Genomic DNA, 72,089 nt, shown 5'->3' on the forward strand with positions numbered 1-72,089 from the left:
GTGACCCAGTACAGGATAAGCCTCACTGAGATATTTCACCTGGCATGGGTTCAGCTTTTCAAGCTGAATGAGTCTGCTTTTGTTTCTCACTAAGTTGGGAAGAAAGAGGACTTGTTGGGCAGGAGGAGGGCAGAGAAGGGAGGAATGAGTTAAGTCCTCAGCATCCTTACTTCTTTTGCTTTGCTTCTTTTCAAACAAGTGCACCACATTGAATAGCATGTGGAAAATTGGCGTTTCCAGTGAATAAAAATTAACTGGCAAACAACGAAAGGAAAAATGGAGGAATGTTGTTGGATGCTGTTTGGCTTGTCTTGTCTTGTCAGAGAAAGAACACGTGTGAATTAAATGGTTTAAGATGAATTTTACCTACATATCTGGCTCCTGTTCAGATGTTTTAGATTTCTTAGTCAAGTTTGTTTACTTGGTAGGGCCTTTTTTTAAAGTATAATTTTTCTGTAAGGTAAGAATAAAAAAGGAGAAGACCATAAAAGCAGCATGGGTAAACAAATCTTCAAATGTTCCACTTCAAAAAACTTTCTTACTTTTGTTTTCTTTTGGGGAAACATTTTTAAAAATTATTTAAAAAGCCAGAAAACCAACAAAAGTATCTGTAGAGTTCTGGCCTTCAGAGAAGGTTGCTAATCTGATATTTTCATATGAAAATATGTCTTTTTTAAGAAAGCACATAAAACAATTTTAAATATGAAAATACTTTTCTTCATGCACAATATCCTCCCCCCGCCCCCCAATATGCTGCATGCACTTAAAATATTTGAAATTAAAACCTTACTCTATTCTAGGGAATTTAGAACTGTTCATTTGGCTCCCTGTGCTGTGACGTTATCCACTGATTGAATGTGTCTGATCTTAGTAAAAAGCCAGAAGCCCACCTCATGGCTGTCTTGTTCCTCACTATCTTCCTTTGAGGCAGAAAACCAACCGACACAAAATACAATTTATATTTTCATTTAAAGAAATGATCCTCTGAATACAGAACAGGCAGCCCTTTGTCATGCCAACTCTATCCTAACGCGTGATGGAATCAATTAATCAAAGCAGGTATCTGGTGAAAGAACATATGTTTAGTGACAGAGATCAACTTTCTCAAAGAACAGCTTCATGAAAAGTTGCACAAGCTTATATTTTAGTGACAAGGATGTCAAACAACTCATCGCGTATGTAAAATAACTCACAACCAAGACCTTTTCAACAAGACCAAGGTCATGGGGCTTTCACTCCTCTCAGACAATGTCATTAAATTATAATGACTAATGGTGCATTTCAAACAATGTTTAACTTTCACAATAATTGGACACTAACTTCAAGAGGAAATATATCACAAGGGAAAAATTCCCTACAGATGATACTGCTTGGTAAAGCCAGACTTCATAATTTGCTATCAGGTTGTAGCCATCTGAGGGGTAGGAACTTTAACATTAGAGGCTGGCTGAGTTGTATGGGAACTTAGATCATTCAATGTAACTATGTTACTTCATGGATGAGGAAGCATAGGTTTAATGATAGCAAGTGATTACACAGCAAGTTATGACCAAAGCTGGGTCAAGACTCAGTTTTCCCAACCCTCAGCCCTATGCACATTACACTACAGCACATTTCATGTAGTTTCTAGGGTGACATACTTTGTCTTCATTTCATATCTGTGTCTCTGCCTCTAGAGTTAAAAAGACAGATGTACCTGGATTGGAGCTGAGGAGACTAGAGCGGGTGGCACACCAACTTTCCCCTGGAGACAGTGGCAGTGTCTCTTCTGAACCCAGGATCACACAACTTTTCACTAAATAAGAGCAGGGTGAAAAGAATATTTTTACCGTCTTTTGAACAGAACCAGAAGCCCAATTCCTAAGAAAGAAACATTTTTCCCCAGTGATTTTATCATTTTCATGAATTTCTGCTAGAAGGTGACAATATCTTTCTGAAGGCGAATACTCCTACAAAAGCAAACTAAGAAAGAGAACTGTTGTTATAGTTTTTTCTGTGACGTGTTTTTTAATTTATTTTCTGTGTGTGTGTGTCTGTGCATGTGTGTTTGTGCATACAAACTATGTGAAAGTATTTTTAAGTATTTGGATCACAAATAAAAAAAGAAAAATTAAAACAAATATTCCAAATATAATTTTTATGTTCTAAAATGGATTCACTCTATGACTGCTTGTTTGATTTTATGTGTTAAAAGATGAAATTATAAGATTTAAAGCAGGGCGTATTCAGCAGACTTTGAAAGGTTCGTAATTGTTGACTGTAGCAGCAGGTGATTAAGAAAGGGTTTAGAAACTATTTTGCATGGGCCTCCAAATCATTCATCATTTGAATCAGTCCAATGTGTTCAGCTTTCACAGACCAGCTTAGTGTTACTGCCAAATTGAAGTTGGCATCTTGAAAGCTTATTGAATCTTTTTGACCAAGTGGTTTGTTATTGTTTAAAATTTTGCAAAGTAAGAAAGAATAATTATTGAAGATGGAAAACCACTTGCTTGTGAAAATAAGTTTTTAACACTGTTCCTCTAAGAATCACATTCTATTTTGATACCTCCTATTTCTCTTGTATACTGGTGACTCTGCAGCCATGCCTCAACATTTGTCTTCCTGGAAACATCCCTCATTTTACTTTGGCTCATAATAGCTGACTTCCAGTACTACGGGATACCGTAATTTAAACCTCTAGGACACTAACACTGAAAGTATTATTTCTCATTTCATTTTTTGATGTTCGCCTTTAAAAGTCACTTATTAAAAGGCAATAAAACAATTGTTTTAAAACAAAACAATTCACTTTCCCTTTCTCTCTCTAACCAGTTTACTTTTTCTTGGAAGATGTTGTTTGTTCATCGTGTTAAAATAGGGAACTATTTTTTATGTAGAGAATAATGATTCATTTTCTGAAAATGCAATATGCACAAATGGTGAATTATTTATAAAACTTATGCTGCCTAAAATATAACACATTATAGATTCCTCAAGGATCACCAAAAAGGCTACCTATCTCGTTTTACTCTAAGCAGCAAGGAGCCAGATGGGACCTTCGATACCGCCTGGAAATCTTTGCTAGATCAGCCAGTTCCTCAGGTATATTTTACCTTCCATGTTACTACAGGCACCAGTGTTGCTAACTTTCTGCTGCTACACAACACAGATCCCTTTCCCTCAGTATTCAACATTTCCTCACTTTGCTTTGCTCTTTAAAGATGGTCAAGTTTTGCTGAAAGTCTCTTTAAGGCCTCTTATATTTTCCCTAACAGTCTCCTTAGGTGCCCCCAGATTTTTCCTACTACCTCATCCCAGGGCCACTGTTACATTTTAAGACATTGGTTGTGATAGCACACTACTTCCAAGCACAAACCTTATATAGTTTATGTATTACTGTGGGAGAGATGACCTCACATCTTAGTGGCTTAAAACAATCTTATGATCCTCCATAATTTCTGTGGATTATGAATTTGGGAGCAACTTCCGGTATGGCTCTGGCTTGGAGAACTTCATAAAATTATATTTCCTATATTTCAGCTAGGAAAGCAGTCACCTGATGGCTTCACTGGGGTGAAGGATCCTTTTTCAAGGTGCTTCAGTTGCTGAGCTGGCAGGGTGGCTCTGGTTGCTGGGAGAGGCTTCAAATCATCACCATGTGGATCTCTGGCTAGGGCTGCATGAGTAGCTCATGGCTTGGCCATATTGGGAGCAGTTCTCTATGGGTGTCTCACATCTTGTGAGCAGAGGAGATGACTTGCCATGTTCCGAACTATCTTTCCAATGGTGTTTGTATAGCAAACAGCCTTGGAAGATAGTCTCCCTCCAGAGCAGAGGGAAGTTTATTTTTCTTCTCCCATATCATAAGGTAATATCTCCTTAAGGTAAAGATCAGAAAGGTTTATTGCCCATTATTAAAGAATTCAGTTGCCTAAATTTGGGGTTCATTCCCTTTAACGTAACCCATTGCATGAATAGCTATCACTTGGCCCACTTTGCAATGGCCTATGGAAGTAGGACTCAAGGAACTGGCATGATGCTGATAGTTTGGCTACTTGCATTGTTTTCAGTAACAAATTTTCTTTTGAGTATGGCCCAGGAGTCTCATGTATCTACTACTATCCATGAAACTGTGGCAGGGCAATCTGTTAGCTTGCAAATAGGATAAAATCTCAGCTCTTTCACAGTTCTTGACAGGCAGCTGACTTCCCCAAGAGTGAATGATCCAACAGACAAAGACAGAAGCTGAGGTGACTTTTTGCCTAACTGAAAAAGCTACACATTATCATTTCCATAGAGTTCTACTGGCCAGCCCTGATTCAGTGTGGGAGGGGACCATACAAAGATGGGAAATACAAGAGGGTGAACTTAAGAGCTATTTTGATACCTAGCTATCACAGTTCTCCTAAAAATTGTAAAGATTGCAAAAACTTGAGCTTAGAAATAATATATTGATTATCTTTGTGCTCCCTGCAGAACTCAGACTAGTGTCTTTCATATAATATCTACTCAAAAATACTATTTATTCAATTGCAGTTCTCTAAAAATATTATACATGGTATAGGGAACAAGACTTCTATATGAAATGTGATGTTCATAAAAATAGAAAATATTTATCAGTGTACCTTTTATTATCTATTAAGCAGAAGAAATCTCAGCACTGAATCAGAAGTGGTACACTAACTAGCCTTGTAAAGACCCACAATAAGAGATATAACTGGCTGATATTGATTGCCTAATATTTTCTGCTTTATCAAAGTCTTCTGAACATTATAGAATAAAATTGAAAAAATAAGATTTGTGGATTATGTGGCCAAATCTCAAACACTCCACACATATAAATTTTTCAAGAGTGAGATAAGGAGAATGGATAAAAAGGACAAAAACATAATAACTTAATTGGAGAATAATCATAAAATTAAAGATTTTCTTTTAAATCAATTTTTTAATTTAAAATCACTTTAAAAAATATAGAATTAATAATTAAACTAAGGAAAGTGACTTGTATTAATCCTTAGGTTGCTGCCAGTTGTAATTATGGAGTTCAACTGTATTTTTGTGGAAGTGTACTAAAATTCCTAAAAGCAAATGAATTTAGATTAAGTTGGAGACATGCAGTCATATTCCATTTTAGGTACATTTAAATTTGTAAATTCAACTTTGTAAGTTAAGGGAAAAAAGAAGAGTGGCTTTCACGAAAAAAGGCCCTTAGCTATATACAAATGACTTCCTCGGATGCACAAAGAAACAATCTCTCCCTACTCTAGGGAAAAATGCTTTACCGTAGTGAACTTCTTGAGAGATGGAATGATACCCAAGCCATGTTTCCTCTACCTCATGTACAATTTAAAAGGTTTTCAAGGTTAATTTTGACATATACAATTCTTTCCCTATAAATGTCTTTAGAATCTAATCACTGAATAATACTGCAACCACACCATGCACTATTTTTATGAAATTTTAAGACAGAGAGGAAAAAAAGATTTGAGTGTGGTGATGTTTTTCATCTAAACATTTGTAAATCAGGCTTCCACCTTCAAATCCTGACCCATTTTGGTTCATGATATCACCTCAGATAGGCTTCTTTGAAGCTCAGTGACTGCGATTTATTAAAGAAACCTGCCATGATCTCTGCAGAAATAATTTCCAAATTCTTATGCAGTTATTATATTTCCTGGCCTGGGAGCATAACGAGTTTAAAGCATTAATTAGAAACACATTCCATCTTTTGCCTCCCATGATTAAACTGTTTAATTAAAGGCCTTGAAGCCTTCTGGGCAAAACAATCAACACATGGTGTGATCATCTCCTTCTTATTCTCTTTGCTTTGTGCTTCTTCATCTTTTGGAACTTAATTCGTTTATTCTAGGACTGTTTGGCATTCTTGACTCAGGCAGCAGTACACAAAGTAAGTCAGTAGTAGTTTTGTTTGTGTAGATTCTCGGAGAGATTGATTTCTGATGGTTGAAGACAGTCAAGCACTGCACAAATATTTGTTGAGTGAGTACCAACTACGGTTCCTGACACTGCTGGATGTTTTGAAACAACTGATGAATCAAATGTAGCTCCTTGTTTACATGTGAAGGAATGTTCATGCAAGAAGGGGAGATGAGACTGGGACAGGGCTATCTCCAATCCAAAGAAATGAAGGTAAAGTGCCATAAATTGTTACAACTCAGGCAGTGCAGAGATTATTCCTTGACAGGATGAAGTAAGAGAAGACACAAAGGTAAAATGGGATTTAAGGTCTACTAGAAAGAATTTAGACCTGCAGAGTTTGAGGGGTGGGAGAACGCGGGAAGTAAGAAACCAAGTAGGCAAGGGCAGTGTGGGTCACCAAAGGAAAAGATATAAAACGAAATAATGGGGAATCACTTTGAGTTAAGGTCAAAACAGGGAAGCTGGACCTGAAATTCTACAGGTATCAGGGGACCATCAAAGATATTTTTAGCGGAGTTGTGACATAATCTAAATTTGCTTGAGTGCAAGAGAGTGAAGTCAGTGAGACCATTTAGGAGGTCAAATCATGCCGTTTCTTGTTAGGTCTTTTTAGTGATTTTGGACTGTATTCCAAGATTAAGAAGAAATTATTAAAAAGGTTTTAGTTGGGGAACTAGTTATTTAGATTTGTGTTTTAAATAGCTAACTCAGGCTATAGTGCAGATTAGATTGGAAGGGGTAAGAATAGAAACAGAGAGGAAAGAAACTAGCCTGTCTCCTATAGCTCTTAATGTTTGCAGGCACCCCTTTTTGTTTCATAATCCATTTTAGACAATGACAACCCCTTCTGGCTTGACTTGGCAACCTCTTTCAAGCCTCTTTTTGATATTCATTGTCTGACTTCTCACCTTGTGACCACACCTAAGAAATATCTTTTCCTTCAGTAGAATCAGTGCACTGAACCCACTCATTACATGGCTTCCCGGTAGGGGAGTAAGGAGGTAATTAGAAACACCGCTCTTCATCATCGTGGTTGTAGATTTCTCTGCACGCGCGTGTGTGTGTGTGTGTGTGTGTGTGTTTATATTAGAAGAGTGTGAAGTTGGCCTATGAATGTGGGTTTGGAACAAAGAGATTTCGTGTCTTAGGCTCAGCGGTCTTGGGAAGCAAGAATTTTAAGACTGTGGGAATAGGTGAAGAGCACGTATTGTGTCCAAAATGAAAGGGCTAATTAACATTTTGCCAAATAGAGTGGATGCTGGAGCACCCTGGGGCAATGGCAGACTTGGTGAAGGAAACCTTTTTACAAAGAACCTTTAACAAAGCCTGTGGGAAGAAAGCAGATTGGTAAAGCTGTAGCAAGTCAGGACATACATGGCTTCTTCCCTAGGTACTTGCTTAACATCAGAGAGCAGGGTCTGTGGGCAAATCCCATCACCTTAAATACCTATGGGTAGCCAGTTTTATACCTGTGGGTTGATAATAAAGATAATTGAGCCAATTGTAAATATTTCCTTTTGGTGAGTAGAAATACATCTTCTGGGGGAGAAAAGGCTATGATTTAAAGAATTCTCTGCTGATCTCTTTCTATATTGTTGTATTGAATTTAAGACCCTGTGACTAGATTAACACTTCCAGTGTTGTATGAAATAAATATATTAAAAATGCACTCTTATGGGTGGCAACGCACATGACATGGCAAGAGATTGACTCCTGCTCAAATTTACATGGCAAATTGATGTGGTACCATTTTGCATACAATTTATCATCAGGTCAGTGAGTGGGTTTGCATTTGTGAGGACAGAAACTAAGATCAAAACCCAATAAAAGAGGACAATTGATGACGTAGATGAGAAGATGGCTCATCACCAAAGCAGCATGAGTGGTATTATTTTTATGACTGGCTGCTTATACTTCATCCCAAAGCTCAACGTTATGAAATGTAAGAAAACATTTCTAACATTCAACTTATGAAAAGTAACTTGCTTTCCTAAAACAACATGCCCATTCATGATACTGGGTTCAAAGAAGCTATTTAATGATAAGAAATTTAGCTTAGAAAATTATAAATCAAGGAACCATCAAGGCCCAAGCCCACAATCATTCTTTAGATACCGTTAAAGTTTGTTAGCGTCATTTAAAAAAAATCTCACGTCTCTGTCACTGAATAATCACATACTCAGTCTCATGTAAAAACAGTGGTATTTGCCAATGTTCACAGTCTGAAGTAAAAATAAAACTCTTCAACCAGAGAAACATCTCAAAATGTTACAATATTTGCCTATATTGATTTTATATTGACTTTCTGACATTTATTCATTAGTTTACTTACTCAAGAAGTTTTGGGATTGTTATCCAATACCAAATAGCATAGGTCCCTGTTCTCAATTCATTTATAGTTTAGAAAGACAAATTAGACATTTGTATATTAGGAAACTTTGTTAATTATCTCTGTTAAGAATATTTGCGCACTTTATACTTATGTGAAAAAATGATATATGGAAGTGTTTTTTCCACATTTTTAAATGTATATGTAGACATTAAAAAAATGATTTCAGCCTTTGAAGTTGTCTTAAATAGTTTTTCTTATGCTAAGTATTAAAAGTGATTCCCCTGGGGACTTCCCAGGTGGTCCAGTGGTTGAGACTACGCCTTCCAATGCAGCAGGCACTGGTTTGATTGCTGGTTAGGGAACTAAGATCCCAGGTGCCATGTGGTGAGGACAAAAAATAACTAACTAACCAAATAATTAAAAAATAAAAATTATTCTCCTATATATTTTATAGTATGTTATGATTTCATTTTTACACTTATATAGTTAAACTTTCTAATAGAGTATTAAAGAGAATTTTTAAAATCTATCAGTCTACTGTTTTTTTTCTTTTTCTTGCCTTTTAAAAAAATTTTTTTATTAAAATATACTTGAGATATATGTATAAAAACAGATGATTGAACTTGGTGTACGCCCCCCCCCCAAAAAAAAAACTAAATTATTCTGAACAAAAAAAAAATATAGTTGATTTACAATGTTGTGTTAGTTTCAGGGGTATAGCAAAGTGATTCATTTATATATATATCATATATATATTACATTCTCTTCCATTATAGGTTATTAAAAGATATTGAGTATAGTTCCCTGTGCTATACAGTAGGTCCTTGTTGGTCATCTATTTTATATATAGTAATGTGTATATTTTAATCCTAAATTCCTAATTTATCCCTTCCCCTTTGGTAACCATAAGTTTCTTTTCTATATCTGTGACTCTGTTTCTGTTTTGTAAATAAGTTCATTTGTATCATTTTTTTTAGATTCCACATATAAGAGATAGCATTTGATATTTATCTTTCTCTGTCTGGCTTACTTCATTTATTAAAGAGAGTTTTTAAATGCTAGCAGCTCATCAAGCACTACGTGGTATTTTCTCAAATACCACAATCAAAATATTTTTGTTCTTGGAAATTGTATTTTTATTATTTATTATTTAAAATTAATTTTTATTAATATTATTTCGGATTTTTCTGAATATACTTATTCTTTGTATAAATCTGACTAGATTTTCCAGTGACAGGTAAATCATGTTCTGACAATTGAAACATGAATTTGGCCTGGTTACGTTCACGATTTCATTGACTGTAACTTCAGCAGGACCCATGGCACTGCTGGGCAATACTGTGCCTGCTGTTACAACTTTCCATCTGCCTTGTGGATCGACCAGATGTGTCCTGTCTCATCTACCAGAGCCCTGGGAGATAAGAGCAACAAGTAAAGGAAAGAGTGCATGACGCAAATCACAAATATGTGCTTTATGAAAGAATAATTGCCTGGAAGTACCAAAGGCAAAACGAAGTGACAAGGGAAGCCTTTTCCTCTCTTCTCGAATTCTCACAGGTTGAACAAATCAGGGAAAATAAATTTTCAGATCCTGAAAATTAAGTATCCTCATTTTTCTTGTTTTCTTTTTCTTTTTGGCTGCAGCATGCGGCTTGTGGGATCTTAGTTCCCCCACCAAGGATGGAATCTGTGCTGCCTGCAGTGGAAGCGTGGAGTCCTAACCACTGAACCGCCAGGGAATTCCGCTCATTTTTCAAATTAACCATTTTTGATTATTTTGTTGTTGCTTTTCCTAATTAAGACCACTTAGGAATCTTATTTCAAATGATCTTTACAGAGGCAGCATTACAGTGTAGTGTTTAAGAGGGTTGGGTCCGGAGCCACCCTACCTGGATTGGAAACCTAGCTCCACAGCTGACTGTTGTGTGACCTTAATTAACCTCTCTGAAACTCAGTTTCTTCATCTATAAAATAGGGATATAATAGCACTTTTTTCATAGGACTGATATAAGGATTAAAGTTACTTTATTGAGTGAAAAAAAGTTTTTAATTTTATAAAAATATCTTGAGATTGTCCAAGTGAAACTATCAACTCATTAATTTCATATTCAACCAGTTATGATAATGGGAAGATATAACCTAAATGTCCCCTTTATTTTTATTTTCATTTTTCACGACACAGCTAGTGCTTTAACTCATCATATTTTCTGGACATTTTTACCCATGATAGTTTCAGCTCTTCGTTCTCTCTCATAACCTCTTGAATCCAATATATTTTATTCCTCACTTTTCTTGTTCTCATTGTCTGAATACAGAAATAGCAAAAACTAGAAAGTACATGGATATTTGAGTTGTACTTGAACTTTGTGTATATGTCATTGATTACCCATGTTTGACTTAGTGGACATATGATTTAATTGTCCTGATAATGGCTCCTCTAATTTCAATGTGAATATAAGCACAAGGAGGTCTACTTAAAATTTAGATTCTTGGAGGAATTTCCAACAAACTCCCATGTAATTCTGAAGATGTAGTCCTCAGATCACACCTGAAGTACCAAGGCTCAAGTACTTCCTGCTAAAGCAGTACTTTAAACAAAAGAGTAAGAAACAAACCACTTTGGTCCCCATTCCTGCCCTTCCTCACCAGGGACCAATAGCATTAGAACTTAACGCACTTTTTCTGGCGACTCCATACTACGTGTCAGAATCCAGCTCAACACGATATTCCATTTTTCAGGTATATTTGCTCAGTTCTACTTTCAATATATTCAAACACTAAGGCACTTTTCACGTTATTTAATGCCATGGGTTCTCAAGTGTGCATCAGAGCTTATGAAAACACAGATTGCTAGGCCCAGTACCAGAAGTTTCTGATTCAGTAAGTCTGAGATGGGGTTGAAAATCTGTACTTTTAACAAGTTCCTAAGTGATACAGATGCTGCTTGTCAAGCACCACGCTTGGAAACCACTGTTTTATGTAACAGTTTACACACAGGAAAACCACAACCAAAACAAACTTGTGCCAATATCCAGTGATAAAAATACCAGAAAATTCAAATAATGCAAAGGAAATATTTTTCTTATTTGAATAAGTTAAACTGCAAAAGCAGGCCCTTTCAATCCTTCCATAAGAAAAAGGAGATAGGATTGGAAAGGCAACTTCAAAACCAAGGGCGCTCCCTGGAAAATGTACCACATCCAAGCTGAGAACAGAGGTGTGAAAAAGAAAATATTAATCACCTTCTGAAGCAAGAGAAACATTGATTCATGAGATGTGTAAGCATTGCTCTTAAAAGTAACGCTTGATAAGGATCAATCTTGTGAACTAGAAAGGAAGGAAAAATATTGGATATGTAGCCACATTAAAATATTTCATAACTATTCCCTTGTTGGGACTGTTGAGATGAAGTCCTCCAGGTTTAAGTGTAACCCTTTAAGTAATACAAGAGGAGGAAGAATTCCATGACCTTATTACCTTCCTTAAGTGTTAGGAAGACTAAAGTGCTAAAGTGCTAACCAAGGAGGGGCAAACTCCTCGGTTAGCACTTTAGAGATTTTGTTAGTATGGTAATAATTCCTTTATTTGAAGTCTGTACATGGGATGCTTTGGACTGAAACAATGTCTTTAGGAATACAGTTTATACAGCATATCTGGGAATTGAGAAAAAAATTTTTGCCAGGTGAGTAGCTGTTATCCTCGGAAGCTGGGGCTGTGTTTATTTTATCCAGCAAAGATATCACTTCTGGAATGACAGCTACAATCAGATCAAGTTTTTGATAATCCAGTCTTTCTCCAAGGTCCATCTAACCATCTTTGCAGAAGCTGATATCCCAGGTCCTTCTCTGAGAACTTCCTAGGTCTGGAAATTGAGTGGGAGATTTATAAGAATTAGTGAATTCCCCCTTTGGTGACTGAAAGTAGATTTTCGTTTACCAGGCATACACTATTTCCAGTTATAGAGATCAAGTAATATGCTGTCAGCTGCCCATCCACTTTATACTAGAGAACGCTGTCAACAATTAGTCACAGCCACAGATTTCTGTAGGTTAAAACACTGGTTCCCACTCAATCTCTGTGGCTGATTATGGTAATGGCAACTGCCTTTTCTCTGAGGGTTAAGCACTACCACATGGTCTTTGCCACTCCAGGGCTGCATTATTCCCACAGAAATGAGAGATCCCAACAAATGAGAGACCCTAATACAGCACCACGTCCTTCACTTTTATTTTCAGTTTGCCAAGGATAGCTACTATGGAACTTCTCAAGGACACCGTTCTCTTCTTGGTGAACTTCTAAAATTTCTTATTGCCTTGATGGAAAGATGTTCTCTGAAATCTCCTGATGGACATAGAAGGAAGGTGTGTAGGTTGTATATAATAAATCTACCTCAAATGTCTCCATTCTCTAAACCTCTAAACCTGTAGATTCCTTCCTCTACATAGGGCAAGGAATTTCTGGCATCTCAAAATCGTGAACTGTTGGTTTTCATTGAATCCAGACTTCAGTAGTCAACAGAAGAAACTACTAAATGTACTTAAAGCTGCTTTGGCTGGATTCAAAGTGTTAGGTAAGTTAGTCTATAAATAACTCACTCATATTTTGTCTGCTTCAGCAAAACACTCAGGCATCATCCCCACACAGCTCATCAAGTTCCTACTGATACAATTTTTTTTTATTGCTCCATATTTTTTTAAGCTCTTTATTGGAATATAATTGCTTTACACTGTTGCGCCGGTTTCTGCTGTACAACAGAGTGAATCAGCTCTATTTATACATATATCCTCATATCCCCTCCCTCCCACGACTCCTTCCCATCCTCCCTATTCCACCCCTCTAAGCAATCACCAGTCATGGAGTTGATCTCCCTGTTATGCAGCAGCTTCCCACTAGGTATCTAATTTACATTTGGTAGTGTATATATGTCAATGCTACTCTCTCATCTCGTCCCAGCTTCCCCTTCGCTCCCCACCCTGTGTCCTCAAGTCCCTTCTTTATATCTGCATCTTTATTCTTGCCCTGTCACTGGGTTCACCTACTGATACAATTTTTTAAAATATTTATTTATTTATTTATTTATGGCTGCATTGGGTCTTTGCTGCTATGCGCGGGCTTCCTCTAGTTGCCATTAGCGGGAGTTAGTCTTCGTTTCAGTGCTCGGGCTTCTCATTGCGGTGGCTTCCCTTGTTGCAGGGCACTGGGCTCTAGGTGCATGGGCTTCAGTAGTTGTGGCACAAGGGCTTCAGTAGTTGTGGCTCGTGGGCTGTAGAGCACAGGCTCCGTAGTTGTGGTGCACGGGTTTAGTTGCTCCATGGCATGTGGAATCTTCCCGGACCAGGGCTCGAACCCGTGTCCCCTGCATTGGCAGGTGGATTCTTAACCACTGCACCACCAGGGACGTCCCTACTGATACAATTTTAAAAGATTTTCTAAGTCTTAGGATGGATACTCTGTCTCTTCTGAAACAAGCTTATCAATTTTCCACCTGAGCAATTCTGGGATCTAGCTCTAGTTGTGGATATAGAGGCAATGAGAGATGATGGGGATGGGTATTAAGAAGAACTGATATTCCTTTGTGAGGCAAAAGCCCAGATGAAGTCATTGAAAGGTCTTTACACATAGAAAGATTATTTTTCTCATACAAGGGGTGAGAGGTACTTCTTCACACAAAAGAATCTCAGGGTGATTTGAGGAATCAAAGTTCACACCTTCAAATGGGTCTGTCCAGATATGCTCATCCCAAGTCTCAGAATCCAGCTTCTCAACCAATGCTCTAACCTTATCATAATGATTGCGGTGATGCTGTGTATTTACACAATGTAGCAATTTTGCAACCTAAACAACCCTATTTTGAGCCCAATGCTCAGGCATGTCTGCCCTATAGTTACTAGACAGAAGGGATTCTTTTAAGGTTACCACAGAAGTTTTTAGTTCTCCACTAGTGCTTTGAGTTTGAAATTTAAGTCCTGTACTTATCCTTTTCTGTTTTCGTAAGCTCCCAGGATAGTCAGAAACAGCTAGTCTACTCCATACCCTTTGTAATTATCATTATTGTCACAGAAACCAAACGCAAGAGCCATTCGATATCTGGCTCTTTATCCCACATCGGCACTGAGTAATTATGATGCCATGACATGCCATTGCCAGTTTCTCATTTTCCTCCAGGAAGACCATGTGTTCATCAAATATGTGAACAAATCAGTTCCACAGTACTATACTGAGGATCTAGTTTGTGTGGCTACTTTCTGTGTCCGGTACTAGACCAGTCAGAATCCCTATAGGAAATTCCTGCAGATTTCTTCCCGGATGGTTCAAATGAAGAAATTTTAACAAAGGGCTACCTATGGATGTGTGTGTAGGGTGAAGGGATAGTGAAGACCCATAGTTATGTTAGTGATGATAGTATATCATCAGGAAAACATACCACTCCTAGGACCAAAAGGCCAAGGAGGAAAGGAAGTTCCTTGAGCCTAGAGAGAGCTAGAATCATGGAAAAAGGACCACCTGGTTGAAGTTTTGAACTTGGAGAGAAGCAGCTAGTGCTGAACACACCTGCCAAGGCACAGAAGCATCAGGAAAGAAATACTCTGACTTCTCTCTCCTTGTACCCTCCAATCTCCTACCAGTGCTTCCACTGGCTGAACTTAACTGGAAGCCAATCAACAAGAGAAACCAGGAGATGCAGACCTTGGGGCTCAGCCTCTGGTCACTGAGTTAGGCAGGGGAAGGGAGAAATGGAACTGTTAAGGGGTTCACAGGGATGGGATGAAGGGGAATGCAAATGGAGAACTAGCAGCAAAGGTAACTATTTCATACATCATCACAGTTTATCCCTTTACTAATACTGTCTCTGTTTTCCACATTTTATAAATAGGAAAAGTGAGGATCAATGTGGCAAAGTAAATTGTTTAAGATCACAAAACTAGTAAATGGTCAAGCCAAGGATAAATCCAAGTCTGTCTAGTTCATATTTATATTCCTTTCTCTTCTATACCATATCATGACAAACATTTGGATATGAGCATGGAAATGAAGGAAGACTGAAAGTGATAGAGTTGGAATGGGAGAAAGGGCACAAACAAAACATGCATCTTTAACATTCTTGAAACAAGTAATTTTAAAGAGACATCACCATTTGAGATTACTTCCTTCTTTACAAGTTTGCCACCTATTTCATTTACTAGAATGTAAGACTCATAAGGACAAGTATTTTGTCTTATTTATTGTTCTAGTCCTGGTGCCAAGATCAGTACACAACATTTGTAGATTCTCAAAGAATATTTGTTGAATGAAAAAGTAAATAAATGAATAAATGAGTGGGTAAGGATATAAGCATATTCCTTTGGAAAATTGGGAATACAGAATTCTATCCTGAAATATTAAATTTGCAAATAATCATAATTACCATTCAACCTTTCATGAATATTTCCAGGAAAGAGATATCAACTTTAAAGGCGTCTATTCCCTCGTTTAAATACATTGATAATTATAGTCATACTTTCACTAAAGGCAATAAGTTCTCTTTTTATCCCAAATTTTATCCCAAATCTGGACCACAGCAGTCTTTTGAATACTTATTAAGAAACATTATATAATCATTTTTCTCTTATTTAAGATAAACTCACTGGTTCCCTCAGCTTTTCTTTATGTAAACCAATTTCTAGTTATGTTACCCTTCTGGGTGTCCTCTTCTGTGCACAGCCCAATCTTTCAATAGTTTTCTTAAAATGTTAAAACTTGATAACATGAACTTAATACAGTATTCCATATGTTGAGTGACTGATCAAGAGCAAAACTACCTCTCTTGTTTTGGGAAATAAAAACGATCTTCCTTTTAGCCTCATCCTGTTGTTGATGCAAATTGAACAACCAAGGAACTAAAACCATGGAACTAAAATCATAAAGTCAGCGGGACCTTATCTCTGCCAGCTTTGCCTCCACATTTAAAATTCCAGGTTTAGAATGATGGTAGGATCCATTTAATCATGCTGTCTTCTGGTCCTCAGTGGATACTGATCTCAGATTCCAGTCTCCTCAGTCTGAACAGGCTCATCATGCATATCACCAGAGGTGATTTTCTTATACATTTTTCCTTTTCTCATTTCCTTTTTTTAAGCTGTCTTTTTGAACTTGTCTTATTCTATGCTTTACTTAAAACCCAGTAAGATAAATGGAATAAAGGAAAGTCATTGTAATATCCAAGGATATACTCAGACTTGGGAAGTGTAATTATATTTGAATGAATATGTGAGAATGACAAATGTTTGCGTAAATATTTGCCCATCTGTGTGACTGGCTGTGAAATCCTGCTTATCTATAATTGCCATTATAACATGTGGTTAATAAAAAGTATACAAGTAATTTTCTTAAGTTAAACAAAATACCAGTTTTTTTAATGATACCCTTCGAAATATATTCATTATAACACTGGTGGGAAGTTATATTAGGCTAATGTACAGCCTGAGGTGGAGTCAAGAAACAATGGGATGTTTTACCCAATCATATACCTTCCTATTGGTCCCTATAGTAGAGCTGATGATTTTTCTCAACTCCCCCTCCTGCCACATGTCTGGAGTGCATGTGCGGGGGTGGAGTATATTTTCCCACTTTACTGATGTTGAGGTTGACCATGTGAAGTTTTTGGCCAATGGATGTGGAATTCTGAGCCAAAGCCTTCAGAGGCATCACATGTTTCTTCTTGAGTTCTTGGCCTCCTGTGAGCCACTGTGAGGAGCCCATGGCTTGGGTAGGTCCTGGTTATATTAGTATATGGATATGAACAGAGCCCACCGACAGCAAAGCTGAAGCTTGGGACCAACCCAACCAATCTCTACTCTGTAACAGAGCCACCCCAGACAAACCACAGACCTGCAAGAAGAAAAATAAACACTTGTGGCTACAAGGCACTGAACTTTCTTGAGTGATTTGTTATGCAGCAGTATCATAGCTATAGCTGACTTACATAGCTACATTAAATTGAAGGGGTAATATCAAAAGAAGAGATAAGAAAAAAACAAATTTGAGGGTGATGTCAGGAAAGGAATACAATTTTTTTAAATGTTGAAGAAGAAATAGAAATCTCATTAAAAAGAACCACAGTTCCCTTTGCCTTCAATTCCTGGCCTCCTCTCAGATAATGGGTTACATGAATTGTCATCCTGCCATATTAAAATTTTAGTTTTTAGAGTTTTACCAATATGAGTAGTAAATAAAAGATGTCTAGAAGCAAAGGAAGAGTTTTCTTTAAAAAAAGGACAAATTGGGGGATGGAAGGTAGGAACAGATGGTCTGTGGTTCAGTTTACATGAATCACTCTTTCCAATGAGATCCTGTGTGCATCTCAATGAGGTTTAAATGTTAGAGATCGGTTTATAGAGTACAATATGTCTGCTTTTGATATCCTAATCACGTGCCATGGAAAAGAGAATATGGACTTGGAAAAAAACTAAAAGAAAAAGACAATTTTCTTCTCTTGGGGGAAAAAAATGTTTCTAAAACATGCTGCAAATGAGCTGAAGCTTTGTTTTAGGTGTCTTTTGTTCCCATCCTGCTATGAGAAGCTGAATGGAAAAACTGATCCACTATTTTTAAAACCGGGGAATTAGAAAGCTACTCTTCAATGCTTTTATGGATATATTACTAATGAGAAATAAATCTAGTTACATTCTTTAACTCTTGCCATCTCCCAAGAGTGGTGGCTCTAATTTAGCATGACCTGCTGTCGGCTCAGGAAATTTCCACCCTGAGATTTTCCTAGCAGAATCAAAATCAGTCACAGTCAGAAACAGATAAAGATTGTTTTTATGAAAGTACTTGAAACTGCATTTAAATTCTATCTTTAAAAGTGCAAAGGGCTTGGCTAATGATTTTCCATAGTGTCATTTTAAAACTATTTTGGCATGTTCTATGAACAGTACATACATTTACTATTCAAAAATTAATAATAAAAAGGCATTATAGTTTTTGGAACAGAGTATCATTGAGAAAGCAAAAATCTATCCCAGTACACGGATGATATCCAGCTTATTAGGGGTGACAGACTTAGGCCTGGGTAGACCTTGGCCTGGTAACAGATTAAAAGTGAAAGAGAAATTTGGAACAGGCTGGGTCTCAGGTGAAATGATGATGTGATGTGGGTTCTAGGTGGAAGTAGCTCTGGGTGGTTTTAAAAATGTCTCCACTCCTTTTCCCCAGCTGAGTTAACAGTATATTCTCCAAAGACATTCTTTTTGTACAGTTCTAGGCATAGTATAAGGAAAGTTCCAGGATCCATTCATTCTCTTTTCATTTTTTTCCTGAATTCTGTAAGGCTGTTGAAGAAAATTCAGTGAAGAGGCAGAGGAAAGACATTTTAGAGATGGAATTGTAAATGAGGTATAGATTCATAATGTGGTAAATTGTTAATTACATATTGAATAGACTAAGAAACAAGTATAAAACTGTTAATTCTCTATCTCTGAAATAATGGGGACAAGGGGGAAGAGGAAGGAGCTTACAGACAAGCCATATTACAATTAAAGCAAAAGAACTCAAATGGGATTTATGAAAAAACATATTTAAGGCATTTCCAACACTTGGATTGGAAGGTATTCTATTCTGCATACCTCAATTAAAAGTGTAAAAATACTTCAAATTTAGTTCAAAGATGCAAAACTTCAAATAAATTATTTCATAAATAATGTCCAAAAAGTTTACTGTTAAATAGTCTGAACTGAATCATTTATATTTTAATAGAGCGATCCTATTGGATTAGGAGCTAAGTTATTGGAATAGGAGCTAAGTTATTAGAATTAGAGTTTAGGCTCCCTTTCCTTCCTTCCCTAATTTCTCCAGCTTCACAGCCAGTATGGTAGCCTTTGCCTGGGTTTGGTGATGATCCTGTAATTAACTCAGAGGTTAGATATTAAACCCATTACAGAGGGGACTGAGCCAACCCTTTCACCATCACTAGCACCTAGCACAGTACCCAGCATGTAGCAAAGACTTCATAAATATTTACTGTATATAAAAAACATGAACGATTGACTGCTGGCTGGAAGTGAAGTACTGAGGTCTGAGGTGCTCAATGAATGATACCTCTATATTCTGCTTGGTTCATGAACCAACTGAAAAGAAGGACAAAAGAGCAAGACAGATGGAGAACAAAATAATTCATGATAAACTGATAAAATAGCATGTTGCTTAAATGTATGGGCAAATGGATTTCTTAATACTGATCCTCAGAATTAGATAAACATAACCTGTACAGGGACAAGCAGTGGTGGACCATCAAACACCTTCTTCCAAAAAGATAATGGGAGTAGAACAGTGCTAGAGTTTACATAGCTAGTTTCTTCTAAATTCACCCATTAAATAGAATCTTTTGTCTCCTTAAGGAGGAATAAATAAGGGATGGAGAGAAGCTAAGAGTATCACATTAGTGGGATTTTTCCATGAGGAAGACCACATTAGGAACACCAGAAGAGCCATCTTCCCACCTCCAACAGTGAGCACTGTTACAGAGCTAAGCAGTGAGAGGCAGAGCCATGCTTGGTACATAAAGTATCATGCATTGGTTATTTTTAGTTTCAGACAGCAAATGTCCTCCAAATGTTGACTTTTTGATAATTTGTAGACATCATAAAAGTTCACAGATGTGTTGTCTCAGTGTTTGCCTCCACAAATTAGCATTAATCAATTAATCCCTAAATAATAGAGTTAAATGTAATTTCCCAAACTGCCCTTTGAGTTCAGAGACAAATTCTGAGCACATCATTGTCCTCAATAGAGGCTTCAAGGAGTGAGCCACTGATGGAATTACACATGAATCATGGAAAAAAATCCAAGTGCCAACTTAAAATATTTTGAAGCTATCTGGGGATTTGTGAAACTTGTTAGGCTTTAGGAAGTCCTTTAGTTAATTCTATATATAATGGTATTTTAATCCCACAAAATACACCCAGGAAAATCTTCAAAACATGCAAATACAGATTGGTATTTCAGTTCTAAGAAAAAGAGAACCTCAAAAAAAATTCAAATTTAACTGAGTTTTAGGGTCAAGTCTTAGAAACTACTGAGCAGCACATGTTTCCCATCAGAACTTAGCTGAGTATCATCAGCCAAAAATTCACCCCTGAATTGTCAGATGGTTTAAAAGCCACTGAGAACATGGTCAAAATTATTAAATTATACTGCAGGAAAATTTCACCCTATTTCACTTTTTATAATGGAATTTTTCCTGTTTCTATTTATCTAAAAATAGCTAAAATTTGTTTCAAATAGTGACAGATGATTGAGTTGTCAAATGCAATTAAACAAAATGAAAGGATGACAAAGTTATGCCTATCTGGATAACTTAGAAAATAAATAGGAATGGTTTAAAAGAGGAAGGGAAAAAATATTGCATTGAGAGAATTGTTTGTCAGAGAATTGTTTTCTTCTTGAATGGAAGCTAAGTCAGTGGAAACTTCTGATAAAAATCACAGATTTAATAAAAATTCATGAGTAATTCTGTTTCTATTTTTAGCTATATTTCTTATGAAAAAATATGCAAAATAATTTAGGCACTTTCAGAGTCCAACTACTATGAGTTCTGATTTCATATGGGACAATCACAAACAGATACTTCTGAATAGTTTAGACTTTCTCATCCTTGCATTTTTTTCCATGATGCTTTCACAGAAGGAATACAATAACTTCTTTAAAACTTTATATGCCCTCATCAATTTGCAGTATTATATTATCATATATCATATATTTTTGTCCAATCTTCTTTTCCAAGATAATTTTAGGGAAAAAATTTAATGGAAAGACACATAAGTAGAGAAATACATGGAATATTATAGAAATAGTGTCACATTCCTGCATTTTCTTACCTTTTCCATTTCTTTCACCTCTACCTCTTGTTTTCCCATCAGTCTACTTATGAATATTTTCCCAGCCTCTCCATGTGTGTGTTAACTCAGAAAGTTTCTATGTACTCCAGTCTAGAGCTTTTACACACTATGTATCTTCAGTGGATAAATTTTTAGCCTGGATGTTCTCCTCATCCCTGTGGTTTAATCCTCATTTTGTACTTCCTGAGATGATATTTTTTTGGGGAAAGCTATATCACCACCTAAAACTTAACAGTTATAAGCAAAACTCTTTGCTTTTCCCCCACACTGACTTCCTTTCCAACTTCAGGCTGCATTCAGGGGCACTGTGTCTATTTTCAGTCTCTCAAGCCAGGAACTTTGAAGTCAACTTCTTTCCTCTATTTTTCTCCCCTCATATCCACTCCACCTAATTTATCATCAGATAACTAACTTCTTTCCTTTGACATAGTTCTCTGACATGCTTTATCTTCTACAGTGGGATACACAAAAAGAGAGTTGTTTTAGAGTATAAATATTTTTGTTCTTATATTTTAATTCCACTAGTATAAAGATCACTCTAAATAGAAGCTGAGTTATGACAAGTTTGGTCTCATTACTCTTTACAAAGTTTGAAGGTAGATATAACTACCTGGTGCCCAAATACTCACTCCTACTCTGGATTACCAGCAGCCTGATAAGAATGGAATGTACTATGTATATATTTAAATTTATAGGTATAAAATTGTCAAAGTGCACAAAGAATTTGAACCCATTCTGCAGCACCTACTTTGATTATTGCCTCAAAGGAGCTCTTGAGGTGCCACATTTCTTGTCCTGGCTTCTGGGACTGATTCTGCACTTTCGGGGCAGCACAGTTTCCGATATTGTGAGTAACAAGTTAACGGGCATCCATGTTTTGTTACCTCGTGATCTTATGACACAATGTGATATTAACCATTCATTCCTGTCTCTAACTTTGCCTCCTCATTCCTTTTACTGCCTGCTGGCCAGCAGGAGAGCCAGCCATCTTATGAGATAGCTTCAAATTCTATCTTGTCAGAAGCAGAAGGATGAATAAAATGGATAGATTTCAAAATCCCTTCATTCCTAAAAATTTTGCTTATGCATTTATTTATTTTTTAAAAAATTATTTGATAAGTAAGTGCAGTGAGTCTGTGTTGGTGTAGCTACGTGAAAGACAAGCATCAAGAAAAATGTCATCACAATAAGTCTATGAGGAGAAGATAGCTGTATAAAACTTATACACATCCGTTTTCTTTACATATTCATCAATTCTGCTTTTCTTTGAATATCATTTCTCTGTCAAGTAATATACAAACTTCACCAAAATTGTGCCAGATTATTAAACACACCTGTATAATTTAGTTGATTAATAGATGCACAGATGAATTTAACTGATCAAAATGCATGGCTATGGCTATCTTACTAACTGAACTCATTAATCAGCTAACAGTGGGATAATCAGTAGTAATTAGGCATCAGCCTCTTTTTCATGGTCATTTTACTAATTAAAATGTTAGCTTTAATTTGGAGCATAGGAAATATAAATTAAAAAGTACTTATTCTAACCACAGATTACAGTGACCAATCCATTCTTGGTTTGCTTATTATAATTTCTATGAGATGACATACAGGTCCTGCGGATATTTCCATCTTATAAGACTTGCATGTAAAACTACTCGTCAAGTAAGTGTTAAATCAAAGAATTAAAAAATACATTTAGATCTTACTGTCATCTCATTTTAAAATATAAAAATGAAAATTTTTGCTCAACAAAGGAAACCATTGACAAAATGAAAAGACAACCTGCAGAATGGGAGAAAATATTTGCAAATCATATATATGATAAGTGCTTAATATTCAAAATATATAAAGAACTCATTACAACTCAACAGCAAAAAAACCCCTCAATCTGATGAAAAAATGTGCAGTGGAAACAAATAGACATTTTTCAAAAAAAGACATGTAAATGGCCAACAGGTTCATGAAAAGGTATTCAGTATCACTAATCATCAGGCAAATACAAATCAAAACCGCAATGACATATCATCTCACATCTGTTAGAATGACTATCATCAAAGAAACGAGATAACAAATGTTGGCAAAGATGTGAAGAAAAGTAAACCCTTGTGCACTATTAGCGGGGATATCAGTTGGTATAGCCACTAGGGAAAACAGTATGGGAGTTCCTCAAAAAATTAAAAATAGAACTACCATATGATCTAGCAATCTCACTTCTGTGTATATATCTAAAGAAAATAAAAGAAGGAAATAAAGAGATATCTACACTCCCATGTTCATTGCAGCATTATTCACAATAGGCAAAATATGGAAATAATCTAGGTGCCCATCAACTGCTGAGTGTATAAAGAAGACATGGTATACATGTACAATGGAATATTATTCAGCCGTGGGAAAGAAGAAATCCTACAATTTGCAACAACAGGGATGAAACTTGAGGGCATTATGCTAAGCGAAAAAAGCCGGACAGAGAAATGTAAATACTGCATGGTGTTTTTAAAATATATATATATATACCAGATGAAGGGACAGGATAAAACCCCAGAAAAACAACTAAATGAAGAGAAGATGGCACCCTTCCAGAAAAAGAATTCAGAATAATGATGGTGAAGATGATCCAGGACTTTGGAAAAAAACTGGATGCAAAGATCAAAAAGTTTTCCAAAGACCTAGGAGAATTAAAGAGCAAACAAACAGAGATATGCAACACAATAACTCAAATGAAAAATACACTAGAAGGAACCAATAGCAGATTAACTGAAGCAGAAGGGCGAATAAGTGACCTGGAAGACAGAATGGTGATAATCACTGATGCCGAAAAGAATAAAGAAAAAAGAATGAAAAGAACTGAAGACAGCCTAAGAGACCTCTGGGACAATGTTAAACACACCAACATTCGCATTATAGGGGTCCCGGAAGGAGAAGAGAGAGAGAAAGGACCCAAGAAAATATTGGAAGAGATTCTAGTTGAAAACTTCCCTAACATGGGAAAGGAAATAGCTACCCAAGTTCAGGAAGCGCAGAGAGTCCCAGGCAGGATAAACCCAAGGAGAAATATGCCAAGACATATAGTAGTCAAATTGACAAAAATTAAAGACAGAGAAAAGTTATTAAAAGCAACAAGGGAAAAACGACAAATAACATACAAGGGAACTCCCATCAGGTCAACAGCTGATTTCTCAGCAGAAACTCCGCAAGCCAGAAGGGAGTGGCATGATATATTTCAAGTGATGAAAGGGAAGCACCTACAACCAAGAATACTCTACCCAGCAAGGATCTCATTCAGATTCAATGGAGACATCAAAAGCTTTCCAGACAAGCAACAGCTAAGAGAATTCAGCACCACCAAACCAGCTCTACAACAAATGCTAAAGGAACTTCCCTAAGCGGGAAACATAAGAGAAGAAAAGGACCTGCAAAAACAAAAACAAAACAATTAAGAAAATGGTAATAGGAACATACATATCGATAATGACCTTGAATGTAAATGGACTAAATGCACCAACCAAAAGACACAGACTGACTGAATGGATACAAAAACAAGACCTATATATATGCTGTCTACAAGAGACCCACTTCAGACCTAGGGACACATACAGACTGAAAGTGAGGGAATGGAAAAAGATATTCCATGCAAATGAATCCAAAGAAAGCTGGAGTAGCAATACTCATATCAGATAAAATAGACTTTAAAATAAAAAATGTTACAAGAGACAAGAAAGGACATTACATAAAGATCAAGGGATCAGTCCAAGAAGAGGAGATAACAATTATAAATATACATGCACCCAATACAGGAGCACCTCAATACATAAGGCAAATGCTAACAACTATGAAAGAGGAAATGCAAGGCACAAATAGAGACACAGATGTAGAGAACAAACATATGGACACCAACTGGGGAAAGCGGGGAGGGTTGGGGGTAGTGAATTGGGAGATTGGGATACCAAATTGTACACTCTAAATATATGCTGTTTATTGTCTGTTAACTGTATCTCAATAAAAGTTCTTAAATAAATAAATAAATAAATAATAGGAACATTTTTATTCAAGCCTGAAAGTTACTCCCTATCAGCTGTCATCTTCGTTGAAAATCTTAAAAGTGCCAAAATAGAATTTCAGCCTATCTCAAGGACTACAGTATCAAGGTAAATACTTTTCTATCTCTAACACAAATCCATGAGTAAAATGGTGCAATTGAGGGATTGTTGTCCTCTTGTTATCACTACAGCTGATACATTTATAAACATACGTAGAGAACTAGAAAGAGAAGAGAAGAGAAAAAGGAAAAAAAAATTCAACTTTATATTGTTCATTCAGGTCCTTAGAGCTATGAGGCCCAGGGATGAGTATAAATGGGGGTTCCAAGGGGTCTTTTACCTTATTTATCTGAAAGTCTCTGATACAAATAATGCTCATGAACAGACTCCCCTGACAATTTTCTTAATACCTTCTGCTTTAGGCAAACCTACGCACAAATGCTCATATTAGACAAAGGTCTTATTTTTATGGAGAATTCCACAGACTCCATGGACACCACTTTCCAGTATTTAATAACCATCATGAAGCTCTGCCTTATTCTATAAGGTCATTCTTTCTCCCTGTTCTGTGCTCTTATGACTGAGAACATCTGGTCCTCATTCCTAATGTAATGACATTTCCTGCTCCAGAGTTCCTTTCAAAATCACCCTCAACCTTCTCTTCTTTAGGCTAAATTCCAGGTCCACTCACCCTTCTTCAGAGTCTTATGTGCCAAGCCTTTAAGTAACCTTGCCCTCCTATTAACCTGTAAAAAGCCCCTCTCCTCCAGCCCAGAACAGGACCCTGTGCCGATAGAAGCAGCATTTCCCACTTGACCCCTGCCGAGCATTCACACAACAACCCTTCCACATCTCTGCTTATTCATTGCAGTTCTCAAACCGGTTCAAGGACGAGGCACTGTTTCATGTCAGGGAAGAGTCGCTCTTTTCATCAACTTGCTTTCCCTCTCTGTCTCCAGGGGAAAGAGCAGAGAAGATTGAGCTTTGGGAGTCAAGTGGCAGACAGCTGTGGTTTCAGCTTCCAGCGGTCACACAACTCCAGAGGGACCGGAAGGTCAAGGGAAGCATGTAGAACCGCAGGCTGTTCACGTGGATCGGGGGAGGGGATGATCAACCCCTAATAAAACACCGACTGCCGGACGTGCCATTGGGACTGGCATGCTAATTGAAAACAGCAGGCTTGGGGCTGCCGCTCTCTGACTTTAGCACTCAGCTTGGAACAACTTTTTCTTCCACAGCAAAAGCAGTACTCAAACAGGAAAGCAGTACTGTTATTTAAAAAAAAAAAAAAAGATTCAAACAAACCGGCATCACTGCTCCAGTAGAAGATAAAGAAATATTTCTTTATTTCTCTTTACTTTTCCAGGAAGTTCATATCTTGTTTATTTTCTCTCAGCTAGGCCAAAGCTTGACACTGCTGTACAAGAATGTTTTATCTTAGGATAGAGAATATCTATTAATCCAATTCATCTTTCAATAATATTAGCGTTCCTGTTATTTTTAACTGATTATTTTTTTCTAAATCAAAATAACACAGGCATAAAGGTTAACAGTACTATATTATTTTTATTGAATGGAGGTATACTGTCTACCTCAAAGCAAACCAGTTTTCCTTTCCCAGAAGTACCTTCTTTGTAGTCTTTTCGATATTTCCTTTGCTACTTATCTCTGTTTCTTTAAATAACACATCTTATGTTAGTTTCTTTTTGTTAACTTTAGGCATTATATACTGACTTTCTACTATGGAAAAAGAAAATTTAGCTTGTGCCACTACATTTTCCTTATTTACTTTCTGTTTCTTCAGGCTCTCAATGTAGCTGTAGCAAAATTTTTGTTAATTAAATAATAATAATAAGTAGTATTCACATTATTATGAATAGCATATATATGTATAATGGTGTTTACAAATACACTAGGATAACACGATTACCTTTCACTGTTTGCATAACTTTCTATTTCCCTAGAGTGTAAATGTTTTCGCATTTTTCATTTGTTTAGTTGTTTATGTACTTAACACTAATTCATTCTCATACTCTCTCCCAGTCACCTATATCTGCTTTTTAAATGTTCTAACACATCAAGCATGTCATCAATTTATTTTTGTGGATACATTAATCCTATAGCTTTTTGATCTGCCCTAATCTGTTCTGGCTTCCCAGTCCCTGATTGTGATTGTGGTCTTTCTCTTCACCGTTATCCTGGGGAGTCTGTTTGTTTCCCTTCTGAGTGCATCTTCTGTTTTCTGGATTCCATCCCTTCCTCTTTATGGATTTATCCCCTCATGTTGGTGTAGACATCCTCTCAGTAACTTCCTGAGAAGGTATACATGAAGGACATTTTTGAGATCTTTCATGTTTGAAAACATTTTCATGCTCTCACATCTTAAAAATTGTTAATTCGTTTGCATATGGAATTCCAGGCTAATTATCATAGTCACTCAGAATTTCAAAGGCTTTACTCTGTTGTAATCTAGTTTCTAGTGTTGCAGTGAAGAGTTTTAAACCATTGGGATTCTGGATCCGTTTTTTTTGTAATCTATTTTTTATTTTCTGGATGCTTATAGGATCTCTTTTTTGTTCTTAATGTTCTGAATTTCACAATGGTGTGTTTTGATGGAGCCCATTATCAGCACTGTTCTGAGTTCTTATTGGAACCTTTCAGTTTTGAAAAATTATCTTGAGTTATTTACTTTATGATATCTTCCACTTGATTTTCTCTGTTCTTTCTTTTCTTAAGTGTTGTTTTTCAAATGTTGAAACTTCTGGATCAATATTACAATTATCTTTTCTTTTTTTCCCTTTGTTCTATTTCTTTTATCTTTCCACATAATTCCTGGATTTCCTCCCCACCCCCATCTTTATCTTTCATTCATTCTAATGGATTTTAAATTTCTACAATCATATCTTTTAGTTTCAGAATTTTTTTTTGTTTTGATTCCACTTTTAAGATAATTTTAGGGTAGGAAGTTTCTATTAATCCATTTTCTATATAATAGTGCCCTATTCTTATTTAATAAATGCTGCATATGCTCATTTCTCATATGACAGTAATTATTCTCTCTCTTTTTTAAAACTTTTCTTCTCCCTGTGTAGACTCTGGATATCCAAGTTGCCTTTATCCTGCTTCTTTTGGAATATTTATGCCTTTTATGCTAGCAGATGTCTTCAAATGTTGACAATCATTTACTGTCTCCTATTAAATAGTTAAGGTTGTGACACAAATAAGCTGATGATAAACTTAGTTCTCCCTGTGCACTTTACTCTTTGTATGATCTGACTAAGCTATTTCACTGGGGGACGTCTGTATATGTATTGGGGCTTTTCTCTTAGGCTGATCAAACTCCCCAGAAAATAATTCTACAGTCTTCTGATTGGGAGATAATAGTCTGCCTCTTAGTATCTGGAAGCCATGTAGCAGAAGAAAACTGGTGCCTCAACACTGAGTTTAAAAACTTACATTGAATTCTTCTGTTATCTGCAATGATCCCTAAATCTCATCTCTTCTTCATATCTCCCAAAGAATTACTGCTTTATCTTTTTCAGAGAAAAAATAACTGGAATGGGAGAAGGGTAGTTGCATGGAATAAAAGAGAGGATCTAATAGTTTCCTAAACAAATCTTTAAACAATATTATTTACAGCTCCACCTTCAATTCACGTTCACAGGCACCCAATATCACTTTACTGGGCCATTGAGGCATGGTAGTGTAAATTGAGTTGCTTTTTGTTTTCCCAACTATTGTCTGAAAAATCTGTTTTCTCAGTCTAATGATGTCAATTACCACTTATTCTGCTTTTGAGCTTACCAAATTTTCTCACTCACATATTTCCATTTCTTTTTGATCTTGTAGACTTCATTTAGTAAGCTTTATTTTATTTTATTAAGTTTTTAAATGAGTAAAGAAATGTTTTGTGTATAATATGCCACCTTTAACTGGAAACCACCATTTATTCTTTAACTTATTCATTTAAAAAGTCTAAATCTGAGATGCAAATGAGCTGTCACATGGAAATAACCAGGCAGAGACATCCATCCACAGAACCTTATGTTTCCTATTGCATTACATCTACTAGATTCACAGATTTGTATTATTGAGTTTTGTAGAAATTTGAGCTGGTAATCTCCTCCCATAGACAGAAGTAGTTTTGTATTCTAGCCCTGCACTTTACTAGACCACTGGCTTCAGACAAATAACCTAACCTCCTTAAGTTTCATTCCTGTCTCTAAAGTGGGGATAAAATAATTTCCTTATATGACTATTCAAGAATAGATGCATTGTATGCAAAGTGCCTGGGATATGGCAATTATTATTACTTTATGAATGTCCAAAAATTATTCCTCTAAACTATTGCTTAATCTATTTAAAATGTCTGGTTATCTCTGTTTACTATGTTTTTAGCTATAGCTATGATTTGATCAAAGTCTAACTTCCAGTGGATATTGATTGTAAGTGATATATTCTGATCTCAAAATTTTGAGATAGAAATATACATTATGGTAGTTGTTTTACAGTTGCCTTGTTCCTGATCTTAGCAGAAAAGCTTTCAGTTTTTTACTGTTGACTATGATGTTTGCTGTGGGGTTTTCATATATAGTCTATATTTTGTTGAGGTAATTTTCTTCTATTCCTAGTTTGTTGAGTGTTTTATTATGAAAGGGTGTTGAATTTTGTCAAATACCTTTTCTGGATCTATTGAGATGATCATGTGATTTTTATCCTTCACTCCGTTAATGTGGTATATCATGTTGATTGATTTTTGTATGTTGAAACTTTTCCTTGCATCCCAAGGGAAAAATATCTCACTTGATCATGGTTTATGATGCTTTTAATGCGCTATTGAATTTGATTTGCTGATATTTTGTTAAGGATTTTTGCATATGTTATCATCAGGGATATTGGTCTGCAGTTTTCTTTTCTTGCAGTGTCTTTGGCTTTGGCATCAGAGTAATGCTGGCCTTATAAAAGTGAGTTTGAAAGTGTTCTCTCCTCTTCAATTATTTGGAAGGATATGAGAATGACTGACTTTAATTCTTCTCTATGTGTTTTGTAGAATTGTCTATTGAAGCCATCTGGTCCTGGACTTTTATTGTTGGGAGACTTTTTATTGCTGATTCAATCTCCTTGCAGGTTAAATATCTGTACAGATTTTCTTTTTCTTCATGATTTGGTCTTGGTAGGTTGCATGTTTCTAGAAATTTACCCATTTCTGCTAGCTTATCCAATTTGTTGGCATTTAATTGTTCATAGTATTTTCTTATAATCTTTTAAAATTTGTTTCATCACTTGTAAGGTTTATTCCTTCATTTCTGGTTTTATTGAGTCTTCCCTCTCTTTTTTAAATTAATCTAATTATTTGTCAATTTCATTGATCTTTACAAACAACTAACTCTTAGTTTGATTGATTTTTTCTAATTGTTTTTCTAATCTGTTTCATATATTTATTCTCTAATCTTTATTATTTCCTTCTGCTAACTTTGGACTTTGTTTGTTCTTTTTATAGTTCCTTGAGGTGTATTTGAGGTCATCCTTCTTTTTTAATACAGGTATTCACCACCATAAAATTCCCTCTTGGTACTGCTTTTGCTGCATCCTGTAAGTTTTATTATGTTATATTTTTGTTTATCTTAATATATTTCTTAACTTCTCTTTTGATTGCTTTCTTAACTTATTGGTTGTCAGGAGTGTGCTGTTTAATTTCCACATATTTGTGAATTTTCCAGTTTTCCTTCTATTATTGATTTCTAATTATATTTTTTTGTGGTTGGAAAACATACTTGGTGTGATTTCAAACTTCTTAAATTTGTAAATACTTGTTTTGTGACCTAGCAAGTGATCTATCCCAGATAATGTTTCTGGAGAAGAATATGTATTCTGTTGTTATTGGGTGGGGTGTTTTGTGTATGTCTGTTAGGTCCATTGGTCTATATTGTTCAAGTTTTCTCTTTTCTTATTGATCTCCACCTGGTTGTTCTATCCATTAGTGAAAGTGGGGTATTGACATCTCCTACTATTATTGTGTTGCTATCTGTTTCTATCTTCAGTTCTGTCATTGTTTTCTTCTTAAATCTGAGTGCTGCGATGTTGGATGTATGCATATTTGTAATTGCTGTCTCCCTGGTGAACTGATCCTTTTATCACTATGTAATATCTTTCTTTGTCTTCTGTGGCAGTTTCTGACTTGAAGTCTATTTTTCTATCAATTTGTTGTTGTTACCATTTTGTCCAGGCATGATTTTTCTGAGCTCATTTAACATCTTTATGATGATTATCTTAAATTGCCAGGTAATTTATATTCCTTCAATTCTTTAGGGTCAGTACCTGGAGATTTATTCTTTAGGGTCAGTACCCAGAGGTTCATTTGTGCCCTTGGTTGGACAATGTTTTCCTTTTTCTTCATGTGACTGGTTACTTGGTGATGTAATCTGCACATTGAAAATAACATCCACTTCTCCCAGTCTTTATGGACTAGCTTCATGCAGAGAAGACCTTCACCCATTAGCCTGAATAGAGATTCTGAGTGACTCTCAAACATCTTCTGTGGATGTGTCTTCTCTGGGCTTGTGCAGAAATTTATATAAATTTCCTATCAGAGAGGTTTTGCAGGCTCCTTCTTTGAGTTCATACTCTCTTTTCCCCTCTGGTGTCTGTTTGTGGTACTGCACATTCTCTGGAGCTTCCATAAGCCACCCAGCTCTTTTTTGTCCTGAAAGACCCCCAGGCATCTAGAATATCCCAGGTCCTACCAGCACTCCAAGTCAAATGAGATGAAAACCAATTCCTCCAGCATGCCCCCCACCCCCAAAAGAAGCCAGACATTGGACACAAGATTCAACTCTTTCCTTCCCCAGGGAGAAGCCAGGAGTTGGGGTTTTTCTCCCACTTGCTCTATTCTGAGACAGGAGGAGTGGCAATGCTAGTTCAAGCTTTTACCTTTGTTCTTAGCAGCCCCCAACCTGGCCTTCTTTCATGTCAGTGTTTTGATTCAACCAAGAAAGAAACAAATCCCTCTGTTAGCTCCCCCAAAAGTCAGAATGTTATAGGTATATTCTGGTGTTTTGTCTCCCTCCCTTCCCACCCTGCAGATACCAGGAGTTGGGAATTTCCTTTGGATCATGCTTCAGTGTGCAACGTTGTGTTGGTGGGAGGAACTCTGGTGAGTGAGTGCTATGAATTTTTCTACCAACTTTGATGCAGCCTGTTTCAGGCTTGCCTGGGGTGAAGCAGCCTCTTAATTGGTGCCTGGATTTCTCACAAAGGGTATTGGTCTATTTATCATTGTTGGATTGATATCTCTCTGGGGAAAGGAGGGTTCGAGGCTTCCTATTCTGCCATCTTGCTGATGTTTCCATTCAAAGCGTGATTAATTCTATAAATAATAAAAAAAGTTCTCTAAAATGCCAAGCAGTTACTAGAGCATACAGGTATGTTATTAAAGAGTGTTTTTGATAGAGCCAACTCCCAATCTTCCTTTCCTACCTTTCTCTTCTTTAGCTCACACTGTAATTGAACTTGAGGTTTGGATTGCAAAGATAAGTTCTAAAGGAAGGGGGCCTTACAAGGAAATTTTACATGAGGTTCTACAGATATTTTTAGAGTATCTGAAATAAGTCTCCTGTGAAGTAAGTTTCTAAAATCTCACATCTTTTCTTTCCTTCATCACTCAGCCTTGAAGTTGGACAAATATATTTCATATTAATAGTCTTACAGAATGAGTGTCAGAACTTCATGTCATACATAGTCCAAATCACCTCAATTCCCCTGGCCTCTTTTTCAGGTATCTTTTGCATGGAGAGATGAGTCCCAACAGCAGATATTTTATTAGCTGTCAACTTTGCATTGACCAATGATTCATTTTCTCATTTGATAAATCACTTCCACTCTGCTACACAGTAGGAAACTTCCTGGTGTATTTATAGCATAACTGAAAATAGTTTGATGTTCTCAGCTTCTCCCTGAATATTTGAATGAAGATACTGGAGAACCTGCAAAGTCCCTGTGTGCTGAACATGGAATCATCAAACAGTCTGTCAGCTTGCCAGAGAGCCAAAGAGAAGCAAACTGCAGTCAAAGGAGAAATATTCTGCTGGCCAATGGAAAGACGAGCACATCTGGATCACATATTCCAGTCCCAAAGACTGAGCTATATATGTATGCATGTATGTATGTACCATAGAATATTGATAATAAGTTATTCATAAATATGCTAGAAATTATTTTTCTTAATTTTCTTCCTCTGGAATAGAGTATGTTAACATACCAGGTATTCCATTGTCTTAGATTTCTTGTTTGTCCTATCCCTATTTCTAAAATAATTTATTCACCAGGAACAATAATAAGGACTGATAAAACACAGAAAAGAAAAAGTAAATAACAGGCAAATAGTTAATTTAAAATACTTCTACTCAAATAACTTTCCTTAGAGGAACTAGCAAACTTAGTCTAGCAGGACTGAATGCTATTGGTGTGTTTTTTGGCTCTTTGGCCATAATGCTTTTGGTGGAAATTTTTCCTAACATTTTAGGAATAATATCAGTAAGCAAATAATCTTCAAATAACATTTATTGAGCACGTAATCTGTTCCAGACACTGTTCTAAGTGCTTAACACATATTGCCTATTTGCAGTGACTGTAACAGAGAGGAAAATGTTAAATAATCTCCTAAAATTCACATAGCCAGGTTGTGGCAGAGCTGGAATTGAAATCAACTCTGCTTGACTACAAAACTTATACTCATAAACGTTATCTTATTCTGCCTTCATTCTTGGTGTTCAATGAGTAATAGCACAGCCTGTTTGCTCTATAGCCTTAAAAAATGAAGGGATAAAATAGGAAAGAGATAAATTGTAATAACAACATCCTGCTCTGTTCTATGGCAAAGCAAATCAGTCATCACAAAAAGAAAATTATATATATATCTCATTGTAAATCTATAAAAAGTCTCATTTTTTTGTAAATATGCTTGCTGTCTAAAGAGTGAACTGAATGCACTGTACCTTCTTAGACCTCCATCCAGGAAAGGATAAGAAAGTTTATATACTTTTTTTTCTTTCCTAAATGGCAAAAAGCCCAGACTTTTTGTTACCATTCCATGGTAAACATTTGTCTCTCCAGTCACCCAGATTCATGATTCATTTGTCAGGGGCTTAGTGGGCACATTTTGGCCAGCAGCCTGCCATGTGCCCATGTCGGGCCTTGAGTGAGTTCTGTACAGAGGAAGTCTCCTTTTGACCATACAAGAGCATGAGCATGGGATTTCAACCAGAAGCAGCTTAGCAATGAGATAGGTATGCAGCACAGGAAGGGCCTAAGGAGGCACCTCGCCCATGAGTTACCATGGGAGCCACACTGAGCATTGAGCATAGTTGGCTGTGAACTGCTGTTGCAAAGCAGAAGCACTGTAACTGCCTTGTTCTATCTTGCCTCTCTATGTATTGGATAGGACAGAGATGTGGCTACTTTAAGATGCCATCACTGCTTGGAACACATGTGAAGCAAGTCTGGAATCTCTATACCACAATACCACTGTGTGCTTAGCTTGTGTCATCGTGATTCACAATAGTCTCTTGAGCTTTGAAGCCTCACTGTTTAAAATAGCCTCATCATTTAAAGATAAGGTGAGGCTTCCAGCAACAGTGAATCTAAAAATCTGCATAAAATGTCTGCCCAGCTGAATTCCCACCGTACCTTTACCGCACTTATTGGAACTCACGCTCTCGCCTCCAAGGGAGCCATTGTGCAGAACAACAACTGGATGAAACTTGGGAAATAATGTAAATATAGGGAAAGTGCAAGAGGCTATAAAGGATCAAAACCATATCTTTTCTTTTTTTACTTTGTATGTTTCTTATTTCATTCATTCCTTCAATAAGTGATTATTGAGTGCCTTCTACCTGGAAGGCACTGTAGCAGGTACAAGAGGGGAGGGAGATCATTTTGAGGCAAGGGGTCCTTTGGAAGGTAGGCTGGTCCTATGTAGTGTACCAAGAAGCATAGTTTAAAACCGGAAATGAGATTAGCATTCCCCGAAAACTGAGCAGCAGGCAATATTCAGGTGAGAGAGGAAAGAATACAAACTGAAAAGATTCCTAATATGTATTGCCTATGACAACATTTTATTCATAACCAGCACTAAAGGAAAGAAATAAATGTGTGTTCTCTGCCTCCTTCTTCCCCGAACTTAGAGCTGTGTCTCAAATATAATAACCACAGTTCAACTTAATTACACATTCAATGGGTTTCAGGTGGAGAGAGGCCATAATTTGAAATATTTTTCTGTGAGAAACTATGTTTAACAGCCAAACCATTTACAAGCAAATTTTGAGGGCTGTGTGTATCCACATGAAATCATGTTTTTTCCCTTTCCCAGGACTTAATTTGTTATATAACTGTGTTTCTAACTATTTAACTGTATAGAGTTTACCTACCTATGTAAAAGCAGGCAGAATATGTAGCAAAATTTCTTTTGTCACAGTTAAAAGTTCAAGATATATTTATGGCCAGTATCTTTCCATCTATAATAGACATAAAGTGGTTTTCTTTGGCTTTTCCAAGTAAGAGACTTTTTTTTTAATTCCAAATATTCACTAATAATATTTTAATCATACATATAAAGTGTTTTCTCTTGAGTTTAAATTTATGGTAGAATTCTTCTACAAACTTGAAAAACTTAGAATTCATCTAATCCTTCTTTGGGTGAAATTTTCAAAGCACTGAAAAGAAAGATTTTCTTTTTTTTCAACTCTGTACCAAGATCATCCCAGCTAATAGTACATACTTAAATTCTTGTGAGTAATTTTAGTTGATTTGCTGAGAGATCAGCTTAACTACTTGAGAAAGAGAATTGTTGATGAGGTAGTTGTATTATGACACAGGTATATTCCTGTTACATTCTTTGCCTTCTCCAAAATTTCTCAGACCAAACACTGTATCAGATTTAATTGCTTTTTAGAAATTAAATTTAGAGACTCTCCAGTCATGAGACTTCGTCCTTAGTTTTTACGGAACCTGAATCTAAAGAGATAAATCAAGCGTGGTTGTTCAAATCCGAATTAATATTGTTGCAATTCCGCTGGCAACACAACTGCTGATTTGGAATATCTGTCGTGACTTTAGTCATGAAAATTGAATGCAAAATATTATAATATTTCATAAAACATTACAGAGTTCATTTTGGGCTGCTATTGTGGTTTGTACTCTTCTGGACACACATTTCATAGCAGAGTAAATGTCCAGGATGACCAACATTCTGAGAAAAAGAAGTAACTGAGAGGTTTTTCAAGTTTTATGAATAGAAAAATCTCCAGAGAATCAAAATATCCCAGAAATGTGAACATATGAAAGTAGAAATGCCCCCCTCACTCTTTCTGTGCCACGAGAGGTACTTCACAGAATAGCATCAGAGATGCTGCTTCATAACTCAGAACTTGTGTTTTCATGCAAATTTCTTCAAGATTCTGGGCCTTGATTTCCACGTATGTAACAGAGAGAAATAAATGGTACTATATAGAGTTGTTGAGGGTTAAATGAGATCTTGAGCAAAAAGCATCCAAGAAAGTGGTTGGGAGATAGCAGTGTTTCAATAAACGGTAGCTGTGTAGCTCCATATGCCAGGAAAAGAAACGCTGAGCTTCAGCCCACACAGCCTGTGAGTCCTGCGCCTGAGTCCTAAAGAACTTGTGAAATTTGAAAAGCAGGGTCTTTTTTCATCCAGAAGGTTGGAGTAAAGAGGTTTATTCAATAGCAATAACCACAGAGATTGAATTGAAACATAAGCAACATTTTGATTAAAAAAGTAGGACGAAAAGGGGGTTCCCAGTTCTAACACAGAACTCTGCCTAAGTAATTCAATTTATTTCTGCCTTTGTCATTTGGAGGAAAATAAACAGTAAGTCTATGAAAAACGAACAAAAACAAAAACCATGGTCTTTTCATTGACCAGTGTGAGTGTGTGAGAGAGAGAGAGAGTGTGTGTGTGAATGTGTGAGTGTGTTTGTGTGTCTGTCGGAGTGGAGGGGGTGGGGCATGTGTATAGCGAACACAAGTTTACAATGCATGAGAGATTGAAGTCCAGTTTTCTGTTTTCTTCCACACAACAGGCAAGAGAGTCTCATGTGCTCAGCTTCTTCCTTTTTAGTGCTTAGTTGAAGCATTAAGGCGAAGTGTACGTGATTGGAAATGGGAGTTAATCATGTCAACTAGGCTCTGCATATGTGTTAGCTAATTCTTTACGCTTAATGGGTCTAGAAATATCTTGACTTTGTGAAACACCTAGTTCCTTAAGAAGGGACAAACTGAAAAATTACATTGTTGGACATTTCAGGAAAACTACTGGGCGTCATTTTTAGGGACTGTCATGTACATTATCCGTGCAGATTTCTGGACACCCTTCTGCACACAAGGCCAGTCCTATCTGTGGCTTCTATGTTGTTTCCATGGTCCACACTGAGTAAAGGTGGTGCTGTGCTATTTAATCAACAGCCTAGATGACTTTATTCTTTAGTTATACAACGTAACCTTTTTGGAAATCTATTTAGCAAAATGTGCTATACGCCCTGCTATCTAAATAATCATAATCCAGTTAAAATTCAATAACTTAAAATTTATCCACAGAAAAATAATTCAAAGAAAAACAATACACAAAAGCAATGTGAATGAAAAAATTCACTGCTGTGTTATTTATAGTAACATTGGAGATGACTTAATTGTTCAACAAGAGGGAAATGGCTGAATAAATATCAAAACAAGTCAATGAAATATTATGTAGTTGCTAAAGTAATCATTATGAACATTATGTAATAACATGAAAATGTCATGATATAATGTTAATTAAATAAAACAGAACAAATATCATATTACTTCATCATTACAACTTCAGAAAATATGTAAGCATGAATAAGTTCTAGGAGTAAAAACTGCAAACTGTGTACTGTGATGGTGGAAACTGTGGATGTTCTTCATTTCTTTTTCTGTTTTCTATATTGTCATAATTTGGCTTGCACAACAGAATTAAGTATTGAGTAAGCAATAAATAATTGAACATGATCTACAAAATTCACAACACTGTTCAAAATATGTTCAGGTATAGCTTTGTAGATCAAGGTTTAACTTGTTACTATTTAAATTAATAATTATGGATAGTTCAATACATGTAGTCACTTTTGTTTTTCAGTTAGTATATCTAGAAAAAGCAGATACTAAAGGTAGTGAATTAGAAGTAGAAGACATGGAATGTTGCCTCAACTAAGCCACTAACTGACTGTTTAACCTGAAACAGTTTCTTCCTCTGAAACTGAATTTTCTCACTTGTAAAACTCAGCAATTGGACTAGAAGGCTTTTTTTTATTATTTATTTATTTATTGTATTTATTTATTGGCTGCATTGGGTCTTCGTTGCTGCACATAGGCTTTCTCTAGTTGATGCAAGCGGGGGCTACTCTTCATTGTGGTGCATGGGCTCCTCATTGTCGTGGCTTCTCTTTTGTTGTGGAGCACAGGATCTAGGCGTGTGGGCTTCAATAGTTGCAGCACATGGGCTCAATAGTTGTGGCTCACAGGCTCTAGAGCACAGACTCAGTAATTGTGGTGCACAGGCTTAGCTGCTCCGTGGCATGTGGAATCTTCCCAGAGCAGGGCTCGAACCCCTGTCCCCTGCATTGGCAGGCGGATTTTTAACCAGTGCGCCACCTAGGAAGTCCAGACTAAAAGGTTTTTTTAGGTAACTTTCCTATCTAAAGTTCTGTGATATTGAGCTTACAGTTCTTTATTCAGACCCTATCTAACATTTACCCCCTCTATTCAGGCACTATCTTGCATGCTAATAATAATATTAACTACTGTTATTGTATTTATTTAGAACACCTGCTAAAAATGAGACAACTAAATATCAAATAATTGTAAGTCTTATCCACTATTTCTTCCCAACTCCCTATCAAATCTAGGAATTTTATCATTGGAGTTGCACAAAATAAAAATTATATATGCATGATTATTCTATCTGAAAATAAAAACTAAAGTGTCACTAGGTTCTGCATACATGCTTTTCATTTGTAAACTTCTTCAGCATAAAAAAAAAATTTATGCCCAATTTAAATTTAGTTAGGAGATCATAGAATTATGAAATAAAGTTTTCCATAAAAATATGACTGGATCAGGTACATTTTTTTTGTTAATTGTAACTGGTAACTAACTATAATTAATTAAAAATTGGTAAGATAGAATTTGGAGTGGGTAAATAAATTTGCTTCTGAATCTAAAACAAATGTCTGAAGATATTTAAAAAATAAGCTCCAGCAAGAAACTTCAAAGAATCTGTAAAACAAAATAAATTCTAATCCTTACCACCTTAAAACTAACTGGAATCATCATAAATAAGCTTTAAAGTTAGGACAATCCAGAGGCAGCTTACTTTTGACATTTTCAGTGTCAGGAAGGAAACCAATTACTTCTAATCAGAGACTTTGGTATTTAGCACAATTCAGGAGCTCACCACCTACAGGAAATGAAAAGACAGAACACAAATTCTGTTAAAGCAGGTTGTTTTGCTCTGATCTTCAGTAAAACTCTGTTTGCTCCAGTATGCTGGCGTTCTCGACTCTACTGAAAGTGAGGGTTCATAATGAACACAGCACGCTGATGTCTGATTTCAGTCAGGAAACTCCACCTCTTTCTCTCTGCTCCCTATTTTTGTGTTTGACAAGAAGCTCTTCCTTCTGTAGATAAACTCATAAAACTTTATCTGATATGGCATGAGGTAAAAGTTTGAATGAATCACAGAACATTTAGGCTTTGTGGCAAGCAACCAAATTTCATAAAATCTTTCCTCAAAACAGCTTACAATATGCACTGTAAAGCCATTTATCCAACAAGTATCTATGGAACATTTACTTGTACCTGTACACAGAATTTTTTTAAGTGCAAGAAAGGAAAACTAAATCACAAAATATTTAGCACCAGCAACCCTAAATTTTTAAATTCCATGGGCTTTGAGGTTTGACGATTTAGCTCAAGTTGTGGGTTGGATAAGAGACATTCTGGTCAAAGGACTTATTATTTTAGATATTTTATTTCATGAGTAATATTGGTGATATAGAGATTCCAGGAATATATGGTCAGGGAAGGTGCAGAGAGCAACATTTTCATCAGAGCTGGTTGAGAGCTTGGAGAAAGAGGTATAGCAAGAGATCAAATAAACTATTCCCCAAAAAAGCTTGCTCAGAAAGCAGGGAAAGAATTGGCCTAATAAAGCCTATTTAGTATGTCTGCTCATCAATCAAACATTTACTAGGTCTTTCCCATGCACCGAACACTGTGCCAGGTATGGGATCTGGCAATGACTACCAAGACAGGCCCTAACAGGAGCAAACACTCATTTCACTCATTTCATAGCCACTGGCCTAAAATGGCTCCCTTTTTTTTTTCTTCTCTTTAGTTTTTAGCGAATGACCATTTCACTAATTCCTCATGGTTCTGCCATTTAGATGTTTGGCTTTTGAACTAAGGCCATTGAAAGACGTCTAAGAGGCCATTAAGACTGATTAGGATAAAATACTAGCAAGTTCCTTCAGCTTTTGTCTACAGAGATTGTTCCATGAAATCCTCCTCAGGGACCTCTGCTAATAACTACAACCATTTACTTCTAATTCATTTTTTTTTAAATGTTTGGTGTGGCATCCCTGGGGCTGATGGAGTAAGGGAAAGTTAGTTAAAGCTTTTGCCCCATTTTAGAATTCATTTTTTTCCCATTTTTCTCTTTAATTAAATGAGTGCTACACACCCTTTTCGACCATAGTCTTTCTAATTGACCAAAAGCTTAGATGTGGGTTGTGCAAGAACTGGGCACATTTCTGTCAGGTTTTAAGAGAAAATTTCACATGGTTCTCCTTGCTCCTCCCTTGCTTTATACCATCCAGTATACCTGTGATTTCAAGAACACCTCTGTTATTTGAAATTCAGTTTCTAAATTTCAAGGGTGACTTTTCGGCCCATTTGCTTATTGATTTATTGTTAACCTTTTGGTTCTGGAATAGGGTTTTAGAGCTTAGTTTCAATGGAGTTTATCTAGTCAATTCCATTAATTTATGCTAAGAATGTGACGATCTTTTCTGAATCACACAATTTCAGAGGAAACCAAATGGGAACTGAGGTTTCCAGACTCCCATCAGTGTTCTTTTTGCCACATGTTTTTAAAATTTTTTACCTTCACTTATTCCTTCTTTTTTAAATTTATTTTTAATTGAAGTATAGTTGATTTATAATGTTTCAGGTGTACAGCAAAGATTTAGTATATATATATTTAGTGTGTACATATATATTCTTTTTCAGATACTTTTCCATTATGACATCTTCTTATTCTGGCTTTTAAGATGCAATATTATATATAAATAATAGCTGAGTGTTTTTTAAATAAATATTTCTGATAATAACCAGCAAAAGGAGACATTGGAACCCAGCTGGTGAATTTAGTAAGGAGACGTAATGACTGACAAATCGAGACAGTGAGAAAGAAAACAAGAGTCCTCTCAGTCTGTCTTGATCTCGGTCACTTCTCAAGAAAAAATATTCTCCTCTATCTAGGCTTGTTTATTCTGAAGGCCAGTGCATCTGTGTGGAATTATTTCAAATGTTGCATTGTGAATAAAAAAACCCTCTGAGAAACAGGTCGCAAGTAAAATCTTGATATTGCCATGGTATATTTTAATAGCACCGCTGAAATTGGTTAAAGAACATACAGTTTGTCTGATTCCACTCATGTGGAACTCCAGTCATTTTGGTAATAGAAACTGATTTAACCTGTTATTAAATTCAGTGTCTATTTCTTTTTAAGGGATAAAAACTGCTTTGGTAAGAATTTTAAAATTCAAAAACCTATTAATGAACCAATCCAACAAAGCCTAGTAAAATGAAGGATCTGTATTTTTATTCACAATTCAAGCATTACTGCATTTTGATTCAAAATGAATATATCTTTAACCTTTTATGGTTATAGATAGAAGAAAAATTTTTTCTGCCTCTAAATGTACTTGATGAAAAATTAGTTATAAATATTGATATATGTCTGTAAAATTGCATTTCTCAGGGATATATCCATTTAGCTCCTGATAGTTTTTTGTGAACACAATTGATACAAAGGAAAAGATATCAGGGCTTTCCAAATTAAAAGTATCTGATTAGTAATGTTAAAGGAAAAAATTAGAGTAAATAAATAATAAAAGAAAATAAATTAGCTAAACTGTCAAGCTTTCTTAATTTATTGAAGGAAGTGTTTAGGGGATTAGGTATGGATTCTTACATGCTCATACTTCAAGGTGAGTTGATGTTGGCATAACCATCTAGAGCCTCCCTCGGACTTGTCCACATTGTTTCGCAAGCTTCAGGCAGATGTCTCTGTGGTATGGTAATATCTTCTCTTTGGATATACTTTTTATCTCAAAACAATATATAAATAGTACACCTCCAGTTCTAGGAGACCTTGAGGCACAAAGTAAAAACAGAATGGATGCGATCATGGGAATATTTACAGTGAGGCATTAACATCTACAGTTAAATATGTCAGCCTCAGACTTCCTGCTGTACCACCCACTGTTTCACACAATTCAGCCAGCTGACTCATTCAGAACCTTAAGGCTCATCAGGATAAATGAATGAGTCATCATTAACAAAGTGGCAGAGTATGTGCCTTTATTCCTCACTGGGGTAAAATAACCCTCCAGAGTACTTCTGGAGTAAATGTATATCAACTACTTAGTCTTTTGAATTACTAAGACCATTAATAATAGTTGATGTACTTAGGGAAGACATGAAATTTTCAAAGTTCTGGGTTACTACTTGCCATTTCTTTACTATTGTAAAGAAATGATTTTCCATATATTTATGGAGAAAAAATTAATTGACAGACTTTTTTTGTGATTCTTAATAATAATCACAGTTTTATGTATGTGGCAGGATAAAGCAGTTAGAGATGTAATCCCAGTGTACATGATCATAATTCATCCACTGAAAGTATTCAAAGAAAGGCCTTTGTTTTGCTCTTTCTTTGAGTTCAGAAGCTCACACTGTGCACAATAATATTTTTCATTCTTATCAGGTGATATAATGTTAAGAATATGTTTAGGATCAGCAGTTGAGACATTAAATGTAAATACAATATGTTATTAACAGAAGCCAAAATACCATTCAAGTGATGGGGGAAAACAGAAATTCATCAGGGGTCAAAAATCCCAAATAAGACCTCCATATTAATCAGTGCTTATTTTAATCATATTAACTATTTTAATAAACTATTTTCCTTTGCTTTTTTCTGTTACTTTTTAAAATAAACAGCTGTATTGGACTAAAATTTACATACCATAAAATTCACCCATTGAAAGAATGCAGTCTGATGATTTTTAGTAAAATTTAGAATTGTGCAAGTATCATCATAGTTCAATTTTAGATAACTTCCCTCACTCTAAGACAATCTCTTGTGTCTGTTTTCAGTGACACCTGCTCCCATTCCCTGACCCAGGCAACCACTGATATAGTTTCTGTCTCTACACTTTTGCTTTTGCTAGAAATTTTATATAAAAGGTGTTATCGGCAGAAGAAAAAGCCTACCAAAGATGTCCACACCCTAATCATGTAAATAAGACCACTAGATGGGGAGGTTATCCTGGCTTATCTGGGTGATCCCAATCTAATCACATGAGTCCTCAAAAGCAGAGAACACTTCCCAGCTGGGTCAAAGAGACACAATAATGGAAGACAGGTTAGAGAGATGCACTGTGAGAAGGACTTGACCCATCATTGCTTGCTTCAAAGATAAAGAAAAGGGACCATGAGCCAGGGAATGCAGGCAGCTGCTAGAAGGGAAAAGTCAAGGAAACTGATGCTCTATTAAAGCCTTCAGAACAAAATAATACCCAAATCAATATCCAATGTAAAATAATCAGCATTCTCTTTCAAGAGGATTGCTAACTATTTACTGATAGCATATAACGTAAGCACCATATACAGCCTTAAAAATCTGTAGTTTGTCTTTGCTGGCACTCAAAATGGTAGAATCCAGAGAGGGTGGACAACGTTTTAAATTTCTACTTCTTTTTTTTTTCCCATGGGACCAAATAATAAAGATTGTCTTCCTTTTAATTTCTGTTTTGCTGTTTTATCAACATTGCTGGTCTAAGAAGAATCATTTAAAAATTTGTTTAAGTGAAACAAACATTAGCTACTTATTAGCACATTGCTTTTGCACAGTCTGTATGAACAGGTGAATTTTCTTTAGTGCTGAATCTTTCCATTTAAGGAAACCATTCCAAAATATGAGTGAAAATGTTAAAATATGAATATTCCCATTTACCTTGGACACTGAAAAGAGTCAATATGACATACTTGACAGCCTAATTACCATAATTTCAATAAATCATGTAAGAAAATGTCAGTGAACCCAAGGTAGTATTCTTTTTTCCTAGTAGCTGGTTTAGTTGTTTTCTCCAAATCTCTCTTTACAGGAAAAGATTTGGAGTTCTCTCATTGTCAATTTATACTTGAGTTGAGTTACATAAATATACAGAAGAAGGATATCTAGACATCTTCTAAAATAATTGAATTTTTGGTTAGGTAGGGCTAAATTCAATTCATCTATTTGGTATATGAAGTTATATCTTGTTAGAATTAAAGAAAACAATAGATAGCCCATTTACAGACTTTTATTTGTATAAATTATAAAAGAACACCTCTAGAAATTGTTAAACTGCATGTCCCTGGGTAATAACCCATCTTGAAAATATTTTTTTCCTATGAAAGCTAATTGCTGAACTTCAATTTTTGCTAATATATCTGCCACTAGATGAGGTGTGTTTGAATATACTACCTAGAGTTCAAGGCAGAAATTTTCATGCTTGAAAATTTTTTAAATTAATAAATCTAGGTTTATTTCATGAAATAAAAATGCTTTGAATCAACTTTAATCATATTAAAAAGGTAAAGACTAAAGTGCCATATACTCAATACTGAGATTAGCTCAGATCTGTGTTCTACAGACAATTCCATTTCTGACTGTGACATCAGTATGCATATGGAAATTATAGTAATTGCCACCATAAGATTAAATTCAAATATTCTTAACTCTTTGCTGACTGATCCCTCATTCATCCTTCTGTATTTTTTATAATCCTAACTTTTATTATGTATGTATTTGTGAAAATTAAAATCCTATCATTTGTTACCTCATTTTGAGGTGTAAATATATAACACTTATTTTCAAAAATTTTTCAGTGAAACCATTACAAGAACAGAAAATTAGAGGCTGTTTTCAGTACTTATCTATTGGCCATGAAATTTAAAAACTAAATCCCCATAATGTTAGTGGCATATTAATTATTCACAAAAAATGATTAGCAGATTTTGAAGAAAATTTTATGATTATCTTTGTGCTATTTATCACTAACTTCCTGCCACTTTTTGGGTTTTTGTTTTGCTTTTCATAAGAGTACAGTTATCAGTTGAATTAAACTTTCTTATGTTTACTTCAAACTGTTTAAAACAGTATCTGATGGGGGTTCTTTGTTCATTGACACTATGTAAAATTGACAGCACAAGCCAAAAATAAGGTTGTTTTTATTACTACTACTTTTACTTATTACTTAAATTGATCCATCTTTAAAATAGTCCTGCTTGGGATTTCCCTGGTGGTGCAGTGGTTAAGAATCTGCCTGCCAATGCAGGAGACATGGGTTTGATCCCTGGTCCGAGAAAATTCCACATGCCGTGGAGCAACTAAGCCCGTGTACCACAACTAGTGAGCCTGCGCTCTACAGCTCATGAGTCACAACTACTGAAGCCTGCACGCCTAAAGCCTGTGCTCCACAACCAGAGAAGCCAATGCAATGAGAAGCCCGCTCACCGCAACGATGAGTAGTCCCTGCTCCCCACAACTACAGAAAGCCCGTGCGCAGCAACGAAGACCCAACACAGCCAAAAATAAATAAATTAAATAAATTAATTAAAAAAAGTCCTGCTTGAATTGACCCCCAAGTTTGTCACTAATTATATGAGTTATTACATTTCATTTTTTACTTTTGCAAAACATTATACTTTAAATATATAAATTTATGTGCCACTCAGTACCTGGGACAAGTAATACAAGAAGAGTGTCATTTTTCATTAAGTGAAAAGAGGCACACAATAAAACGTTAGGAGGTGAGAGCTTGCGTGCTCAGAAGAACTGTGGAAATCTTTCCATACCTCTCCAAGTCCAAGAAAATCCAGAATTTCTTTGAGGATTCTACCCTATACACCAATTTAACTTCTATTTACATGGGAGGGGTTTATTTACTTTAAAAAAAAAAAGCAAGGAGAGAAACAATATTAGGCTTTGTCATACTGTATTCCAAAATATTTTCCAATATTTTGTAAATTATTTTGTAATCACAGTGGAAATCACAAGTGAATATATCTAGCTATAATAAAGTTCTAATTTATCCAAACTAATTGAGTCTTTACCTTATAAAATCAGTGACTTTTCCTGATTGCCAAGGAGATAGTAACTTCAAATAGTGAATTTCTTCCTACATATGATTCTATTTTGAGTAAAGATTTGGAGATTATACTATAGTTCATTGAAGTACTCAGAGACTTCTAATTTTTTCTTTCTAAGTCACATTTAAAGTATATAGTTTGGGATGGAATGAAAATATGTATCTATTTTAGTAAAAGCTAGGAAGTTTCTCTTTGCAAAAGTGGCATTATTGACATAACCCCGTCTTCCCCCATGGTGACATTCTTAGACTTCAATAAAAATGAGAAATGTATGTACGTATTTATTTCACAAACTGGTGGTTCAAACTATCACAAGTTTTAAAAAATATACTTCCCTGCTTTCAATATAGCAAAATATAATTTTCCTAGTTAGCAGTTTAAGGAACAATTGTCTTCTGACAATCCAGTGTCAGTTGCTATATTCAGTGTGGGTGGCTGAGTTTAAACGGACTTTTTTCCTTGTGTCTTAGGTGACATGGGCTCTGTCTGTCTTGCCTGGCATGACTGTGTCTCTGCCTTTCCAACTCATTCTTTTCTTTAATTTTTGATTTTCTAAAAAGTCAGCATTCACGTTCCGCAGTGTCTTCACCTGACTTCCTCAAAACATTGAGTGTTGTAGATAATACTAGTAAGTGCGATTTTATTGCTTTCTTTAATTGTTTTAGGTTTTCTGCTTCCTTTTTTAACTACCACGCATAAAGTATTGAATATATATGCACTTGTATGTTAATAGAATATCAAAACAGAAAAGAGAAAAAGAACATTTTGCTCTTTGGATTCATCATGAGAATTTTCAAAGATTATTTTTTAAAAAGTTTCTCAAATGTAGTGGATAATAGCATATTGCTCTTTTTTGAGCATACTCAAATCTGAATTTGAATGTCAAAATCCATTTTTTTGTTCCTCTATAATTTTCAGCAAAATTCCTAGATAAAAGTATAAGGCCAAAAATCAAAGGGAACAAGGAGATTATGTGATACAGTATCCTTTATTTGTTTCAAAACAAATTTGGCATTGTTAAATTCATTTATAACCATCCTGGCTTTTCCTTTTAGGGACTTAGTGGCTTTGAAATAATTTTAACTCTGTTGAAGACTTTTTGTATCAGTCATGAATTAATTCTACTAAGACAACTTATAAATTTTAATATATTAAAATTCATATGGACATTAAAGAAAATTTGCACATCAGGAATTTTTTCACCAGAGAAAACAGGTTCACTTTCTTTCATAGCTATTTGTGATTCTATGTGTGATTGCATATGCATTTAGGCCTGCTTGTATACTGTCATCTAAATTTTTTAAAAGATGAGATTATCATTAATTTTTCAACTTAAAGGACTTAATTTGGAGTTTAAAAATTCAGTTACTAATGAAAAATAGGGTTGTCATCTGGATTTACTGGGGAAAATTTGAGTACCAAATATTATGGGCACTGTCCTTCATAATTCCTGGTATTCTATACTTTTGAGGGTATCCTAATGTACCATTTGGCCTCCTTGTTTTACTGCCTCGTTTGCCAAGACAAGTCTCAATGAGGTGCAGAAAAGATATTTGGGGCCAAATAATACAGTGTGGTTAAAAAACACTTGCCTCATGTAAATATAGTTTTGGTGAAAGAATATCTAAGATTTGCCTCTCCAACAATAATAGCATGTGATCTTGGAAAATTTCTGTTATTATTGCTTTAATTTATCTAAATATAAAATTTTATGGGCTTAATTGATATTGTTAAACATAAGATGATCCTTCATTCAAATTGTTAATTTGGAATTCTTTGTAAAATAAAAAGCCAGCAAAGTAGTGTTTAGTTTCAATATAACATTTTCTTCAAGAGGATTATAGCAGAAATAGTTGTTTAGAAGAAAAAAGAAAATCCTTAATGTGATAAGGGGCATCCTAAAGAGATTGTCCTCCATTACATTGTAACTCACTGACTATTTTTGAGAAAAAGATTTTCCAGTGGTATGACATTATATATACTGCAGACAGTCTTGGCTTGAATCTTGTGTCTGCTTTCTTGTGATGAATTATAAAACAGCTGTTGCAATGGTCCTGCTCCTCCTCATCTTTTGTGTTGTGGTCGAGGCTTATAAGTGAAGGTTTTCCTCCCTACTTGATTGAGCAATGCTCTTGTGGATAAGTTACATAGGTGAGCTTGCTGAAACCGGCTAGTCAAGGGCGATTGCATGACTCCTGGGTATTCTCTCACAGCTCCTAACTATAAAACAAATTTTGTTTTCAAGGTTCATATAAGACCCAAGTTTAAAGTTCTCGGAAAATAATTCACATTACTTCTTGGGATGCTTCTATAACTCCTAGAATTATGTTTTTGATGACCATCACCTTTATGCAACACTCTACCATAATGCTGCTCTTGTATCATAAAGACATGGCAATGGTGTTCTGACACTGTTAGCATCATGGCACAATCTTTCTTTTTCTATCATTTATCAAGGATTAAAGGCCCCAGGGGAGTCAGCAGGGTAGAAGTGCAGATTTGTCATCATACAATTCCAGATTAAAATTCTATTTCTGCAATATTTTTGCTAAGAGGACAACTTTCCTAAACTTCTTTAGCTACAGTGTCCTCATGTATAAAAGAGCTAAGGACAGAGGCCAAATAAATCATCCTTATCTTAGGTCTCTACCTCAGACTATCTAAAATGAGGCTGATTTGTAAAAAGCTGAGCAACAGGATTAGAGCAACAAGGGAAATGTACGTAATTTGTGTCATGAAAGATTCATAAAAACATCCTTTAGAAACAGTAACTCTCACTTATGTAGGATAACCTGCAGTCTCTGTAAGGTAGGCAAAAAAGCAGATGTTATTTCCTTTAACTTTGGATACAACCTTTGGGATGGGAGGTGGGGTGGGTGTGGTTGCTGAATCATCTATTTGCCTATATTTACCAATTTGTGAGTGTGTGCGTGTGAGAATATGTGTGTGTGGTGTAGGTGTTTGGAGATGTAGCTGTGAGGTGAATTGCTAGGGTTTAGGACTCAACCTGTTACTCACTTGTTCTGTGATCTGGACTCTTAATTGCGGTTTCCTCACATTTAAAAGAGGTGACAACAAGTTCTCTCTAAAAGTCACCAGATTATTATAAAAATCACATGAGAAAAGTATATGCAAGTGATTTGTAAACCATAAAGTACCATAAAATGTGAGCCATTCTTATTTAAGGTGTGTATATATGCATTAAAATAGAAAGCAAATGCCTTCAACATACAGATGGCCAAAAAGCACATGAAAAGATGCTCAACATCACTAAGTATTAGAGAAATGCAAATCAAAACTTCAGTGGGGTAACACCTCACACTGGTCAGAATGGCCATCATCAAAAAGTCTACAAAAAATAAATGCTGGAGAAGGTGTAGAGAAAAGGGAATCCTCCTACACTGTTGGTGGGAATGTAAATTGGTACAGCCACTATGGAGAACAGTATGGAGGGTCCTTAAAAACTAAAAGTAGAGCTAACATATGATATAGCAATTCCACTCCTGGGCATATATCCAGAGAAAATCAGAATTTGAAAAGATACACACACCCCGATGTTCATTGCATCTTTATTTACAATAGCCAAGATGTGGAAGCAACCTAAATGTCCATCCACAGATAAATGGATAAAGAAGATGTGGCACATATATACAATGGGATATTACTCAGCCATAAAAAAAGAATGAAATAATGCCATTTGCAGCAATATGGATGAACCTAGAGATCATTATACTAAGTGAAGTAGGTCAGAGAAAGACAAATATCATATGATATCACTTATATTGTGGAATCTAAAAAGATGATACAAATGAACTCATTTACAATACAGAAACAGACTCACAGGCTTCGAAAACAAATATATGGTTACTGAAGGGGAAAGGTGTGGAGGAGGGATAAATTAGGAGGTTGAGATTAACATATACACACTACTACATATAAAATAGATAGTTAACAAGGACCTACTGTATAGCACAGGGAACTCTACTCAATACTCTGTAAAAACCTATATGGGAAAAAAATCTGAAAAACAGTATATATATACATACATGTTTAACTGAATCACTTTGCTGTACAGACATTGTAAATCAACTATACTCCAATATAAAATAAAAATTACATTAAAAAGAAAGCAAATGCCTTCAAGGCCTACCATTCTCTTAACTTTTTTATTATAAAATGAAGCACAAATAAATAAAACCTCACAAAATCAGTGTATAACATATCATTATAAACACCCTTGTAATCACCATCCAGATCAAGAAATAGAGCTTTACCAGATACCCCAGAAGCTCCTCTATGTGCCCATCCCAATCATAACCGCTTGTGGCCCCCTAAAAGTAACCACTACTCTAATTTTTATGGTGATCACTTGCTTGGCTTTCTTTATAATTTTATCACCCAGGTGTCCATCTCTAGACCCTGTAATTGCATCTTATCCATTTTTTAAGCAATATATATTTTAAGCCTCTATTAGTTTATTTGTTCCCTCCCCTATTCCTTTCTCTTTCTTTCTGTTGAAGAATCCAAGTAATTCACACTGGAAATTTCCCAGAGTATGAATTTCATTGATTGGACATTCATAGTGGAGGCAATATAGTTTTCCCTGTCCTCTATGTTTCCTGAAAATTGGCAGGTGGATCCAGATGTTTGATCAGAAGTTTATCCTTTTGGCAAGACTATGGTTAGTTTGGGGTTTGTTTATCAGTGTCTGGTTGTTTCTCTTTATGGATGTTATCCAGCCATTGATGCTCAAAGTCTAGATCCATTAATTCATATCATAAAATGGTATGTATTCAAATTCTAGCATTTTATTTTCATGGATTAGTTTAAATACTTTAAAAAAAGCTATGTTTCCCCTCATATACTACTTGTTTACCTAGTGGTATAGCTTATACAAATAAGGCTTGATTTTTTCTCTTTTATGTACCAGTTTTCAGGATAATAAATTGCAAGTATTATCCTTTTTGAAGCTCACACTGACTCATGGAAACTTGACCGGTTGTTTCCTAAATCTTTTTGGCATGATATTAGTAGTCTTTGATAGTTCCAGATTTGTCCTCTGCATTTCCTCCTTCAAACCTGTAATTATCCATTTCTCTTTAAAACCCTGGTTTCTTTAAGTGGGAAATGATATTTCAAAAGAATAATCTGGGTGCCAAAAGTTTGTGATTTTTTTCCTAGGTCTTTTCAGTGGACAGGGCTGGAAAATGTATGTGTATGTATTTACATGTATATTTAAACGTATGTATATAAAATCTCTTGACAATATTGATACTTTCAATTCATATTTAGCACTAGTGAGTTTTTACTTAACCTCTTCTAAGTAGACTCATTTCTTCAGTATTCCACACCAAGTGTTATTGTTCTCAAGGACACAGGGATGATAGAATTAGGATATCCCATAATAATTAAATTGTTTCTATCTACACATACATCTTCAGAATAACAGTACTCTGTATGATTACTGAGAATAGGTAATTGTTTTACATATCTCCTACTTTTAAAAAATCGTTGTACCATATTTACATTGTCAGAGAATCTAGCTATTACAAATGCTCTCTTTTAAACTTCATTTAATTTTGATTCTCCAATAAATATTTATTTAAAGATACATTTTCTTTCCTTCATTTCCTTAAATACATGGTTCTATTTTCTTATGGCATAAAGCATTGCTGTAAAAAAATCTGATGAAAATCTATTTTTTTCCTTTGAATGATATTATTTTTGCCTATATGTTGTTGTTTTCTTCACCATTCATTACTTTACTAAAATGTGATTGATAGTGGTTATTCTGGAGACTAACCAATAACCCTTGATTTAGGCTTTGTGGGACCTGGAGCAGAGAAACCATCTGAGCCTATAAAAATTCTGACCTACAGGAGTATAACAATAAATTTGTGCTATTTAAGCTACTAAGGTTGTGATATATGTTACAGCAGCAATAAAGACTTATACAGTGCCTTTGTATTCAGCTACTAATTTAAGTTGCTATTCTCAAATTGGCCCACTGTTCTTCAAAATGAATACTGTTGGCTATTTGGAGTTTCTCCTGGACTCAGGTCCATCAAATGTTCAGTGGCTACTTCTGCTTCTTTTCATACAGATGCTAATGCAACTCAAGTTTTTTAGCTGAAATAAATTTGTTCCCTGCAGCTTGTATTTTGCAGTTCATAGCGCTATCTTTCAAACTAGTTTCATTATTAATGTTGCCCACAGGTTTTTATTTTTGTATTTAGTTTCTCTATTTTTTTATGGGGATTCAGAGAGATTAAAACACTATGCTGCTGCCATCTTCCCAGAATCTCTCTGATCCTACTGTTCCCTTGTTAGTCTATGACTATTACCCAAAACATGATCTCCTTTTATGAATATTCTATAATTAACCTCATCTGATCTATGCTTGCCAAGAACTGTTGTCCTCATCTCTCTCAGTACTTCTGAATTCCATTACTACATATATTGTGCTATGTGGACGTGTGCCTATTAATACACTACTTTGGAAATGTCATTTGATTATTTCCTGCTGAGTGATATTTAGTCTTCCTCGACTATGGACAATAACCACGTTCACTATATTTTAGTCACTTTCTGATTGCACTTAGGATGGTGTCAAACACCCAGTATGCATTTTATACATTTGGTTCAATCTGTGTCTAATGCAAATAACGATTTCTCTGTAAGAAAATCCAGAAGAATTCCAAGAGAAGCAACTAAGAAGCTGGTATAACCAACGAAAACATTTTGTAATGGTCAATGGGAAAAAAAAGAAAAATATATAAAAATATCTACGGATTTCTTAAGTACCAGAAAAAATTCTTCAGAAACTCTGATAAAAAGATTCTATTCATAATAGCAATCAAAAATATAAATCACCATGTAACAGATTTACTGAGAAAGTTATAGGACCTAAATGCAAATCCTTATGGAGGACCAAAAGAGAATATTTAATATATGGGAACATCCAGGCCACGTTCTTGAGTGTGATTGTCAGAAATAGTACCGTATTAGTACTAAAATAAAATTTAGGTGAATATATATATATATATATATATACAGCAGTAAGAAAGACCTTTCTAAGCACAATATCAAAGGCATAAATCATAGAATAAAGATGGAAAGATTCAGTTCTCAACCTCTGTCTCTCCCCAAATAAAACTAGATTTTTGTAAATTAAAAACTAACATTAAAAAATTAAAAATAAAATAAGCTAAGAAAAAATATTTACATGTATATATAAAAAAGTTTAATAATCTTTGTTGGTTACAGGATAAGGTAATATAATAATCTTGTTTAGTCAACATTTGTTTAAAACAAACTTAATCACTAAGATATACATACTCCAAAATCTAAGTAATTTGCCCTAAGATCATCATGGATCTAGGAAAATATTTCATTCTAAGTGTATTAATCATAGTATGATTTATAATTTAACAAATTGGAAATATAACAAATGTGAAAAACAGAAATCTTCTAAAATACAGGATTGACCAAATTAATTATTGCTCACTAATACTAGGATATATAGGTATCAATTAAGAATAATGTTGGTTGTGTTTGTGCGTGCATGTGTGTGCATGTATTGACTACAAAGATATTTACAGAATTTTAAAATGGCAAAGCAGCTTACAGAAAGTGGGAACAGTTCACTCCATCTCTTTTTAAGGAAAAAACTCTGAACCCTTTTGGAAAAGGGTTTCAGAATTTTCTACCATTTAATTATATTAAACTCATTTTAACCTTTGAAATATGTTCATGATAAAGGAGATCATTTGGTATTATTGATGTTTGTTTACACCATTTAGTGGAAAGACTGTTATTTGTATTTCCACTTCCCTTTCTATACAAAGATGCTGCTATTTATATCTTTGTTAATAGGAGCTTTTCTTGTTATCAGCAATTATTTAATTACAATAATAATTTACTTAAAAGTGCCAATAGACTTAGGTATAACCAGCCATCTGGCATTAAGTAGAAAAGAACAAAATTTGGAGTCATACACTTAAAAGAGAAAAAAAGCACTTAAATAATGACTGATTCAATTGTTCAGGTTAATAATGTCTGGCTATGTTATTTGAGTCAGGAAGTTTAAAACTGATATCTGACAAGTATACAGAATTACATGTAAATGTGTAGATTAAACAATTAACAAACATTACCTCACTTAATGTGGATTTAAAACCTTGCCCTCAGATGACCAGCACATGGTAAAGATTTTACAGTCTTGTATTCTCTCAGATTTTAGTCTATCACTTTATAAACTCTATAAACATTAAGGAGAATTGGACTCGTAAACATATTCATGGCATGTCAATCAACAGTGTTGAGGCAAAGAATGGAAGAAAACCGAGTAACTCTTCAACGATAAATAGAAATACATTCCAGTAGTTTGGGTTGAAATTTCATTTTTATCTTGTATGAAACAATTTTTCATTATGCAGATGCAAAATAAGTAATTGAACAATCTTTAGACTTCTACTCCCTGCAAGTTTCAAATTCTGGGAACAGGCTTATAAGGGAGACTGACCGTGAACTTGAGGCAGTCTGCTTCCCTTCAGTGAGACTTTATTTTCCAATCACTAAGAGCTTTGGGGAAACTTCATTCTATATTCCAGAATGTTTGACCCAGACCACCAGCCTCCTATGTAGCCCTAGAGTTTGCACAAAACAAGCTTAAGTATTATATTATAAATACTATTTATAAATGCTAGAAGGTGAAGGCAATTTTTCTCTCTAGAGAATGTTATATTAAAACTAATACAAAATTAGAATGTTTTTGTCTCTAATTTTCTTCACCTACTGACGTGCAATTAACAAACATTTACTATATATATTCTCACACTGTAATCAATGTTGTTTCTATATTAAAGTAAGTTTTAAAATAATAATCTTTGAAAACACTTCAGTCAAGATAAAATTCTTATTATAGAAGACTAGTTTTTGCTAAGCTTCCTTTCACTATGTCTGTGTGGGTTCTCTTAATTGTCATTCTTATTTCCTGAAAGTGAACAAGACCTGATTTTATCCCTGTTAAAGATTAAAAGTTGTCAAACAATAGATGTTCAGTACAGTAACATGAATATTAAAAAAAAAAAAAAAAGCCAGAAAGTGATATTTCACCCCTTCTCCCAGGCTCTATCACTAATTCTATCACTTCAGCATGGGCAATCTGGGTAAAAGGAGAGGAGTAAGGGAAGAACTTGAAAATTCTTCAAGTTCATGTTTATTTAAACCTCAATCTTTAGAAGGATACTGAGTATTAACATATTTCACATCTAAAATGGCTTGATTAGAAATTCTTGCTCACCTCTCTGGTTGAAGCAGAAAGTAGGAAGCTATGGTTCTCACACAGAATCAAGGAGAAATTGTAAATTTATAGACCAAAGCCTTTTAGAACAGGATGTGTGTGTGTTTTTTTTTTTTTTTTTTTGCAATTCATGTGCATTTATCCTACTAATTAAGCCAAGATCATTTTAATGAGAAATTGAGTCTAATATTGGTGAGTTATATTCTAAATAAATGCCAGTCAAATATGAGGAGCAATTAGGAGGACAGAGAAAAAAACTGGATGAAAAGAATGTTCTCTGCATTGCAATTTTGTACATCAAAGCAGCAAATCTATTGGAAGCACCCCCAAATTGCAGGCACTCTAGAAAAATCAATTAATCTAGGAAAGCTATTAAGTTATTCCTGAGCTCTTATTGCAGTGCTAATTACAGTTCATTTTGACTCTTTGAATTTTATTACAGACTTAAAATCACCAAACTAAAGTTCTCACACTTAGTTGTTAGAAAACTTAATTCATAGAAATAATTCCATTAAATAGAAATATGTGTATGAGTAGCATCAGAAAAATGTCTGAAAGGGCTATTTTTGTTTGTTTCAAACGAGAAGAAAACCAATTCAATTCAACTTAAGCAGAAAAGAATGTGTACTGGTTTGCGCAACTGAAAGTCCAGTTTGAACAAATTTTGGTCTCACACCGCAACTTATCACTATTGATGGATGGGTATGGAAGAGGGGATGAACAGGTGAAGGGAGACATTAAAGTGCTTGATTGGCCAAGTCTGGATCAAGTGCTCTAACTCTGGAACTCCAGGCCAAAGTAAAAGGAATATGGATATCTGAGCCAAAGTTGGAAGATAAAGGCTGCTTTAAGGATAAGGGAAAACGAATTTGGGAAGGCATGAATTAAAAAAGAAAGAAAAGTAAGAAAACAAAAGGGCAGGTTTTACTGAGTAGTTGGAGATTGCAGCTGAATCTCATTTTGTTCTTTTTTGTGATTTATATTCTCTGATGTGAAAACTAAACAAGGATTTGCAGTTATTCTTATTGTAGAGTGCAAAGGTAATAAAAAATTAAAGTAGTAATAATACCCAAAGTTTTATTATATACAAAAAGTTTGGACTCCAGATAAGATGCTCCATATGAGTGAATTCCTAGCTCAATTAATTCAGTAAAGGTCATGTACATCCAGGGGTTCTGGGAATTGCTGAATACAATAGTGATTCTTTGGGTGTGAAGCAAGGTCATGCACTAGTCACCCTCTTCAGGAACATATTTGGACCAGAGTTAATGCCAGAAGTGTGTACATTGGACCTTTGGCAAGAACACTCTGATCTAATAGTGTTTCTAGTCTCTCCTTTGGGAATTTTAATCTGTTCAGTGAATGGATCATGGGGTGCAGCTTAGGTCAAGAAACAGAAATTCAATCTTTGTAGTCACAATCTCTCTCTCAAGTCCTTGTAAAAAAAGGAGGCACATAGTTGGTGCATGCAAGGTTTCAATGTGATATTGAAAAGCAAACACTTAAAATAGGTTTATTAGCAGTGAATATGGGTTTTGTTTTGCTATTACAATAATTTTCTATGTAATGCATTGTCACAAAGCTAATTTTCTGTGATATGTCTTTCCAAAGGTGGCTGTCTTAAGAAAAAATAGGTTACACAAAGTAAAACATATTATTTCTACATTACAAATTAGAAATGGCATTTGATAATTTATGAGGCTTGTCTGCTTCTTGTGATGACTTAAGTACATAAAACTTACATTCTCCTATAAATTATTTTTTCTTGAAATCAAATGAAACTAACACTTGATTATAAATTGTTCCTTTCAAAACAAGCAAAAACCTTAGTTCCAGGATCACTGACCCTCAAATACGCAGTAATAATATATTTTAAGCAGCACTGTTGGTTATTTGACAAGTATATAATCCATAATATCAAGATACCTCCTTGCTAAAAGCACATACAGAGTGAACCCTAATGTAAACTATGGACTCTGGGTGACAGTGCTATGTCAGTGTAGGTTCATTGATTCACTTTGTTATGGGATGTTGATAGTGGGGGATGTGTGTGTGCGTATAGAAGGAACAGAGGTGTATGGGAACTGTCTGTACTTCCGGCTCAGTTTTGCTGTGAACCTAAAACTGCTCTAAAAATTAAAGTTTATTAATTAGAAAAGCATACAAATAAATATGTTTCATGAAATTACATGTTACTCTAAAAAGCATCCCAATAATTATATTCATAGTGGCAGAAATTCAAGCTATTCACAAAACTTATACTCCCAATTTTTCTAGTTTACTTGTTCTCTTTAGGTAGTTCTTTCTCTCTTTCTCAATTATCTCATACTAATACAATTAACCTTTTTAAAAAATTAATTCCCTTAGCTTATATTATATCTGAAGTCTCCTTGAGATGGTCAACCCACCTTTGCAAAAGTATGAAGCACAAGTACTTTATATTTTCAGAAATACTACATCTCATAATTCACTTTTGTGGAAAAGTCAATAACAAACAAACCACCACCCGTTTGTTTGCTTAATAGAATATTTCAGTCAATGAGGCTGATGTTAGGCCAGGCAGGCCTGGTGGCACTGGGCTTTAGCCAAACATCTCAAACCATTTTTCTTAATGTTTTAGGTCCAGCAAAGTACAAAGCTAGTTTTACTAAGTGCCTTTTCTCTTTAATTTTTTAATTTGGGCTCATTGTGAGGGAAATGTAATCCATCTGTTTCGCTGGCACTTAATTCAACAAATTATTGTTTTGTAAGACGAATTTGATGTCTAAGAAGCCTTGTGAGCCTTTTTATGAGCACTTGAAAAACCTCTATTCTCCTCCTCTAAGACCCATTAGAACAGTGGGGTTTTCCAAAGGCAAGTGGATCTCAGAGTTTAGAAAGCACTAGTTTAGTGAAAAATACTGTGCTCTTATTAGTCCTCATCTGAGAAAAGTTTTGTCCACAACTACCAGAAAGATTAATTAAAAATACAGTTTAGTGGATTTAATTATTAGGCTTTTGTTTCCTATTTCTTGGTTTCCTTCTAATTTTTTCTAATCCCAACTATCCCTGAGTGGTGTGATGCATGGTTCCCAGCATATATAATTTCTTTTTTCCATACTCTGAGCATCAAAAGGTTATATTTTTCTACAAAGGCTTCAATTACCTCTAAGTGATTCCATTTCCCTGTGGCCCGGCTCTGTGTACACGTGAGTATGTTTGCATTGTCTGCTGCAGGCATGCACCAAGCATATTCCATATCCCTAGCTCTGTAGGATCTTGATGCGTGTTACATTTAAGAAGCCTTTGTGGACTCATAAATTTTAGAAATGCTGGATTAAAGGAACCCAGATATATTTCTTTATTTCAGGATTTGAGGGTCTTTACTACCTTAATGAGCCTTGTGTATCCCCTAGAGAGGACAGCATATGGAGCACTGCAGAAACCTGTTCTGCCATAGACTACACTTTTCTCATAGCATCTGGTTGAACTAGAGATCTGTGGGAAAAACTTGGGAAAGTCTAATCTACATCTTTTCTCTTTGCATTTATTTCATGACTCCTTTGGTGTCTAGTGTCTATTGTCTAAAGACAAATAACAAACTGCTTTCTTTTAAAATTTAATTTAATTTTCTTTTTTAGTAGAATGACAGAAATATTCTATTTGACTGAAGAGACAAGCCCTACCATCAGCAGAGAGTCTGAAATATCAAAGAATATTTTGCAAATACCATTTAAATGGAAATCCCCACTTTTTTGTATTGCTTAGTGGGCTAGTGGCTGGTGGGGCTGCTTGGCTTTAGAAGAGCTGATTTCTTTGATTAATTTCTACCAAATTGCACAAATATATACACTCTGTTTTTTTAAGCAAATTTCTGTGAGTATTGGCACACATTTACTAAGCTGGGAAAAAAGGAAGTAGAAAGAATTTTTTAAATAGCCTAAAAGTAAAAAAAAGAACTAGGGTTGGAAACTAGGGTTTCTGTATTTGTTTGCTATGTCTGTCTATCTATCATCTATCATCTATCTATCTATCTATCTATCTATCTATCTATCTATCTATCTATCTATCTACCTACCTACATACCTACCTACCTATCTTTCTTTCTTTCTATCTATACATACATAAAAAGATACAGGAATTTGGAATTATTTTCTTTTTATTTCCTAACCTCTCTAAAATGACTTTTCAGCGTTTGTCTCAATCCCACACCTCAATTTGCTACCTGGTTAAGGAACCACCTTGGGAGATGAGTGGGTGGAGAAACTGCTTGTCTGAAAACAGTCACATTCTTTGTGAAATCTTTCAATTCACAGATGCCTTGGGGGGTGTGCAGAGGAGTGAGGGAGGTCATGAGTTCATGACTCAGAAAAGAAAAGAAAAAACTTCCACCCTTTTCTCTGATGAGACAGTTCTACCCTGGGGTGGTACATTCTCTCCTGAGCAGCTTCTTTTTGCTCTAACTCTAACCTCAATCTCCATTGTCAGGGCCAAGGATGTACCTAAGCATACAGTCATTGTTTATTGAAATCATCTGAGTTAGCTATGATCCTTGACTCTCACTCTGCCCTTGTATTCCATCTCCCAGTTTGCTCTAGAATGGTCAATGATGTTGCTTTCTTTCACTGCCCTGACTCTGTAAGTATGTCTCAATGTTGTTCCTATTAACAAAGAGAATTACAAAGGATTCATGACTTCCTCTCTGTTTACATAACCTGTTTTTTGCATTATACATGCTACTATAAATTCACATGTTTATTCATAAACCATTCATGTGACTCTTCACTAACTCATATATTCATTCATGTATATATTCATCTACTTAACAAACATTTATTCAGCACCTACTACATAGAGATTAGAAACTTTCCAAAGTTTCTCACTTTGTAACCAAGTAAAAGTCATCCCAGATTTTCTGCAAAAGACTTCCAGATGAAATGTAAAAACACAGAACAGAATAAATAGTAAAGGCCAATAGCAAATTAACAGCAGCTTTAATTCATTTTAGCTAGAAATGATGATCTTTTCTTAAGCTTATATAAAATACACATAATTCTAAGTTTAATATTGGGTCCAAAATGCCAGGGAATAATACTTGGCTTAAACTGAGTCAATATCCTACATTTTCTCTGGATTTCAATTTATGACTTATTATGCTTTTATTTTAGATGTTAAGTGAAATATCATCTTGGAATGAAAGTATCCTAGAGATAGAATGGCATAGTTTATAAGTCCTATAATAAAATTAAGTGCTACACTGATATTTACTCCCATGTAGTTTGTTTGTTGTTGTTGTTAGGTAAATTTTAAATAGCTAGTCTATAGAAAGGAAATCATTTCTCCAAAGAAATTTTCAGAACATTTAAAAATGAAATAATTTTTGCTTTTATGCCTATATCACTAGTTCTCTTAAATATTTGCAACTCTATTCTTCTTTTCACAAAGCCCCCTTTTCTCTGCTTCTTTTTATATCTGATCTCCCCAGAAGAGCTGTGTATACTCAATATCTTCAATTACTTTCCTCCTTTTTTCTATTAAACAAAGGCTAATTTGGCTTCATCTCAATCATCATTCTAAACTCTCTTCTACCATTTGCCCAGGCTAATAATACTGGGAGTCATCTTTGACTCTCTCACATCCCATATCTAACCCAACAGCATATCACGTCAATTCTATCTTTAAATATTATCGGGGATCCAACAGGCTGACTCATCTCTTCTACTGCTACCAGTCTAGTCTAACCTCCTGTACTAGTGGTGGCAGTCAGGGTTCAATTGTTAAAGAAGACTCTCAGGATTCAAAGTGAAAATGCTTATAAATCTAAGGTTTATTATTGGAAAAACATACAATAAAACAACAGTTAAGGTAAGGATGCATTCTAGCCAAAGCCTGTCTCAGAGTAAGCGTCCTAGAGAGGCTGAGCATGAGCTCCAATCATTCTCCCTTGCAGGGCTCTGTTGTTTTCTCTCAAAGATCAGGGACCACAGATGTGTGCACTGCACAGAACATCTTGGAATCTGGAAACCGAAAAAGGATTCTTGACCAGGATATTTTATACTTTGCTGGTCATGCAGGCATATTTTTTGGTAGGTAACCAGCCCATGTTGGAACCCTCTAGGAATCTCCACATACAAACCAGCAATCTCACTGTTGTCAATAAACAAAATACACAATGCTGACAAACTGGTAAAAACCATCCTAAAACTTGCATTGGAGTCATGGTTATAAAGCAACATTATTATTCAGTCTATTTCATGCCTTGACTAGAGGTTAGTGCCATCCAGATACATCTCTCTTCTTTTTCTTTTTTTAACTATCTATCTGGTGGTGCAATTGGTTAGCAAGTAGTACTTACACAGATACATCTCTTACTTCAGCCAAAGAGATCAGGCCAATTCCAGACCTGCTGGAATTTACCATCACAGCACAACCCCCTTTAATTTTCTCCTGAATTATTCTCATTTTCCCTGCTTCCATTTTGACACTTGACTGCCTATTTTTTTTAACAAAACAACCAGTGATCCTGATCCTTTAAGAATGCATCAGAGCATGTCACTCACCTGCCTAAAACTCTCCATGAATTCCTTCCTATCATGGCCTCAAAGGTACAATCTGGAACTCCTAATTCCTTCCCTTTCCAGCTTCATCTGTTATAACTTTCCCTGTTGCTTTCTCTACTCTAACCACTTTGGAATCTTTACTCTGGAGGCTGTGACTACATAGAGCCCTTGCACTTTCTGCCCCCTCTCCTGAAGGTGCTCTCTCCCCCAACCCACCATAGTGGCTTGATATCCTCTCTCATCTTTATGTCTAGTCTCAAATTCCATCTTCCTAGTGAAGCTTCCCCTGACTACCTCATTGAAAACTGAAAACACTCCTCTTTAAGTGTCCCCTTTTCATTTTCTCCGTTTTAATTTTTCTCCAAATAACTCATAGCCACTTAATATACTATATGTTACACTATATCTTTTCTTTACATCTTCTCCATTGATTATTATCTCTCCAAGGAAAGAGATGTTTATCAAACAGATAAATCAAAACACCTAGGATAGTGCCTGATGAATGAATGAATAACAGGTTATAAATTCATATCTGAAAAGCTAGAACATCCATTAGAGATCTGGACTTAAGTGTGTAGGAATCATCTCCCTAGCCAAACACCTGTTGTTTATAGAAATAGAAGCCTTATTTCACAATACCAAGAAAATACTGAATTCTAAGAAGAATGTTGGTTCTGTGCATACGGCTATAATATCTGCTTGAAGCAGAATTAAGGGATATAATTCAAATGTCCTATGAATTCAGAAAAGATCATTATTTTAAAATTTACTTTATAAATTTGAGCTTTTAGACTATAAGTAACTGAAGAAATTAGGTAATATTTTTGTTAAACTATATATCAAGACACTGTGAGACAGATCAAGATAACTCCTTAAATCTTAATCATGAGAGGCATCCTGAGTTTAGACATGGCTTTGCATTAAAGTGATTATGGAAGATTTCATAGAGAGTATCCACTGAAGCTGAACTCTGAGTCATACATTCAACTGCCCATGGTTTTGCCTGGATATCTCTCAGGTATCTCAAACTCATCACGTCAAAAGCTGGTGCTTCATTTCCCCAGACTAAATCTGTGACCCTCTGCTAATCCTAATCTCACTGAATGGCATCAGCATCCACTTAATTGAAAATAAACAAGCAAACAAAACTTGGGAGACATTGTTAACTCCTTTCTTTCAGCCCCAGAAACCAACTAAACATCAATTTTATCCAGGAAGTGTGTGTATGTCCACTTACTTTTTTCCATAACCATTAACACTATTCTAATTAATGTCACCATTATTTTTTACTTGGATTCTCACCAAAACCTCCTAACTGATCACCCTGTCTCCCATCTCATCTACCTCTATGTTCACCATGTTATAGCCAAAGAGAACTTACAAAAATGTGAATTGGTTACATCGCTCTTCTACTTCATTCAGACCAGAAAAACTATATAAACAAAGCAATTTCCAAGATATATTTGTATAAGGGTATTATAATTATGTTTGGAAGTTTTCTTGAAATCAGGAGCTTTGAAAGTTCCTCTAATTATGTGATTTTTCTGGCCTTAAATAGTACTTTCTGGGAGCAAGTAATGATAACTCTTAGTTGGACCCTTTGTGCACTCTTGAATTAGGATTTCAGTGTCATTACTGACTGTCATCTTTTCTCTATTACCATGTAAGCAATGCTGTTCAACCAATGACTCTGTTCTATGCGAGTGCAGTGCGTTAGCATAAAGCAATAAACAAGCAAAATCCCCAAATCTTCTTAAATCAGTACCATAGAGATGGTTAATACTGATGTTGTGGTGAAGACTCTTAGAAGCTGTTACAAAGGTTAATGATGATGTGATTTCTATTTACTGGAGAAAGAGCAGGCTCTTGAGTCCTTTGCAGAAAGTCAGTCTCTCTTTCCCTTTGGCACAGATTTTCTTTGTCCAGCAGAAATCAATTAATCTTTTTATGCCCAAGTTTATGCCTCTATAAACTGAAGAAAGCCCTTGCTACCTATGCTCAGAATAATGTTCTGATAAATAATGAAGTCATGTCTGAAAAGCACTATATAAAAACAAAGTATCATATGTTTTTTAAAAAATCAGAATTAGCTTGTTTTCCAGTTTCTAAATAGTCTGTAATAACTGAAGGAGAGTCCAATATTTTCTTGACCCTGTTTTTCCAGGTTACTCAAGCAGCTCTTAGGAGTGCTAATGTGCACATATAATACTACATATATTGCAGAAAGAAAATGAAAGGAGTTTGCCTCATTTTCAATATTTTCCAAGCTAAGTAACATGACTATCCCCTTCAATATGGTTACATTCACTTCCTATAGTAAATGTACAAAAATCAGTGACTGAGGAAAAGCAAAAATATGATTCCAATTTTTCTGAGCCAGTAAAGAAACTTTGGTATTTCAAGCAATAGAATGTTCTTTATGGAGCACTGAAATCTGGGGGAGCATTTGGAAGCTGACATAGCAAATCTTAACTAAATAACCAGTTGCTTAAAACAGCATCAGTCTGATCTCCTCTTTTCACTGTGAGGTACTGTATTCGTTTATAACGTGCTTTTGAGTTGGAGTAAAGAATATTTTCCCCATATTATGCAGTTTTTAACTGCCTCTGTGCAGTCTTCAGTTATTTTTTTTTAATGTATTTATTTATTTATTGGCTGCTTTGGGTCTTCGTTGCTGCACGCAGGCTTTCTCTAGTTGTGGCGAGCAGGGGCTACTCTTCATTGCGATGCTCAGGCCTCTCATTGCAATGGCTTCTCTTGTGGAGCATGGGCTCTAGGCACGTGGGCTTCAGTAGCTGTGGCACATGGGCTCAATAGTTGTGGCCTATGGGCTCTAGAGATCAGACTCAGTAGTTGTGGCACATGGACTTAGTTGCTCCTCGGCATGTGGGATCTTCCTGGACCAGGGGTCGAACCCGTGTCCCCTCCATTGGCAGGCGCATTCTTAACTGCTGCACCACCAGGGGAGCCCTTCAATTATTTTTAGAGTTTGGGATTTTGAGGAAAATGTCCTTGTGGGTTTTGTACTTCACAAAATTCAATTAAATTCTAATTTTTATGGAGCAAACTCCCTCTTTCTTCATTCCAGGCAATGCAACAGAATTAGCCACGTTGAGCATTTACCAAAATGTGTTCAGACAGGGAAAGGCACACAATAGATGTCTGACATTTAGTAAAAGATGTATGGTTAAGATATATTTCATTATGATTATTGTCTTAAACTTTTCTCATTGACTCCCTTTCAAATAGTCATTCACATACTGCTCTTTCCGAATCAAATTTCTCATTTAAAAAAGATCTTTGCTGAGAGACGTCCCCCCTCTTTAAATAGGAAAAGGATATTCCTTTGGTTCTTCATTGCAACTCTCCTTTCTTCCATTAACTGTGAAGAAATCTGAGGTCTGGGGAACAGATCTTATCCTTGAGAAGATCAATCCCATGTTATTGGTAGCTTAACTGATCTTGATGGTAAAGACCCAGAAAAGGGAAGGGAAATAAGGGGGTCTTAGGTTAATGCTAATAAGAAAGAGGATGTAAACACTGAACTATGTTGTAGGACAGTGAAGGAAGACCTTCAACTTGGAGGTGAAGGTGAGTAGGATAGAGAGCTTCTATGTGATACCAAAAGCCTCTACCTTTATTTTGGAATCAAGGGAGGACTAAGCATGTTTATCTTGAATTTGCCTATATAATTCAATCATTCCCAGCATGAGCTTCCCCCCCTGCTTACCAGAAGCCTCCTTACACCCAGGAACATATGTTTTCAATTGGGAAGTGCTTGCAAAAAGACCACCTGCCAGCAAAGAGAATGTTTTCCTTCTCCCAGTGGGGGGCTTATAGACAGGTTTTTAATGTAGTTAAACAGGAACAGAGAAGCCTGGAAGAATGATGTTACAGGCTACCCTGCTTATTGAGATTTTCTTTCAATTAGAAAAGGGAAATGTATAAGATATTAAAATGGTGATTTTTATTCCCTTTGTTGGTCCTCCATCAGAACTCTGAGTCCTTTCTTTCCCCACACCTCCTGTCCACATTTCTTTGTTCAGTTGTGTTTTGTGATATGACCCAATGGTTTTAACCAAATAAATAAAATATTTTAAAAGTTTCCATTTTGAGAGCTACTGCTCCAAAGCAAATACAAAACTCTGTGGTTGTAAGTGTAGATGAAAACAAATCCTATTGTTTACACTGTGCCTATTACACAGTCACCAAAAGTGCAGAGGGAATCCTGGAGGCTATTGAAGAACTAGCAGCTGAAATATTTAGGTATTAAAATTAACCTTGAGACCAAATGGCAAACTTTTGTTCACAAAGAGTAAAGTTGTTTGTGGGGAAAGAGGAAATGAAGAGATGGGGAATGAAGGCAGGAAGAAACCAAATATCCTCAGAAGAGTTTAGGAAGGAGTCCATTCCTTACTTATCCTCCAGGTTTCTGCCATTTTCTTTTCACACACGTTCAGTCATTCCATGAAGTGTAAACAGATGCTGGGAGATTGAATTCTGGGGTTTGATAAAATGTTTTTTGTTTTGTTTTGTTTTCTTTTCTTCTTTGAATGAAAGAAAACCCAGGATGAAGAAAGCTCAGCCACAATATTGGATGAGATAAAAAGCTGTGGGTAAAGAGGTCACTACACATGTCATTTCAAAACATCAGTCTCACAATCAAATAGCAAGAGAATGTCCTCCCTTGACATTCTTGAAGTCCTCCTCATCCCACATTGGAGAGCTCTCTTAATCTCACAAATCTAGGGAATGCAAGCAAAACAACTCCCCGAGCAGCAACGATAGCCTTGTCTGAGTAGACTAGCCCTCGTGCAAATGCCGCAGGCACATTCCACAGGGATGAAAGTGATCTCAGACACCCAGCTACAGTTGACAAAATCTAGGAGGCAGGTGACAAAGTGGTGACATGGTCAATGATGACAGCCAAAAAGCAATTCCAAGTTAATATCACACACAGAGACTTGCGCCTGCTTCATTCTGTGTCACATTGTTATGTGGTTAGAGACAAACTAAAATGAGGGGGAAAGAAAAAAAAAAACAACTCATTCCACTGACCTTCCCTGTTGTGTAATAAGATTACAGTGCAAAGGTTTTCTAACCATGGGAGATCTTCAAGCATTTCACCACCCAGGAACCCAAAGTGAAATAGATGAACTAAAGCAAAAAGCCGAAAGTTCTGTTATATCCTTACCTCACCAGCCAAAGGGCAAGGGAAAAAAACATGAATATAATAAGGAAATAGGTAAACTTCCTATGCTTACTTTCTCGTGATGCACTTCTCTTGAGAATTCATAGGCTAGCACTGTCTTATAATAACCTGCTTTAAAAGTAACACGATAGAAGCTTGTGCAATTAATTCATGATCAGTGACTTGAGAATTATCTTTCAGTAAGACAGTGTAGTCACTTTCTTGTCAAGGCAACCCTTGGTCTGTAATCCTGCAGGAAACAAGGATGGAGAGTATTCCAGAAGTATCCATTGCTTTTTCTTGTTTATTGTGGGAAAAATCTATTGTTTACTGAGAGTTTTTGTTCTTTGTCTCAGAAGGCTCATTCTATGTGCAAACCATGAGGTTCATATCTTCTTACTTTACAAGGAGGGAAATAAAATCTTTTACTTTTGTCAAGAAAGTTAGCTTTTATGGAATTTACTTTCTTACGTACAGGTAGCCCAGATGTACACATCTCACAAAATCCTTTTCTTATGTAGCATATCTCCAATATTAGAATGAAAGAAAAAAGTGGCATTTGAGGATAAAATCTATTATCTTGTTCAGAAGACTCACAGAATGTGAGGAAATTGACATCAAGTTTTAGAACAAGCTGAAGGTCTGAAAAAAAGTGACTTTTTTTTTTCCCATCCAAGACTTTAAGACCGTGAATTTAACCAATTTGACCTTTCTGCCTGTTACCTAGCCTTCCTGGTCCTGCCTCTTCCTTTTAACCTCCTTCCTTTCTTCCTTCCCTTGACAAACATTTATTGATGACCACTTACTCTGTGTCAGGCAATTGTGCCAGGCTCAAAGGGTGACAGAAAAATAATCTAACATGAATGAAAAATTTTCTTTTTCACATTTCACTTCATACATTTCTGAAATATTTGAACTTTCTCCCAACAAATGTGTATCACTTTCTTTGTGATACTCTAAAAGATAATCATGATATCCTAAAAAGGAGGTTAACGCATTCTCTGTAAAGGGCCAGATAGTAAATATTTTAGATAGTAATATTTTAGTTCTCTGTTGGAACTTAGTCAAGTCTGCTACTGTAGCATGAAAGCAGCCATAGACAGTATGGAAATAAATAGATGTGGCTATGTTCCAATAAAACTTTATTTACAAAAACACGTGGTAGCCCAGATTTGACACAGGAGCTGTAGTTTGCTGACCCCTGATCTAAAAAATTGAGACAAGCCCTGTCTAATCCAGTAATTATTTCCAATAGCCTCATGTATGTGCTATGGTAAGCACTAAATTAACTATCAGAGCACACTGATCTTAAGAAAAGTATTAACCAGCATTTCTGGGCTTCAGTTTTCTTATTTACAAATTTACATGGAAACTAATTAAATACCCTTGAGTGTTTTTCCAACTCTAAATTTTGGTTATGTCTTATCGTGTACCAACTTCTGTCATAGAAGCTGCTTGCTACAATTTCTTTGTGCAATATATGTAGAAACAGGCAACTCTTGTTGATATTATCTGAACTGTGGGAGCTGGTGATTTGACAAAAGTCAATTATGAGTTCTGTTAAACAAATAATAAGTCCATTTCATTTAAGCAGCATTTTATATACATTTTCTCATATGATACTTATTACAACTACATTAGATAGCAAGCAAAGATAGTATTTTCCTCCTCTTTCTAATTAGAAAATAGAGGATTAGAGAAATTGACTTACCCATTGTTTACATCTAATGTATGGTTTAGCAGAACGTTAATGCAAGACAGGTCCTAATTCAGAGTTCTTCAAACCATGCCAAACTAATACTTTTGAACAGATTTAATTTTTAATATGACCATAAAGTGATGGAACAGCAGTACAAAAATGACTGTTCAATTGCACCAGTAAAAGTATGAGTTTTGTATAAAATAGGGAAGCAAAATACATCGCCACCAATGGAAACAATCTGCAACAAGGAAGCTACAAACAGTGCTTGCAGCCCACACCAAAATACCAATCTCACACTCAAAAGTATGAGGTGTTCAGGTCAAGCAGAGCTTTCCTGTTCAGCCCATGTTTACAGAGATACCCCATTTTTACTTTCTAGGAGAAAGTAGAATGGTAAAATTCTTTATTCGTCTGTAATTAAATTTCTTTAATATAAAAATACCTTTACAAGTTGGATATTTTAAAAATTATATATTTTCACTTATTAAAGTTGGAGGTTTGGGTCATTCAGATAACAGCAAAAATATCAATTATTTCTGAAAAACTATGTTTTGCTGACTTAGTTTTCACATTTGTTTCTTTATGTTTTTCACACTCCATCTGGTCTTAAGTATTTAGTGTCCTTTTCCTTTCTGCCAAGTTCAAATAAAAGCACATGCATCACTCTGCATCTTCAAAGCATTTTACAAACACTACCAAATTGAAATTCTTTAGTGGTTTAAAATTAGCTCCTGCGTGTTTTTCTCATGAGTCTCTAAAATACCTGTCAATGGTTTTTCTTTTGTTTATTCTCAAAAAAAGATAAATTTTATTTCCATACTTAAATATTATCTGTATTTTATTCAGCATGTATCATGCGTAGTCTAGGGTCTTAAGGAAAAAAAAATTAAGAGATGGTAAATCCATGTTTTCGTTTTTATTTTTCCTCTGAAGTTTAACTTTGGTTTAGCACATTCTAGGTGTCAAGCACCATGTGGCTGCACTGCATCCTGACTCAGGGTCTCTGCCTTTTGGGAATTCATGATTGTTGCAGAGACAAGATAAATGAGTTGCCACTGCATTAAAGGCAGACTGTGGTGAGTGCTAGAATGCAAGCTAACAGTGAGGATGACCAAGACGGCTGATACTTGCTAAGTCCTTATGGTGTGCAGGGCAATTTCTAAAAGGTTTTCACACAATTAGTTAATGCAACAAGCTACAGGAAACAACAAAGTACTGTGGAGTTACAGCAGGGATGACGTGGCAATTAACTTCAACTCTTTAACTAGTATCTGGCCAAGTTTGTGAGCTTTTTTTTTTTTTTTTTTTTGGCCTCACAGCATGCAGGATCTTAATTCCCCAACCAGGGTTCGAACCCCTGCCCCCTGCATTGGGAGCGTGGAGTCTTAACAACCGGACCACCAGGGAAGTCCCATGTGAGCATTTTTTTTTAAAACTTCTTTTTAATGTATCTTATTTATTTATTTATTGGCTGCATTGGGTCTTCATTGCTGTACACAGGCTTTCTCTAGTTGTGGTGAGCAGGGACTACTCTTCATTGTGGTGCATGGGCTCCTTATTGGGGTGGCTTCTCTTGTTGCGGAGCATGGGCTCTCGGATGGGCAGGCTTCAGTAGTTGCAGCACATGGGCTCAATAGTTGTTGCTTGTGTGGGCTCTAGAGCACAGGCTCAATAGTTGTGGCGCACAGGCTTTGTTGCTCCATGGTATGTGGGATCTTCCTGGAGCAGATATTGAACTTTGTCCCCTGCATTGGCAGGTGGATTCTTAACCTCTGCGCCACCAGGGAAGTCCCCATGTGAGGATTTTAAATGCTTCTGAAACCATTTTTCTTCCATTCCTCACACGGTGGTCTTATCAGCTATCTTTATGCCGTATGTTTTATTTTCCCCCTTTTATTTTTATAGTCTACAAAAATCCCCTGTTATGGGCTGCACTGTGTTCCTCTCACATATTCATATGGAAAGCCTAACCCCCAGTACCTTAGAATGTAATTATATTTAGAGGCAGGATCTTTATAGAGGTAATTAAATTAAGAGGTCAGTAGAATGGATTCTAATCTGATATGATTGGTGTCTTTATAAGAAGAGGAAATTTGGACACAAATGGGCACAGAGGGAAGACCATATGTAGACACAGGAGACGGTGGCTTCCTACCTACAAGCCAAGGAGAGAGGTCTCAGAAGGAAACCAACACCGCTGACACTTTGATCTCAGACTTCCAGCCTCCAGAACTGTGAGAAAAGAAGTTTCTATTGTTTAAGCACTCAGTTTTTGTGGTACTTTGTTGTGGCAGACCTACCAAACTCATCCAGCCCAAACTGTGGATCTTTCTCACATGATTTTTCATCATATTTACTTCTATTTTATTTATGCCTTGGGTTATTTATTTTTGTAAAAAGGGCACAATATCTAAAAGTCAAAATCGAAGGGTGAGAAAGCAGGTCCACAATGGCACGACCTGGGCCACCAACACACTGAGTAACTTTAACTCAGTCACAGAGGAAGGATGCTCAGTTACCAGTGACGCATCCACCTCTAGATGCACACTCTCAGCCCCAATGGTAGCAACCAAAATGCATTTGTCCTTTAAAAAATTTACATATTAAATGAAGTTCACATAATCAGAGTAAAGCATTTATTTAAGAGTTGGGAAAAGAGACCAGATGG

This window comes from Hippopotamus amphibius, chromosome 6 (genome assembly GCF_030028045.1).
Source record: "Hippopotamus amphibius kiboko isolate mHipAmp2 chromosome 6, mHipAmp2.hap2, whole genome shotgun sequence".
NCBI classification, from domain to species: domain Eukaryota; kingdom Metazoa; phylum Chordata; class Mammalia; order Artiodactyla; family Hippopotamidae; genus Hippopotamus; species Hippopotamus amphibius.